At 41.3% G+C, this 72089-nt stretch overlaps 2 protein-coding genes across 3 annotated transcripts in view; one reads left to right on the top strand and one right to left on the bottom strand.

Annotated features, from left to right (window-relative positions):
• GRIP1 (glutamate receptor interacting protein 1) overlaps positions 1-25744 on the top strand; it is a 751108-nt gene extending 725364 nt beyond the window's left edge. Inside the window, exons 24-25 of the mRNA XM_040233396.1 lie at positions 21424-21570; positions 23954-25744. Of these exons, the coding sequence (XP_040089330.1) occupies positions 21424-21570; positions 23954-24181 (375 nt within the window). The 3' untranslated portion in view covers positions 24182-25744. The remainder of the gene's footprint in view (positions 1-21423; positions 21571-23953) is intronic.
• Positions 25745-31311: 5567 nt separating this feature from the next.
• HELB (DNA helicase B) lies at positions 31312-69439 on the bottom strand. 2 transcript variants are annotated; one of them, XM_040233394.1, is made up of 13 exons: positions 68963-69439; positions 66043-66450; positions 64854-65023; positions 61808-62686; positions 59098-59275; positions 57567-57708; positions 54874-55028; positions 47516-47597; positions 46933-46992; positions 45214-45442; positions 44249-44392; positions 40486-40980; positions 31312-32344 (listed from the first exon to the last, which is right to left on the bottom strand). In XM_040233394.1, the coding sequence occupies exons 1-13, from the start codon at positions 69174-69176 to the stop codon at positions 32240-32242; spliced, it is 3261 nt and encodes a 1086-aa protein (XP_040089328.1). In that variant the 5' UTR covers positions 69177-69439; the 3' UTR covers positions 31312-32239. The 2 variants fall into 2 exon arrangements, with proteins under 2 accessions (XP_040089328.1, XP_040089329.1); XM_040233395.1 differs by lacking the exon at positions 40486-40980.
• Between the last annotated feature and the right edge of the window lie 2650 nt (positions 69440-72089).

The following is a 72089-nucleotide window of genomic DNA, read 5'->3' as shown; positions in this document are numbered from 1 at the left end:
GGAAATAGTGGGAACATAGTGGGATTAGTACAATGACAGACACAAGACTAGACTGTCTTTGGAGATGGCGGGGCACCCTAACCCACTAAGGGCTTCCCTGGTAGCTCAGACAGCAGAGAATCTGCCTGCAGTGCAAGAGACCCAGATTCGATCCTGCATTGGGAAGATCCCCTGGAGAAGGAAATGGCAGCCCACTCCAGTGTGCTTGCCTGGAGAATTCCACAGACGGGGGAACTGTATGAGTTACAGTCCTTGGGGCTGCAGAGTTGGACACGACTGAGTGACTGATACTAACCCACTACAGAGGAACAAGAAATGCTTCCTAGATGTAGGTGTTGACTCTGCAGGAAGGTGGAGGATGGAAAAGCATTCCAAAGCACAGAAAGAAACGTACACAGAAGGATGTTGAAGATTGCAGTGTACTGAGAGAGTGCAAATATGCCAGCATGACTAGAGCCTTGTGCATTAAGAGGCATTACAGACTTTACAGAAAAGTCAAGACATTTCTGATATTTTAGGGTGGGGACCCAGCTTTAGCCTGTTGCCACAAGTTAGTTTATCCAGTTACCCTGAATTGATGTGTCTGTCTGGTAAACATCAGGCTTCACCACCTGTCACATATCCTAATTGGCTAATTGACAAACACCATTAGAAGGCTGTAAGGACTCCCTTGGTGATTAAATTGCAGAAGCTGCATAGTCACTGCTAATTCTGCTGTACCATGAGGAGGACTGGCTCCTCCTGATTCCCTCAGTTATTTAGGAACACTGCCTTCCTGTCTTCTCTAAAAGTCTGCTGCCCAGGAAAACAAGTGTTCTGGGTAACTCACCTTCCTTCAGCACCAAAGGGAAAGGGTAACAATGAGTGCCTGCTGTGTGCTATATTTTTTCTCTTTTTTAGCCCCTCACAATAGCATGTCTTAGCATTTATTTTCCCCATCTACAGGTTAGGGAGGGGCTTCCTAGGTGGCTCAGTGGTGAAGAACCCTCCTGCCAAGGAAGAAGATTCAATCCCTGGGTCAGGAAGATACCCTGGAGGAGGAAATGACAACCCACTCTAGAATTCTTGCCTGGAGAATCCCCATGGATAAAGGGCCCTGGCAGGCTACAGTCCATGGGGCTGCAAAGAGTCAGACATGACTGAGTGATTAAACAACAGGATAGAGAAATAGCAAGTGTAGAAGAGAGCCGTTTTTCCTTCTGGAGTGAAGCAGTCTCTTCAAAGGAAGATTCCTTGGTAGCCCAGCAATGCAAAAGGCTTGTCTCCCCATCCCTCCTGTACTGAAAGCAGTCAGCAAAGATCATGACAGTAAATTGGCTATGCAAGTTGTTATAGCTGACGATTTTAAAAGGGTGCTGGAAATAGAGCTCTCTTTTTAAAGGCATCATGCACTTAGCACAGTGAGTGGCAGTGGATGGACTGGTTGGAACATTTGTGTGGCAGTGTGTGAACTGAGAGACTACAGATCACAGACTGTGCTAGACCCACTTGACCTAGCGAATGGCTTGCTGCTTTTTGCCTTCACTTTAGTCGTTTCCCTCTATCGTGGCACTAAGTGCATTTCCCATGTGGCTTCACTCTTCTTCCAAATTGGTGCCAACAAAATAAGGTGCTCAAAAGTAGATGGTGTCCTGGGCATTATAAGACATGCAAAATGAGCTCGTGAAGTGAAACTGTAGCAGAGGAGCCTGCAGCCTGACGGTATGGGATTGTGGGAGTGGTGGATGCTCACATCTCAGGTACCTTTGTGTGTGTGTGTGTGTGTGTGTGAATTCAGTTACCCTGATACTCCATTCACATTTGCTGCTAAACCCACACTCCAGTTTCAAAACACTTAAAAGGAGAAATGGTGATTAGAAGAGTCACTTTACTCAGAGCAGAGACTGGTAATTGTATTTGTGTCTTGATTGTGGGCACCCTTTGAATGAAGATTACCTGACACCATGAAGAAGCAAGTGCCTTGTTGATTGAATTGAATTATCTTCCCACTGGGGTGCTTGGACTGTAGCCTGCCAGGCTCCTCTGTCCATGGGATTTCCCCAGGCAAGAATACTGGAGTCCGTTGCCATTTCCTTCTCCAGGGGATCTTCCCGACCCAGGAATCGAACCTGCATCTCCTACATTGACAGGCAGAGTCTTTACCTCTGAGCCACCAGGGAAGCCCAAGGTGCTATTAGCCTGGACTAAACCTTCAAAGAAGTAGGAAAAGGTACTCTTTGAGGGGTGGTGTGGAGATGGGTCCAGAAAAAGACAAAAACATCCCTTCTTCAAGTTGAAAATAAGCCAAAGTCAGACTGCATGCATGGCTTGCCGAGTGGAATGAAGGCTGATTCTCTTTGAGCCCCTTGGTGGACTTTTCTCCACTGACCTAGTGGAGAAATTTCTAAGGGGCTGCAGAGACCAGAGTAAAGAGGCTGGGTAGGGTCAATAGCACCCCATTCTGAAAACATGTGGTGTTATTTTCCAGTTGCCATCTTTCTCGGGGCTGTGTGCCACTTGGTGAAAGCTGTCTCCATGAAAACAAGTTGTGGACCTGTCTGTGCCCAAGCCAGTACCTTCAAACTCTGTCACTAGAAGCTGCATCAAGAGGATAGGAATGAATGGGCCAGTATCCATCCCCATTCCTGGGGAGAACAAACAAAACACAGAAGCCACACCATCTCCTGATGATGGGTTACTAGCATAATCCTCATACAACAAGAATAAAGTGTGGGCTTAATCTTCCAATTTCTTGAGTTTTAACTATTATCTGTCCCTCATTTTCCACTCAGTCCTCCTTGCCAATCCCCTTTCTTCCTTCAGACCTTCCGAAAATGCTGAGCTCAGGTGAGAGGCTACATTTTTTTAAATTTCACAGCATCTACTGCGTCCAAGGGTCTTCCATATCCTAACAAGTCTTCTGTCCTTCATTCCTGAACCCCAAAGACTAGTTATCCTTCCTGACACTTGAGAATAAACATAGAACACAGCCTCACTTCCCCTTTTGGCCCTGTGGTTGTAGTGATGACTTGGTGCTTAGATTGCGGGGGAGGGACAGTGAGGGCGTCACAGGGAAGTGATGCTGGTGTCTCTCAGACTTTTTTGGCTGAGATGTTTTCCAGAATACATCTTACCTCACAACTCAGTACACACATATACTCACACTTACATATTGGGTTGGCCAAAAAGTTCATTTGGGTGTTTCTGTAAGATCTTATGTAAAAATTCAACAAACTTTTTGGCCACCCTAATAGGTATTGAATAAATGAATCCCCAAATTGCACAGTATACACTAATATTTTCTGTTTTGTTTCTTTTCAAATGCTGTCATATTGAGCTGATTTCAAAACCTGTTAATGGGCAATAACTACAAGTTTAGAGACTCTAGCCTTAGAGAATAGTTTGGCATGAGAGCCTCTGATGACATTTGCCATCCTCACATGGGGTGCCTGTTAAAATGTGGGTTCCTAAGCCCAACCCAGACTTACCTGGTCAGCATTTTCTGGGAGATGAGGCAAAAAATCAACATTTTAGCCACCTCTTAGTGGATTCTTTTGCACCTAAAGATTGGGAATCACTCCTGTAGGTTTTGCTAGCAGGAGGTGGTTATTTTGTGTCAGGGAGATCGAGGGCAACAGCTGAGTGGCTGAGCAAAGAGGAAATGAGTTTGCATTGTTAACCCTGGAGCTTCTAAATTTTATCTTTAAAATTAATTCTGCTTTGTATCACTATTATAGCTTATCATAGATTTTTTTTTTTCTCTTTGCAGATAAGGAGTTTGTGATCTTAACTGCAGTTCATTGATAACCCCTCTTTTCCTTCTGAAGCTTAAATATTCTTTAGGGTCTGCTTAATATATTTCTGAGATAAATTCTAGCTTCACTTCTCTTTGCATATTTTAAAGCAAAAAAAATCTTTTTTCTGTAGATTCACATTCAGAGCATTTGAACTTTAAAAAAAAATCATTTCCTTTTGTCCTGTTGTTTGTGTTTTTCAATAAGATTGTATTCCTTTATTGTATGCAGCTGTTTTGTTTTTTACAGAAAGTTTTTTAAAATTATTTTCCAGAATCTATTTATAGCTGCGGATGGCTCAACTCTTGAACATTTGAGTCACTCGCAAGGAACCCCTTTATTCTTATAGCTACATTTGCTACCATCAGCTTTTCTCTCAGCCAAGTTCATTTTGCAATTTCAATATATTGGAGTGTTTTGAGAGTGTACTTTTGTTCTTCTTTATATGATAAAGTTGTTTTCCTTCTTGGAAGTAGTGTCATTTTGGGTGTTTAGTACCCACGTCTTTTTCAATATTCTCAAGTCAGGAACAGGCTGAACCCTAGGAGGAAATATGAAATAGAAATACATATCTTATTTTGAATGTGACTCTTCACCAAATATTTGCAGTTGGTACTCAAGATTAAATGAACTGTCAGGCCAAGGTTGGGCCACAACCTGCCAGTCATGAGTCACATCACTTTTCTGAACCTCAGTTTGCTCACTTACCAAGAAGGGGGCTGGATCACTCATTATCACGAGAGAGTTCACAAATAGCATTTCCCAGGTGAAGTCACTTTCAGTCTTACCTCAATCCTGCAGTGACAGGAACCCAGGAAATGAGAGCTCCTCAGAATCCTAGCCTTAAAGATGATTCAGGCAGCCGTCTTAGAGCCTCCACAGATGGAGTTGTCCACTGGAATAACACGCTCTTTACAAAGAGAAGTGGACGTGTATTACGTCAGTGTGACAAGCATATTCTCTCCCTGTAAAACCAGGGGCAGCTAACAATCAATGTGGAATTGTAGAATAAGGGTTGGAATTTAGGTTGTACATTTTATGTGAGCAATGCCATCCAGCCCTGACGGCCCTTAAAATGGATCGTTTCCATCAGGTTCCCTTGTCTGTAATTCTAAGACATACTTCTCAAAAATGTAAAAAACAAAATTATATACAAATGATTGGCTCTTGGGGGAAAAAAACAAAAGTTTTTTAGCTCATTAATGAAGAATGACAGCAGGATAAAAACATTTGTTCAAAGGGAAGATAAAGAAAATAGTGTATACGTATCAGTCCAAGGAGGGGGAGAAAAAGAATGTCAGAATAAGATTTCCTAGTTAAAATGAAAGCTGCTCAACGACTTACAGTGAAATGAAAGCAAAGCCTTTGAACTTATCTCTTCTAAGGGACAGAACTCTATTTGCATCCTATCACATCTCTTCAAGTTGCCATCCACTTTTACAGAGGCTGAGCTCTGAGCCATAGAAATGCTAAGTCAAACAGAGAAGCGGTACCTTAGACTCAGATGACCCTTAGGCGGTCTTGTTAGGCAGTGTTCTCAGTGTGCCTGATTTCCCAGTCTTTGATCTCTCATTTCTGTCAAGGACCCACCACCATCCCTCTTCAGAAATAACTTCCCTTAAGTCTAGCCCTGGCTTGGGGATCATTCTTCTTCTGATGGCTTTGCTTGTCTCTTTTGTGATCAAATGTGTTTATTAATAGATTGTATTCTGTTATCTGTGGAATGTTCACTTACAAATAAGGTGACTCCCTGAGGGTCACTGTGTTTCTCTCCAGGCCCTTGGAAAGAAGCCTGCTGAAGCTCTTCCTCCAACATCCTCTGCTCCATTGCATGTCTATTGAGCATCTGGCAGGGCTGCAGTGAGGATCACATTGACAGTGGTTTAGCCTAGAGCTGCTCTCTTTCTTCCCCTTAGATGAAGCACGAAGTTCATTCTTATTTGAGGACCTTTGTAGTGCCACACCACAGCATTCCTTGGAATGAGGAAATTAAACCAGCACTGTTAGTGCTCAGTGCAGTGAAAGTTTGGTAGGTTGTAACTTGGCCAACAAAGGTCCATCTAGTCAAAGCTATGGTTTTTCCAGGAGTCATGTACGGATGTGAGTTCAGTTCAGTTCAGTTCAGTCGCTCAGTCATGTCCGACTCTTTGCGACCCCATGAACCGCAGCACACCAGGCCTCCCTGTCCGTCACCAACTTCCAGAGTTTACCCAAACTCATGTCCATTGAATCGGTAATGCCATCCAATCATCTCATCCTCTGTCGTCCCCTTCTCCTTCTGCCCTCAATCTTTCCCAGCATCAGGGTCTTTTCAAACGAGTCAGCTCTTCACATGAGGTGGCCAAAGTATTGGAGTTTCAGCTTCAACATCAGTCCTTCCAATGAACACCCAGGACTGATCTCCTTTAGGATGGACTGGTTGGATCTCCTTGCAGTCCAAGGGACCCTCAAGAGTCTTTTCCAGCACCATGGTTCAAAAGCATCGGCACTCAGCTTTCTTTATAGTCCAAGTCTCACATCCATACCTGACCACTGGAAAAACCATAGCCTTGACTAAATGGATCTTTGCTGACAAAGTAATGTCTCTGCTTTTTAATATGCTGTCTAGGTTGGTCATAATTTTCCTTCCAAGGAGTAAGCGTCTTTTAATTTCATGACTGCAGTCACCATCTGCAGTGATTTTGGAGCCCCCCAAAACAAAGTTAGCCAATGTTTCCACTGTTTCCCCATCTATTTGCCATGAAATGATGGGACCAAATGCCATGATCTTAGTTTTCTGAATGTGGAATTTTAAGCCAACTTTTTCATTCTCCTCTTTCACCTTCATCAAGAGGCTCTTTAGTTCTTCACTTTCTGCCATAAGGGTGGTATCATCTGCATATCTGAGGTTATTGATATTTCTCCCGGCAATCTTGATTCCAGCCTGTGCCTCTTCCAACCCAGCGTTTCTCATGATGTACTCAGCATATAACTTAAATAAGCAGGGTGACAATATACAGCCTTGACATACTCCTTTTCCTCTTTGGAACCAGTCTGTTGTTCCATGTCCAGTTCTAACTGTTGCTTCCTGACCTGCATACAGGTTTCTCAAGCGGCACGTCAGGTAGTCTGGTATTCCCATCTCTTTCAGAATTTTCCACAGTTTATTGTTATCCATACAGTCAAAGGCTTTGGCATAGTCAATAAAGCAGAAATAGATGTTTTCCTGGAACTCTCTTGCTTTTTCTATGATCCAGCAAATGTTGGCAATTTGATCTCTGGTTCCTCTGCCTTTTTTAAAACCAGCTTGAACATCTGGAAGGTCATGGTTCACGTATTGCTGAAGCGTGGCTTGGAGAATTTTGAGCATTACTTTACTAGCGTGTGAGATGAGTGCAATTATGCGGTAGTTTGAGCATTCTTTGGCATTGACTTTCTTGGGACTGGAGTTAAAACTGACCTTTTCCAGTCCTGTGGCCACTGCTGAGAGTTGGACTATAAAGAAAGCTGAGTGCCGAAGAATTGATGCTTTTGAAGCGTGGTGTTGGAAAAAACTCTTGAGGGTCCCTTGCACTGCAAGGAGATCCAACCAGTCCATCCTAAAGGAAATCAGTCCTGAATATTCATTGGAAGCACTGAAGCTGAAACTCCCAATACTTGGGCCACCTGATGTGAAGAACTGACTCATTGGAAAAGACCCTGACTCTGGGAAAGATTGAAGGCAGGAGGAGAAGAGGACGACAGAGGATGAGATGGTTGAATGGCATTACCGACTCAATGGACATAAGTTTGAGTAAACTCTGGAAGTTGGTGATGGACAGGCAGGCCTAATGTGCTGCAGTCCGTGGGGTCTCAAAGAGTGGGACACGACTGAGCTACTGAACTGAACTGAATGAGTTGCTTTTTAGATGCACTTAAGGATGGGGGTTGATTGCCAGTGGAGCCAGCCCTGTGATTAGAGGTTTGGAGGTTTCAGTCCCACTGCCGACCTCCAGGGAGAGAGTTTGCAGGTGAAATCAGTCACCAATGGCCAGTGGCTTAAACAGTCATTCCTGTGTAGGGAAGCCTCTGTAAAGCCCCAAAAGGATGGGTCTCCAGGAGCATCCAGGTTGGTGAGCACATGGGATGTAGGGACGGGGTTGGGGAGGGTTGCAATCAGAGCCTGAAGAGAATGTAGAGGTTCCACAACCTTTCCACAAAACGGGCCCCAAAGTATCTCTTCCATCTGGCGTTCCTGAATTATACCATTTTGTAATAAACTGGTGATCTGGTAAGTTCTGTGAGCCACTCTGGTAGATTACTCAAACCCAAGGAGGAGGCTACTGGAACCTCTGAGATACAGCTGCTGGGCAAAGGTATGAGTGACGACCTGGGTCTGAAGACCATAGTCTAAAATGGTGGGCTAGGGGTGGGGTAATGTTGTAGGATGGAACCCTTAACCTGTGGGATCTGACACAGCCTCTGTGTGGATAATTTCAGAATTGAGTTGAACTGTAGGACAGCCATCTAATATTGCAGAGTTGTTTGGTGGTGTGGGGAACTCCCTACCCTCAACATACGCAACAACATTTTGCCCACATGGGTCTGTAGGTTATGGAGGTCGGTGAGCTGCTGGTGGAACTGAGAACTGGGAGCTTGAGTCGAGAGCTGGCGGGGAGCCAAGCCAGAGTGCACGTAGGAGCCAGAGAGCAGGGGTGGGTGTGGGGAGGGCCAGCAGGCTGTCCTGAGTTGACATGCTGGAACGGTCGTTGGTCAAGCTGGGCTGACTTGGTGCTGGCTGGGCAAGTGGGAAGGCCCAGGGGCAGAGCTGATGGTAACTAACTAGAAAATCCATATTTTATTATTTTCTTCCAGCCCCACTGGTAGTATAGGATTGTCCTCAAAGTCAATTCATGCCTTGAATTATCAAGTTTAAAGGAACAGGGCTACCCCAGTGGTGTCTGGAAGAATAAACCCAAGTACCCGATGGTTTGTGGGCAAACTGGAACCGTCTCTGAAGTAGGTGTTGGTTTGGTCCTTAAAGGCCATCAAGCAAAGGGCTGAGCCACAGGGAGGCTGCCAGGGCATAGGAACTGCTTCTGGGGTGGCTATCACTCACCATGACATGGCCAAGACACTAGACATACTTGCCCTTAAAATCCAAGTGTGGAGACCTGGCTCTGCTGTGAAGTCTTTTCATGGGACTCAAAACTGGAAACACAAGCATTAAGTTTCTGATCTTTGCCTCGAGGACGTTATTCAGACCTGCGGATGAACTTGCTTAGAAATACCAATGAATGCTCAACTTGAATTATGGTGAAGTCCTGTACCCTCCTGTTAAGGCTTCCGTTCTCAGGAGGGTTAGAGGCAATTGCAGCATGTGTTGACAAGTGGTTAAAATTGAAGTGAGTTTTGTAAAACTGTATCCTTACCTAGACTATTGTTTCAAGAGGCTCGTTGGCCCTTTTGGAACAGAAAAATCTAGCATTGTGTTCATAATCCAGATTCCCCCAAGGTAGCCTGGCACAGAATAGAGACTTTACAAGAAAAATCTTGATTTTCCTGGGAGAGGGTGGAGCACGAAGAGCTGGAGTGTGAAGAGCTAGAGCAGCTGGGAGCAGTTTGCACAGATGCTGGGGGAAAACTGCAGAAGAGCTCTGATGAGAAGAAATACAGCAGATGTGATAAACAATTCATCTTTAGTTTGTTGGGCAGTTGGAAATGGATAAAAACTGCCTGACCAGCTAGGAGGGTATGTGTCAAGAAAAAAAAAAAATCATGATTCAGTGGAAGGAACACAGCAGATGAGGTCAGATACTCTAATACTGAAATCCTCAGGCTTACTGTATTCCACCTGGACAAGTCCATTCGTCAAGTTCAAAGGTCAGTGTCCTCATTACTGGGAAAGGCATGCTTCTGCCACACAGAGTTGCTGGGAGATCAAAGCAATCATATATCGGAAAGTGCCCAGTTAAGGGGTTCATCTGTGGGGGGTGGGAAATGCAACTTAAACCTTGCAATCCTTAGAATTAGTTTTGGACAGGAAATACATCAGAAGTAACTGCTACCCGTCTGCAGCTAAGCAGGAGAGCAGCAGCCACATGGCACAATTTATTGCAGCTGATTTTGAGACCAGCCAGCTGTGTGTCCTATTTCTGTGAATTATTGATTCCTGGAGTCTTACGTCTGTATCATTTTAAAGTTTCATTTTGTTTGCTACTTCTAAGAGAATCATATAACTGGCTATTAAAATTCAGTCTCCTCTAACCTTAGGAAATCTTTCTAGAGAAACGGATTACTTTCATATTTAAACCATATATTAGTCTCTCATCCTGAGGAGTTTGCCATAGAGATACATCAAGTCTAAGGTTCAGGAGAGCCAAGCCTCTTAGCCAGCAACTGTGACTTTACAGTTAATGAGCTAATCTGTTAACCTGGCACTAGTCGACATCCATCTCTACTGTTGTGGTTAGTGTATCCCCACTGCCTGGTGTTGGCAGTGTTCAGTGACACTTACCCTTTTGCCCCTTCTGGGTTCCATACTGTGGAGCAAACACCCGAGGTTCCATACTGTGGAGCAAACACCCGAGAATCACAGGCCAGTTGAGCAATGAAGAACTTTACTGTTATTCTAGGTCTGCAACAAATGTTTCCCCCTTGCAGGGATTCCAGTTCACTGTGTTGAGAAACATGTCTCAGAGCTAAGACTGAAGTGGGCTTCCTAATGTCCATTGCAAACATAGGCTTTGTGACTCTCATATTCAGATATGACTGAAGAGTGTAGCTAGGCTTGCAGAGAAAATGCCAGCCCACTTAGCAACCAGCCAGAAGGTCCACAGGACTGCTCTCCAAGCCTATACTTAATTACTAATGCAACAGAGGTAACTACGATGTGCCACCATCCCCCATGGGTGAGCTGCTTGTCAGTGGAGAGACCATGACTCGGATCAAAAGTGGAAAGGGAGCAGAAAGATGAGATATCCCAGAGACAGAGCCAAAGAGGGGTGCAAAAGCTGGGGCCTTGGGTAGAGACACCTCATACACTAGTAAACAGAGTCCCAAGAGTAACAGACTGTCACCAAGCATGTTAGCTATTTGTCACCTCCACCCCCTCCTCCTTTGCACCCATCTCCCCCTACTCCTCCCCTTCCTACCTTCAATGAAAGAACATGAAGATGGAAAGGACTAGAAATAAACCTGAAGTGTTTCCTCCACTTGAGGCAGGAAATATCCATGAAGAGTGTGTGAGGTGCCTGTGTGTTCAGTTGCTTCAGTCATGTCTGACTCTTGGCGATCCTATGGACTACAGCCTACCAGGCTTTTCTGTCCATGGGATTCTCCAGGAAGGAATACTGGAGTGGGTTGCCATGCCCTCCTCCAGGGGATCTTCCCTACAAAGGGACTGAACCCCCATCTCCTGCATTGCAGGTGGATTCTTTATTGCTGAGCCACCAGGAAGCTCGAGTCTATGATCAGTTCAGTTCATTGCGCAGTCGTGCCTGACTCTTTGTGACCACATAAACTGCAGCATGCCAGGCTTCCCTGTCCATCACCAACTCCCAGAGCTTGCTCAAACTCCATTGTTTGAGTTTGCTCAAACTCAGTGGATTCCATGTCCATTGAGTCAGTGATGCCATCCAACCATCTCATCCTCTGTCATCCCCTTCTCCTCATGGTCTCAATCTTTCCCAGCATCAGAGTCTTTTCCAGTGAGTCAGTTCTTCACAAAACGTGGCCGAGGTAGTGGAGTTTCAGCTTCAAAATCATTCCTTCCAATGGATATTCAGGACTTATTTCTTTAAGGATTGACTGGTTTGACCTTCTTGCAGTCCAAGGGACTCTCAAGAGTCTTCTCCAACAACACAGTTCAAAAGCATCAATTCTTCGGCACTCAGTTTTCTTTATGGTCCAACTCTCACATCCATACATGACTACTGGGAAAAAAACCATAGCCTTGACTATACAAACCTTTGTCAACAAAATAATGTCTCTGCTTTTAAATGTCTGTCTAGGTTTGTCATAGCTTTTCTTCCAAAGAGCAAGCGTCTTTTAATTTCATGGCTGCAGTCACCATCTGCAGTGATTTTGGAGCCCCCCAATATAAAGTCTGTCGCTGTTTCCATTGTTTCTCCATCTATTTGTCATGACGTGATGGGATTGGATGCCATGATCTTCATTTTTTGAATGTTGAGTTTTAAGCCAGCTTTTTCATTCTCCTCTTTCACCTTCATCATGCGGCTCTTTAGTTCTTCTTTGCTTTCTGCTATAAGGGTAGTGTCATCTGCATATCTGAGATTATTGATATTTCTCCTGACAATCTTGATATCAGCTTGTGGTTCAGCCAGCCAGCATTTCGCATAAGGTACTCTGCATATAAGTTAAATAAGCAGGGTGACAATATACAGCCTTGGCGTACTCCTTTCTCAATTTGGAACCAGCCTGTTGTTCCATGTCTGGTGTTCTAACTGTTGCTTCTATTAGTCTGTGATATCTTGTGCCAAAAAGCAGAGAAGTTATCAGAGCATGTGGGTCATATCATGATATCATCACGACATCAACATGAAGGACTCCACTTGGCCAAAAATGAGGAAACTTGAGCTTGCAAAAGAATGTTGCAGTTGATTATAACACATTATATATAAAAAGACCCATAGATTCATATTGATAATGTACTTTTAAAAGGTCATTCCCCTCTCCACTGGAAAAAAACTCCTTGGGATACCACTGGAAATATTTAGTCCACTAATTCTCTATTTTAAAATAGAGAAAGGAAAGGAAAGGAAGAAAGGAAAGAATTGGCACTCATTTTGCCTTTCTTATACAAATTGTATGATCTACTCCACAAACTTGGTAGAAAAATAGCATCCAGTTTGCTTTTTAATCTACTCACACAAGTCCCACAGCCTTATTATCAAGAAGTCCTGCGTCTCAAGTTGGAGAACCCTGGAGCCTCATTCCACCCTGGAGCTTCCCAGATGGTGCTCATAGTAAAGAACCCACCTACCAATGCGGGAGACGTAAGAGATGCACGTTCAGTCGCTGGACGGGGCAGATCCCCTGGAGGAGGGCATGGCACCCCACTCCAGTATTCTTGCCTGGAGAGTCCCATGGGCAGAGGAGCCTGGTGGGCTACGGGCCATGAGGGTGCAAAGAGTCAGACACGACTGAAGCGACTCAGCACACACATCCCACCCTACTCCCTGTACAAGACTGGGGCTTTCTCGGCTCAAAGGGAGGGCAGACAGACCTGGCTCCAATGTCATAGGTCACATGATGTCACTGTGGAGCTTTGTCCTGCACAGTCCCAGCCACCCTGCAGCTTTTTGCCTTTGCTCATTTCCAGCATGGCCCTGGGGCCACGGAGGCAGGGTGTGGCCTGACCCTCAGAATTAAATCCCTCTCCGTTCACACACACAGCACATCCTGGCCAGTTCTGACTAGTTTCCAAACTCAACCACATGGTATGTCAGAACCAGTCACTTCATCTATTCATCAAAATACTAGCTCTACAATGTGGCAGGTACCATTTAAGGAGTTTGGGATATATCAGTGAACAAAACAAGGATCCTTGCCCCCCTCAAGGAACTTAGAGGGTGGACATCTCCCCTCAGGCCTTTATCTGAGCCCTAGTTACCGAAAAAGACATATCCTCCCCTCCTGATGACTTTTGCTTTGGGTGAGGGGATGTTCTCTCATTCATGGATCATTCTCTCATTCATGGATGTTCTCTCATTCATGGATTCATTCTCTCCCCATGGACCATCTGACCCACTCCTGTATTCTTGCCTGGGTAATCCCACAGACAGAGGAGCCTCATGGGCGACAGTGCATGGGGTCACAAGAGTCAGGACACAAGTTGGCAACTGAGCACTCATGCATTATTAAGGTACGTGTCAAATGTGGGGACTGGATTTTGCTAACACACTCACGCACCTCTTCTATAGTCAGGTAGGACTTTCTGATTGTGTAAGTGAGTGCCACAAAAGTGATCTTTCCACATATATCAGGTTATTTCAGGTCTTAAAACTTCACATACACTACTTCATTTAAAATTGTGTTTCTTACCCATCTAGCACATCGTAAGGTCCAGGTGAACCTTATGATGTACTATTTGAAGGACTGAGGATATAGCAGTGAAAAAAAGATACAGCAATAAAGCACGGCCATCCTGAGTTTACTGTCCAGTGATGATACCTGACTTGACCCTAACAATCCTGCAAGATGGGTAAGAAACACAATGCTAAATGAAGTAGTATTAGTCCCCTCATTTCCTTTTCAGAAAGAACGTGTACTAGCCCCTCTGGTGTGTGAAGTAGCACGGAGAGCAAATTTCAGTGTGCTCAGAACCTGGCAGACGGCAGTTCAGAGTGGGGTTTAAGACACTGCATTTTCACACCATTCTGAGAGATGGTGATGCATCTGTTCAGGACCAATCACCCTTTAACTGGCAAGACAGGGCTTTTTTTTTTTTTTTTTCTCATAAAGCAAAGATGTAACAAAATTCTGGCCCCTTTCCTTCTAGTGTATTGTGGGAAATAGGCAGGTGGGGTGAGATGTTGCTATACCCTATTTCATAAGACCTAAGATACCTCTGCCTATAAAACATGGCCTGATTTCAGAGAACTGAAAACATGAAGAAAAAAAAAAAAACACAGTACATCTTATGAAATGAGGCACTTGAGTGGCATTAGAATATAATAGTTGAGTGACTGGAGTCAGACAGACGTGTCCCCACTATTCAGTACCTCTGTGACTGTGGGTAAGCTTGAATTTCCTCACCTCTAATACGGCAGAAACCACCAAGGCTGCCTGGTGATTAGACTTGACCCCGCCAGCTTGATATATTAGTTCTCTGCTGGGTGACATGAAAATCCACAAATGACCACTTTGTATTTCCTTCAGCATTCCATACTTCTCTGAAGTGAAATAACTGGGTATAGAATAATAATACTCTCCTGCTTGGAGAGTATTAATCTTCACATTTTGCCCTATATAGCTCTAAACTGTTTTACTCCTTTGCAAGAATGTATTTCGTGTATGATGTGTGTTAAATATACATTTTAAAATGTGCTCAGTCGCACAGGCGTGCCAAATTCTTTGCAATCCCATGGACTGTAGCCCACCTGACTATTCTGTTCATGAAATTTTTCAGACAAGAATCCTGGAGTGGGTTGCCATTTCCTCTTCCAGGGCATTTTAAAACAATCAGAGTTAAAAAGCAAACCCCAATCATTGCTTGATATGTGCATTGGTTGTTGCAGAGGGTGTGCAGCAAACCTTACTAAAAAAGGCAGTCAAATTGTTAAGTGAGTGTGACTTGCTGAGCACAGTGGCTGGTGTCCAGCACAGTGGGTCTCAGTGGACATGACACATAAATGTGTTTCCCTCTGGAAGGCAACCTCTTCTCTCTCTGCCTCTCTCTCTCTCACTGCTGTTTCTCAGCACTTGGAACCATGCTCAGAACATGGAAAGACTCAGTACACATTTGATGAACGTGTGAACCTCTATCTCTTGTGGGTGGTCAGAAAGAGGCCTGGGGGTTGGGGAAAACTTTAGCTGGTAGCACTGGCCTTAATGCAGAGAGAACAGGCTGAGGCCCATAGCTGAGAAGGGTGAATGGCTGGAATTGGGAAACCAAACCCAAGAAAGGGAGTGAGGGAGCTACTCAAGCCGGGCCCTAGGGGCGGGTGTTTCTTAAAGGAGTACTTCTAGGTCTTCTAAGACTTCTTTAAAAAATGAACTGAGTTCACTTACAATGTTTCAAGTGTACAGCCAGGTGATTCAGTTATATGTATATATACAGATATATATATTCTCTTTCAGATTCTTTTCCATTATAGGCTACTATAAAATATTGAATATAATTTCTGTGCTATAAAATAGGTCCTTGTTGATCTATTTTATATATAGTAGTATGTATCTGTTAATCCTAAATTCCTAATTTATCACCTCTTCTTACAGTGACTTCCCCTTTGGTAACCACAAGTTTGTTTTCTATGTCTGTGAGTCTTATCTGTTTCGTAAATAAGTTCATTTGTATCAGTTTTTTTTAGATTCCACATTAAGTGCTATCACGTGGTATTTGTTTTTTTCTGTCTGACTAACTTACCTTAATATAATCTCTAGGTCCATCCATATTGCTACAAATGGCATTATTTCATTCATTTTAATGGCTGAGTGATATTCCATTGTATAGATGTGCCACTTCTTGATCCATTCATCTTTCAACAGACATTGAGATTGCTCCCATGTCTTGGCCATTGTAGTGCTCCTGTGAACTCTGGGGTGCGTGTATCTTTTCGAATTATAGCTTTGTCCGGATACATGCCCAGGAGTAGGACTGCAGGATCATATGGTAATTCTGTCTTCAGGTTTCTGAGGAAACTCCATAGTGTTTTCCAGCTTTTGTTATTTGCAGACTCTCTGATCATGGCCATTCTGACTGGTGTGAGGCAGTACCTCATTGTAGCTTCAATTTGCATTTCTTAAAAATAAGCAATATTGAACTTCTTTTCATGTGCCTGTAGGCCATCTGTATATTGTCTTTGGAGAAATGTCTATTTAGGTTTTCTGCCTGGTTTTTGATTGGGTTGTTTCTTTTTGATATTGAGCTCTATAAGCTGTTTATATATTTTGGAAGTTAATCTCTTGTTGGTTGCATTGTTTGCAAATATTTTCTCCTGTAGGTTTTCTTCTCATTTTGTTTATGGTTTCCTTTGCTGTGCAAAAGCTTTGAGGTTTAATAATGTTCTATTTGTTTATTTTTGCTTTTGTTTCTACTCTAAGAGACAGATCCAAAAAAAAATATTGCTGTGATTTATATATCAAACCATATATAAATATGCCTGTTTTCCTCTAGGAGTTTTATAGTATCTAGTCTTACATTTAGGCTTTTAATTAAGTTTGAGTTTGTTTTTATATATGGTGTTAGAAAATGTTCTAATTTCATTCTTTTCCCAGCACCACTTATTGAAGAGATGGTCTTTTCTCCATTGTTCTGGCCTCCTTTGTCATAGATTACCATAAGTGCATGGGTTTATCTTGGGGCATTCTATCCTGTGATATATCTGTCTGTTTTTGTGCCAGTACTATACTGTTTTGATAGTATAGTCTGAAGCCAGGGAGCATGATTCTTCCAATTCCATTCTTCTTTCCCAAGCTTGTTTTTTTAATTAATTTATTTATTTTAATTGGAGGCTAATTACTTTACAATATTGTAGTGGTTTTTGCCATACATCGATATGAATCAGCCATGGGCATACATGTGTTCCCCATCCTGAAACCCCCTCTCACCTCCCTCCCCATCCCATCCCCAAGGGTCATCCCTGTGCACCAACCCTGAGCACCCTGTCTCATGCATCAAACCTGGACTGGTGATCTGCTTCACATATGATAATATACACATTTCAACGCTTCCCTCTCAAATCATCCCACCCTTGCCTTCTCCTACAGAGTCCAAAAAAACTGTTCTTTACATCTATGTCTCTTTTGCTGTCTCGCATATAACGGTCATCGTTCATCTTTCTAAATTCCATATATATCCTTTAGTATACTGTACTGGTGTTTTTCTGACTTACTTCACTCTGTATAATAGGCTCCAGTTTCATCCACCTCATTAGAACTGATTCAGATGCACTCTTTTTAATGACTGAGTAATACTCCATTGTGTATATGTACCACAGCTTTCTTATCCATTCATCTGCCGATGGGCATCTAGGTTGCTTCCCTGTCCTGGCTATTGTAAACAGTGCTGCAGTGAACATTGGGGTACAAGTGTCTCTTTCAGTTCTGGTTTCCTTGGTGTGTATGCCCAGCAGTGGGATTGCTGGGTTGTATGGCAGTTCTAGTTCCAGTTTTTTAAGGAATCTCCAAACTGTTCTCCATAGTGGCTGTACTAGCTTTTGCATTCCCACCAACAGTGTAAGAGGCTTCCCTTTTCTCCACACCCTCTCCAGCATTTATTGCTTGTAGACTTTTGGATAGCAGCCATTCTGATGGGCATGAGATGGTACTTCATTGTGGTTTTGATTTGCATCTCTGATAATGAGTGATGTTGAGCATCTTTTCATGTGTTTGTTAGCCATCTCTATGTCTTCTTTGGAAAAAATGTCTGTTTAGTTCTTTGACCCATTTTTTGACTGGGTCATTTATTTTTCTGGAATTGAGCTACATGAGCCGCTTGTATATTTTTGAGATTGTCAGTTGCTTCATTTGCTATTATTTTCTCCTATTCTGAAGGCTGTCTTTTCACCTTGCTTATAGTTTCCTTCATTGTGCAAAGGCTTTTAATTAGGTCTCATTTGTTTATTTTTGCTTTTATGTCCATTATTCTGGGAGGTGGGTCATAGAGGATCCTGCTGTGATTTATGTTAGAGAGTGTTTTGCCTGTGTGTTCCTCCCAAGCTTGTTTTAACTATTTTTGGTCTTTTGTGTTTCCATACAAATTTAAATTGTTTCTTCTGGTTCTGTGAAAAGTGCCATTGGTAATTTGATAGGAATCATATTAAACTGGTAGATTGCCTTGGGTACTGTGGTCATTTTCACAATATTGATTCCTCCAAGCCAAGAACATGGCCCACTTTCCATCTATTTGTGTCCTCCTCAGTTTCTCTGAGCAGTGTCTTGTAGTTTTCAGAGTACAGGTTTTTTGCCTCCATGGGTAAGTTTATTCCTAGGTATTTTATTCCTTTTTGATGTGATGGTAAATGGGATTGTTTCCTTAATATCTCTTTCTGATAGTTGTTAGTATACAGAAGTAAAACAGATTTCTGTATGTTAATTTTGAATCCTGCAATTTTATCAAAGTCATTGATGAGCTCTAGTACTTTTCTAATGTCATTTTTAGGATTTTTCTATGTATAATATCATGTTACATGCAGACAGTGAGTTTTACTTTTTCCTTTCCAGTTGGGATTCCCTTTGGTTTACTTCTCTGATTGCTAGGACTTCCAAAACTATGTTGAATAAAAGTGGCAAGAGTAGGCATTCTTGTTTTGTTCCTGTTCTTAGAGGGAATGCTGTTAGCTTTTCACCATTGAATATGATGTTAGCCATGGGTTTGTCATATATTGCTTTTATTATGTTGAGGTGGAGTCCATCTATGCCCATTTTCTGAAGACTTTTAAAATCATAAATGGATGTTGAATTTTATTTCTTTAAGTTTTTTTTCTTTGAATGTTGAATTTTTATCAAAAGTGTTTTCTGCACCTGCTAAGATAATCATAAGCTTTTTATCCTGTTAATGTAATATGTCACACTGATTGATTTGTGGATACTGAAAAATCCTTCAAGTCCCACTTGATCATGGTGTATGATCCTTTTAGTGATTGAGTTTGCCAATATTTTGTTGATAAGTTTTTGCATCTATGTTCACCAGTGATATCTGCCTGTATTTTTCTTTTTTGTGTGATATCTTTGTCTGGTTTTGGTATCAGGGTGATGGTGGCCTCACAGAATGTGTTTGGAATTGTTTCTTCCTCTGTAATTTTCTGGAATAGTTTCAGAAGAATAGGTGTTAACTATTCTTTAAATGCCTGTTCTTCATTCCTTCTAGTGTATTTTTCATTCTAGTTATTGTATACTTCATCTGCTGGGTTGTTCTTTGTATTCTCTAATTGTTTATTTAAAACTTCTAACTCCTCACTCTGCGTCTATTCTGCTCCCAAGTTCTTTGATCATCTTTAAGATCATTACTCTGAACTCTTTCTCAGATAGATCATCTTTCTCCACTTCATTTAGTTCTTCTCCTGGAATTTTATTCCTTGATCTAGAACACAATCTTCTGCCACCTCATTTGGTCTCAGTTGCTGTTTGTATTTTTATGTCTATTGTAGATTAGTTATATTTCTCAACCTTGGACAAGTGGCCCTCTGTAGCAGACGTCCTATGCGTCCCAGCTGTATACTCCCCTTTCATCACTGAAGCTAAATGCTCTAGGGGTTCCCCTAAGAGGGCTGCAAGGGTCCTTCTTTGTGGTGGGCTGATTATGCAGGCAGTCTAGTAGGCTTGGTTGGTTGACATGCCTTGCCCTATGCAGATGCTGCTAGTACTGTTTAGTCAGGTCAGGTTACCAGTTGGTTGATTGTGCAACCCTGGGAGGCCTTGGAAGTGGTGCTGGCTCACTGGTGGGCAGACACAGGGTCCCAAAGACTGGGGCTGTTGCCCACCTACTGACAGGTGAAGTCAGATACTGGGGTTAGTGCTGGACTACTAGCAGGCAGAGCTGGTTCCTAGAGTCTGGCTGGAGGGCCCAGGTGTCTCAGAGCTCATTTCAGATCAGTGATTTAGAGGGTCAGAGGAGTGTTCACATGGCTGAATATTCCCCAGTGTGTCTGCCATCCGTGTCTATGTACCCAGAGTGAGCCAAGCTCCTGCCTCTCCAGGAAACCTTCCAAGACCAGCAGGCAGGTCTGGCTTAGCCTTCTGTCAAACGGATGCTTTTGTCCTGGGTCTTGGTATGCATGAGATTTTGTGGGCACCCTTGGTGTGCATGAGATTTTTGTGTGCATGAGAGTGACGTCTATGTTCCCCTCAATCCTGTGGGGCTCCTGCAGTTAAGCCCCACTTGGTTTCAAAGCCAAATGCTCTGGGGCTTATCTTTCTGATGTTGAACCTTGGGCTGGTAAGCCAGACTGTGGGGCTCAGAACGGTCACTCCTGTAGAAGAACCTCTGCAGTATAATTATTCTCCAGTTTGTGGGTTGCCCACTCAGGGGGATGGGATTTGATTATATCACCAGTCCACCCTACCCCCCACCCCCGCCCCACCCCACTCATCTCATTGTGGTTCCTTCTTTGCCTTTAGTTGTAGGTACTTCCTGGTAGGTTCTAGTCTTTTTCGTTGATGGTTGTTCCCCAGATAGGTGTGATTTTGGTGTGCTCATGAGAGGACGTGAGCTCAGGGTCTTTCTACTCTGCCATCTTGGCCTCTCTCCCTTTCACAATATTTTTTGAAGCACTGATTAGAATTCCAGAGAAAACACAATGATGGGCTTCCTGGCTCTTGCTTAGAGGCAGAGAATATGCTGAGCACTGTACCCAGCACAGCACCAGGCATGGTGAGCAGGAAGGAAAGGTCTTTGGCTTAGTCCTAATATCCAGCTGCAAAGGGCTAACCCTGGCTTCTCCCAACACCTGAGGTTGCTCCAGAATAGAGACATGAATGTGCCCCTGGGAAATTCTCAACTGTATACACCTGATGATTGCAAGTGAAAAAAACAACCTCTCCAGCATGTCTCCTCCTTTTCCAGTTCTGAGTGGGAGTTTGGAAATTCCAAGGATGTTCCTGAAGAATAGAAAAAAAATCTTCATGATTGGGGTGTGTGTGTGTGTCTCTGTGTGTGTGTGTGTGTCTGTGTCTGTGTGTGTGTCTGTGTGTGTGCTATGCTCAGTCATGACTGCTTTTGCAACCCCATGGACTGTAGCCTGCCAGGCTCCTCTGTCCATGCGGTTTTCCAGGCAGTAGAGTGGGTTGCCATTTCCTCCTCTGGGGACCTTCCTGAACCAGGGATTTAACCCAGGTCTCCTGCATTGGCAGGTGGATTCTTTACCACTAGCACCAAGACTGGGGGGAGCTGCCTAATCTATTATGTTACTGAAATTAGTTTGAAAAGATGGTTCGTCGAGAAGTTTCACAGGCAAAAGTCCTCAACCTACCAAAATACTGCCCCCCCTCACATTTTCTCACCTTCCAGGTGACCCTGTACAAGGGCTCTGACATGGAGGACTTCGGATTCAGCGTAGCAGATGGCTTGCTGGAGAAAGGAGTCTATGTCAAAAATATTCGCCCAGCTGGGCCCGGAGATCTTGGTGGCCTAAAGCCCTACGATAGGCTCTTACAGGTAAGACCTCAGATGAAATTTTATCTAACTTTTTAAAGTCCTATTTGACCAGTGTTCACATATCCTCCTTCGCCTCAAGACCAGATCAGAGGCCCTCCTAGAGAGGATAGACACTTTTTCCCTTAGTAGAATTTACCAGTTACCGAAACAGCGTGTTTCCCTGAATACATTCCCCAGCAGATTCTAAACTTGTGAATAGGCATGTGTGCATGCTGTTGCTTCATGTCAGTCTCTTTGCAACCCTGTGGACTACAGCCCACCAGGCTCCTCTGTCCATGGGGTCCTGCAGGCAAGAAAACTGGGGTGCACTGCCATGCTGGTACCTTACTCTCCCATTTCCCATTTTGCAGTGTTTGATATCTCATCTCACACAGCATCTAAAATCCAAAAGCTGAACCGTATTTACTCATGATCAGGTTTGGTTTCACTGAGGAAAGCAAATTCCTAGATCTTATGTCCAGTTTTCAGGAAGAGCATTTTGGAGGAACAGCAGAAGGGCCGCCATCAGTCTTGAACGTGTATTCAAATAGAATGAGTTTGTCCCTAAATAGCTGACTTTCAAAGCATGAGGCTGCTCTGATGGTTGGCTTTTAGACACATGTTCACCAAAGCAAGTTTACACTGATTCATTAGACAGTCTGAAAACCAACTCTGATGATCTTTTTACCATGGCAATATAACAATTAGACTTGTCCTAAGAATATGGAACACTTTCATTTTTCATAGATACTCCAGTATTTGTTGAGTAAGTAACAATGGACAAATGATTTGACCTCTGTAAATTAGAGATATACCTACTTTTGTGGAAGCTGAGGCTATAGAAGCAGACTGGACTCAGAATTGTGAAGGGCATTGAATGCCAAGCTTTTAAGACTTCATTCTGGAGGTCTATTAATTTCTTATGCAGAATGACATATTTCATAATTCAGAAAGACAATACAATTATGTCCTAGGTGGACTGCTGTAGGGTGGAGAAGGGGAGGATCACAGGAAAGGAGACCAGGGGGTAAGGGTGAGATGCTTGTGCCAGACCTGAGCCTTTAATGCCTTCTGTGCATCCTGGTGGAGCAGTCAAAGGCAGCTTACAGTTTGCATTTGTTGCTTAAGAGAGATGTTAGAGCCAAAACTAAAGATTTGGGATACTGAACACATGGATTTGGATAAAGCTGCCTAGGGTGGATTTCTAGTATGAAAGAGAACTAAAGATAGAACTCTAAGGAAAACAAAATTTAAAGGATAGGATGAAGTAAAGGTGGGAAAGGGCTGAAAGTGAGCAGTTAAAAGGGTATGAAGGTCAGAGCAAAGTGGTGTCATCAGAGCCAAGGAAGGAGTTTTCAGGATGAGTAGGTGTCAAGAGTGGCTAAAGGGGATGAGCACTCAAAACACCATTCCTATGTTGAACAACTGGGGTCATTTATACAATATAAGGCTTCCCTGGTTGCTCAGCAGTAAAGAATCTGTCTGCCAATGCAAGAGACACAGGTTCAATCCCTGGGTCGGGAAGATCCCCTGGAGAAGGAAATGGCAAGCCACCCCAGTATTCTTACCTGGGAAATCCCATAGACAGAGGAGCCTGGCAGGCTACAGTCCATGGGGTCACAAGAGAGTCAGACATGACTCAGCAACTAAACAACAACAATACAATATAATGGTCAGGTCCCAAACTGAGAAGATGGGAGAGAGAATGAAAAGTCAAGGACTGGGAGGAAGCAGCATGGAGATGGTTTTTAAACTTGCAGTGGGGGTGGGATCATGAGAACTGCTGAGAGAGGTAGTTCAGTATCATCAAGAGCACGAGTTGTGGGGGACTTCCCCAGCAGTCCACTGGTTAAGACTCTGCCTTCCAATGCAGGGAGCATGGGTTCAGTGCCCAGTCTGGGAGCTAAGCTCCCACATGCTGCAGGGTGCAGCCAAAATTTTTTTAAAAGAAAGAAAACAAAAAACAAAGCACAGCACAAACTTCGGAATCAGCCAGACTGCCTGAGGTCACATCTTTGCTGGACCACTCACCAACATCCTCTCTGGACCACTTACCAACTGCTGGTCTTCGGCACTTCTCCTAACCATTATGTGCCTCACTTTCCTCGGCTGTAAATTGGGCATGACAGCACTTTGGAGCACCTGCCATGAGTAAGGCTATTTGCTCAGCTGGGGGATGTTACATGTGTCCCTGCTCCCTGCCATCGAGGGCCTTACAGTCTAGTAGCAGAGAATAAGTAAGCTTATGCCCCTCTTATAGTGTGCTCAGGGCTGGGATAGACTGTCTGTACAGAGTGCTATTTAAGCACTTTCGACACTCTTATCAACCTGTTATATTTGCAATGTTACTCTGGGTTTTGGGAATTATAACAATAATTCACCATGGTGCTTCTTGCCATTTCAGGTTAATCATGTCCGAACGAGAGACTTTGACTGCTGCCTTGTTGTACCCCTCATAGCGGAATCTGGTAATAAGCTGGACCTGGTTATTAGTAGAAACCCCCTGGCTTCACAGAAGTCCTTAGAACACACTCTACCAGGAGGAGAATGGAGTGAACAGAACAGTGCTTTTTTCCAACAGCCGAGCCATGGTGGTAATTTGGAGATACGAGAACCCACTAATACACTATAGCAACGCTTTTTATAAAGCGGGACAAAAGACAATATCTACATGGTGCTAAAAAAAAAAAAATCCCTTTAAGATTTCTGTGACATCTGAAGCACAGATAATCACGTGGCATTAACTGCAAGCACAGGGGTCTTTTAAATCTCTCATGGCTCATGTTCACTTCCCTTTTCAAGTTGAAGAGGTTTCTTTGTTGGTGATCACTATGGTATATGACAGGCAATCCCCTGCCAAACCCAATGGTAGAGAAAAAGAAAAACAGGCCACCCCTCTCTACAGTTAACATCAGAGGACATTTGTTCACAAGTCCATCTTCCTGTTCCTTTTTAAAAAGAGAAATGTCTGTTTGAAAATATTCTCTAAAATAATTTCCTTAATTCACTTTGAAATCAGTTTCTTACTACAAAGTTATTCATGTAAGAATTTAACTGACAAGGCTTTTCATAAAGCTGGCTCTGCTAGAACTAGTCTGGTGAGCTGCTGGGACTGCTGCTATGGGAGGGGTACAGGTATAAAATTATCTTACGACGTTTCAGCAACGGTGCACGTAGGAGACCATAATAGGTGGTGGTACATGTTTTGCCCAAGTATAGGAATGATTTTAACTAAGATGTATGCTATTCCCTATGCAACAAATTATCAAACAGGATATGTCTTGTGACCTGTTTTTTGGTTTTGTTTTTGTTTTTTTTAAGGAAACATTTTTTAATAGCTGAAAACTCTCTGGTAATGAATTAGGGTGTTTAGTAACACTGAGAATTAGTTAAATTATCTTATTTTTAAAATTCAAGACTAAGAATTTGAGAATGAAGAGTCTATTAAAATGAGGTTTATCTTAAGGATAGGCAAATGAAACTCATACTGCTTGACATGCTTTGAAAACTGGTTAAACTGAGGGGTGTACAGCACATGTACGTAAATGACTCTGGACTGTCTTTTGTTCTGAGCCATGCCACTGACTGAAATTGTAAATACATTTTCACAAAATGCATTGCCAATTATTACCATCCCCCAAAGCAATAAACTGTGACAGTTGCTTTTAATGTCTGTCAGCAACTGTTTTCATTTGTTCAGATATTTTGAATAGTTACACTAATAACTGTTATTTGGTGAATATTTAAAAAAAAATAGATCTGTATATTGACTGTAGAATCTCCATACTGAAAAATTATTTTCCAAACATCTTTATTTTGGTCAATAATTAAAACAACTGCTTAAGTAAAGCATCTGAACACTGTGTCCTTTGTTTAAGGAAAAAGTTCACCTTTCGTTTCTGTGCAAAGAAATATATTATTTCAATCATATTTCAGAACCGCCAGGGCAAGAAAGTATAAAGCAGAATCATGTTAAGAAAAAGATCATGAGTCACTTAAATATGTATTTTTATTTGTAACAAACAAGTATTAAACTGTAAAGTATTTTTGTACAAATTTAATACTTTAATAGCATGGTATTTATCGTCTATGTATGGTTTTGGGGAATTCAAAATTGTTGCAAATATTTGTATGGGAGTAAAAAAAACCCTCTACCAAATGGAATAAACAGTGATTTTAAAAAGCCAAAAAAAAATGACCTTCTTTTTTGGTGCTTTGGATATATTTTAGTGTTCTATACTGAGCCCTACACAACACTAATGGTTGCATAATTTTCTAAAGGAGGAAGGTTTTGCCATAAACTTGAAAAGCATCATGGAAGAGAAGAACTATGGTTTTGATATTTGATCTGGGTTTGAATTCCAGCTCTGATACTCACTGAGAGTATCAGATTTACTTTCTTGAGTCAGTCTTCCCACCTGTGATACTGAGGGTCATATCTACATTCCAGTACTTTCATGAGGAGAGGTGTGACACATATGTAAAAATGCTGAAACAGCTGGCAAACAGGTAACACCTCTAAGACTAATGATACATTTATATTAGGTGACAAAGCTTGAACTTGAGTCTAACTTAAGGATCATATCTACCTCCTGAGAACACTGTATGTACTCCATAAAATATATTTTCAAAAACTATTAGCATGATTAAATTTTATATATTAAAAAAAAGAAAACTATACCTTATAGTCCCAACGTTTTCATTTTTGCAAGTTGCCTAGCAGGCTTTGTAAATTCACAGGAACAAGGCAGGATGTCCATTCTTGCCACTTCTACTTAACAGGGTACCAGAGGTTCTAGCCAGGGCAGCATAACCAGGAAATGAAATAAAAGGCAACTAAATTGGAAAGGAAGTAAAACAAACTCTACTTGCAGATGATATAATCTTGTATATACCAAAATCTTAAGGAATCTGCTAAAAAAACCTATTCAAATAAATGAGTTTTAGCAAGATTGCAAGATACAAGATCAATATATAAAAATCAACTGAATTTCTATATCGTATTAATGAACAAAAATAAATTAAGAAAATAATTATATTCTCAAAGGATCAAAAATAAAATACTTAGGAAGAAATGTAATGAAAGTACAGAGTAGGTGTGGAAGATGGCAGAGTAAAAGACCCTGCACTCACCTTCTCTCACAAGCACCAAAGTTACAACTATCTGCAGAAAAACCGTTGACGAAAAAGACTAGAGCCTACCAGAAGAGATCAGAAGGAACCGTAACCAGAGAGGAGGAGAGGATCAGCAATATAATCAAACCAAACCACATATCCCTCTGGTGGGTGACCCATGGACTGGAGAGTAATTATAACGCAGAGGTTCTCCCACAAGAATGAGAGTTCTGATCCCCCACATAAGGCTCCCCAGCCCAGGGGTCCAGCACTGGGAAGACCAGCCCCAGAGCATTTGGCTTTGAAGGCCAGTAGGCTGGTGCTGAGGGGTTCCCTGGTGGCTGACGGTAAATAATCCGCCTTCCTATTCAAGAGACATGGTTTCAATCCCTGGGTCAGAAAGATCCCCTGGAACAGGAAATGGCAACGCACTCCAGTACTCTTGCCTTGGAAATCCTATGAAGAACCTGGCAGGCTTCAGTCCGTGGGGTCGCAAGAGTCAGATGCGACTCAGCAGCAAGGCTGGAACTGCAGAAGCCTCACGGGACTGGGAAAGAGAGACCTCACTCTCAAAGGGCACACGCAAAAGCTCACGCCCACAGGGTCTAGAGGGAAAGCAGCACTCTGATAGGAGCCTGGGCCAGACCTACCTGCTAGTTCTGTAGACGCCCGGAGAGGTGAGCTGTGGACACACACACTGGTGTCAGACATTTGGGAACACTCAACTGCATGAACACTCCTGGTGGCTGATGTTCTGGATCATCAGCACCAAGACCTGGCCCTACCCAACAGACTACAGGCTCCAGTGCTGGGGACACCTCAGGCCAAGAAACTAACTGGGCAGGGACACAGCACAGTCTGCCTAAAGACACCCTGACTCCACCTCTAGACATATACCTAGACATGGCCCTGCACACCAAGGGCCAGTATTCACCTCCATACACCAGTGGGCAGGCATCAGCCCAACCTGACAGGAAGCCCACACAAGCCTCTAGACCAGCGGTCCCCAATCTTTCTCTCACCAGGGACAGGTTTCACAGACGGGGGCGGGTTTGAGATGACTCAAGCACCTTACATTTATTATGCTGCTGCTGATCTGGACTGGAAGTGAAGCCCAGGCAGTAATTCAACTGATGGGGAGCAGCTGTAAATACAGGTGAAGCTTTGCTCGCTCACCCACCATTCACCTCCTGCTGTGTGGCCCTATTCCTAACAGGCCACAAACTGGTGCTGGTCCATAGAGCACAAACTGGTGCTCTAGACCAGCCTCACCCACCAGGGTGCAGACACCAGAAAGAAGACAACAATGATCCTGCAACACAGGCCAGACTCCATCCTGGGACTAGCTGGGCCCTTGTCCTGCTCACTAGCAGGCGAACACAACCTTCCAGTCTTCACAACCCATGATCAACAGTCTGGAATGGACCCGCCAACAACAACAATCTAAAATGTGTTCTAGGATCTCTGGGCCCTGCAGCCAAACTCCAGAAAACATCTCTTAACTGCTAGTAGCTTGGCACTACTCCCAGGATCTGGCTTCACCTGTCAGTGGGCACCTATAGCCCCAGGGTCTTTGGGACCCTGACTCAGCCCACCAGTGAGCCAGCACTAGCCTCAGGGTCCCCTAGGGTTCCGAGACCAGCCACTCTGTGACCAAGCCCAGCTAAAGAGCAGCCAGCAGCATACACACAAGGCAAGGCCAGGCAAACAACCAGACTAGGAACCAACCAAGCCTACCATACCACCCACGTAGCCAGCCACAGAAGAAAGATTTGTGCAACCCTCTAAAGGAACCCCAGGAGAATACAGCTTCAGTGACAAGGGGGGTGCACTGCTGGGACACACAGGACATCTACCCAGTGCCACGTCTCCAAGGCTGAGGAATATAACTAACCTACCACATGCATAAAAATATAAATAGCAACAGACAAAACAAGGCACCAGAGGACTACGTTCAAGACAAAGTAGCAAGATAAAACTCCAGAAGAAGAGAGACGTGATCTACTTAAGAAATAGTAAAGAGTAATGATTGTAAAGATGATCGAAGAACTTGGGAGAATGGATGCACAGAGCAAGAAGTTACTTTTTAACCAAGAATTGGAAAATATAATAAACCACCAGAGATGAATATAACAACTAACATGAAAAACACACTAGAAAGAATTAATAATAGGCTAACTGATACAGCAGAGTGTATGAGAGAGCTGGAAGACAGCAGCAGAAATACTGCTGCTGATCAGAAAAAAGAAAAAAAGCAAGGACAGTTTAAGACACCTCTGGGACAACATTAAACACAACAATATTTGCATTACAGGGGTGCCAGAAGGAAGAGAGAGAAAGGACTTGAAGAAAATATTTGAAGAGATAAAAGCTGAAAACCTTGCTAACCTGGGGAAGGAAACAGTCAACCCATATCCAGGAAACACAAAGCTTCATACAGGATTAATTCAAAGAGAACCAAACCCACCAAGACACATTGCAATCAAAATGCCAAAAATTAAAGAGTGAATACTAAAAGCAGCAAGGGAAAAGCAACAAATAATATACAGGGGAATTCCCATAAGCCCGTAAGCTGATTTTTCAGCAGCAGCTACAGGCTGGAAGAGAGTGGTACAATGTATGTAAAGTGATAAAAGGGAAGAAGCTATAACCAAGAATATCCTACCCAGCAAGGTTTTCATGGAGATTTGATGGACAAATCAAAAACTTCACAGACAAGCAAAAGCTAAAAGAATTCAGCACCAACAAAACTAGCTTCACTACAAATGTTAATGGAACTTCTCTAGGCAAAAAAGAAAAGGCCAGAACCAGAAATAAGGAAATTATGGAAGGAAACAATCTACCAGTAAAGGCAAATATACAGTAAACGTAGGAAAGTATCCACACACAAAGCCAGTAGAGATATTAAAAGATAAAACAGTAATAGCACATGTATTTATAATAAACAGTTAAAGGACACAAAAAACAATTAGGTGTAAAATATGGTATCAAAAAACAGTAATCATGAGGGGAGGAGTACAAATGCAAGGAGCAGTATTTAAAATGCATTTGAAATGAAGAGATCAGCCACTTAAAACAATCACATTTACATACACACTGCTATATGAAAATCTTAACAGCAAACCAAACCACCAAAACTCAATACCAGATATACACACAAAAAAGAAAAAGCAGTCCATAATAACACTAAAAATAGTCATCAAATCATAAGAAAACAAAAGAAGAAGGGAAAAAAAAGACCTACTAAAACAAATTTGAAACAACTAACAAAACAGCAACAAAACATACGCATCAATACTTATCAAGTGTAATGGGACTAAGTGCTCCATCAGAAGACACAGACTGCCCAAATGGTCACAAAAACAAGGCCTGAAGACATGCTGCCTACAAGAGACGCACTTTAGATCAAAAGTCACATACAGACTGGAAGTGAGAGGGTGGGAAAAGACATGCCACGCAAATGGAAAAAGGAAGAAAAAGTCAGAGTAGCAATGCTTGCATCAGACAAAACAGACTTTAAAAAAAGGCGTTTACAAGAGACATTTTTTTTTATGGTGGGCTCTTACTCCACTGTATAAAAAAATTAACTCAAAATGAATCAGAGTTAAATGTAAGACCTAGAACTATTTAACTCTTAGAAGAAAAAACAGAAGTCTTCATAATGGATAAGTAATGGTTTCCCAGATATAGCACCAAAAGCACAAATAACGACAACAAAAATACATACATTAGACAATATCACAGTTAAAAACTTGTGTTTCAAAGGATACCATAAAGTGAAAATAAGATCTACAAAATGGGGAATTTTTGGCAAATAATGTTTCTAATAAGATACTGGTATACAGAATATATAAAGAACTCATAATAGATAATAAAAAGAAAAATAACCCAATTTATAAGTGGACAAAGGACCTGAACAGACACATCCCTGAAGAAGACATACACATGGCCAGTGAGCACATGAGAAGATGATCAATATCATTAGTCATAAGGGAAGTGTAAATCAAAACCATAGTGATTTGTCACTTCATATCCACTAGGATGGCTCCAATTAAAAAATCAGGTAACAGTGAATGTTAGAGAGAATGAAGAAACCGGAACCCTCACACCCTGCTGGTGTCAACATAAAATGGTACAGCTGCTTTGAAAAAGTCTAGCAGTTCCTCAAAAAGCTAAACAGAATTACCATATGACCCAGCAATTCCACACCAAGGTATATATACTTAAAAGAAATGAACATATATACCTGTACAAAACCTTGTACTCAGCATTATTTATGATAGCCAAATAGAGGAAACAACCCAAATGTCCATCCACTAGTGAATGGATAAATTCAATGTACCACATCCAAACAATGGAATATTTGGTAATAAAAAGAAATGAAGGGATTTGCCTCACTGCACTACTGAAAGCAAGAAGGGTTTTTAGGAGCTCTACTAGGGCCACTTGCAAAAATTCAGCCATGGTTCCTGATCTCACAACATCAGCTCAAACCAGCATGGTCTCACCTGGAAATACGGCATCAACACACACCACCCATTTTTCCTTCAGTACACAAGGGATATAGGCTTCATCAAGTTGGATGGAGTGATACTTCTTGAATGGATTAGCCAAGACATATATAGCCAATAAAAGAAATAATGCTAGTTCTTTGCACATCATTTTTTTTTAATCTTGAGAGACAGATGAAGCACTATTACATGTTAAAATGTGAAGTCTGAAAACATTATTCTAAGTCAAAGAAGTCAGTAACAAGGGACCATATATTGTATAATTCCACTGGAGAAAGGAAATATAGAAAACTCTCAAAAAAAAAATTGAATCACTCTGAGAGAAAAAATATCTTCAAAGTGGAATATTTTTAAAACAATAAGAAATAATAACTGTGTGACATGATAGACATGTTAATGCTACAGTGGTAATATTGCAATATAGAAGTATTAAACCAACATGATGCACATTATATCTTAAATTATACAAAAACCAACGAAATTCCTGCTCAGAAGGAATTTCTAGGAAAGTGTACCTAGAAGACCCAGGCAGCAGTGACAGAGCAAGTGGCAACCTTGTGAGGTGACCAGTTTACACAAAATACCCAAGAATCTGTGTTAATAATTTAAGAGATATAATTAGTTTATCTTTACCATTGCTTCAACCCATTAGCAAAGATCACCCACAGTGATGATGGAAGTTAATAAGGCATTATTCTAAAAATAAAACAATTTAAAAACACTTTTAAAATTCCATGGGCAGAAGAGCCTAGCAGTATATACAGTCCATGGGGCCGCAAAGAGTCAGACACAACTGAGCAACTGAACATGGAAGTACAGAGTTTTTAAAAATACATATATAACATATCTTTCCGTCATATATGACCAGTGCTACCAGTTCTCCTGATGACAGAGGTCAGTATCATTAAGATTTTCTTTGATGAATAAATTGAAAAGTTACTAATACAAATACCTTAAAAGAGAACTCATTAACAGACGTCCTCTTTTGTCTTAATCCTTTGAAGCCATGATTTCATTTTGTATTGAATGGAAAAAACAATTACTTTGAGCAATCTGAAATAAAACTAAGTTTCTTGATTATTTGTGGATTTGAAAAGTTGCCTGGGGGTTAAACTATTTAGTCTCAGATTCTGAAGCTTAGAAGACACTTGTGGAGATGATTCTTCCACCTGTTGGAACAATAAAAATAACGTTAGTTTTATAGAAATGTAGTTGGTCTACCCTATGTACTTCTATTCCCTCTGACTGCTTCTCAGGAACTTCATACATTTTCCCACTTCTTGAGCACACCAGAACAATCAGTTGTCACTCTGCTTAGGCTTACTGTGAAAACCCCAGTCCCCACCTCCAGGACTGGCATACAGAAGTGACTATTTGCTGAGTAAGTACATATATCTAACTTCTAGAAGTGTGGACAGGGTCCACAGTGCAGTGGAGAAGTAAAATGTGGGCGGACTTCCCTGGTAGTATAGTGGATGGGAATCCACCCTCCAGTGCAGAGGACACAGGTGCGAGCTATGGTCTGGGAAGATGCCACAGGGCAACTATGCCTGTGAGCCACAGCTACTGAAGGCCACGTGCCTAGAGCCTGTGGTCTGCAACAAGAGAACACGAGAAGCCCAAGCATGGCAACACGGAGTAGCCCCCGCTTGCCACAGCTAGAGAAAGCTCACACACAGCAACAAAGGCCTGACACGGCCAAATACATACATAATTTAAAAAAACATTAAAATGTGGGCCCCTTGTTCAAAAATTAGGAATTTCAAGATGACAAGCAGAGAACATTGCAAGCATAGGGTTCCTTCTAAGCAGGAAGCCCTGAATGACCGACTGCCCAGGATGCCCGTCCACGATGCCAGCCATAGTTGTGGTTAAGTTGAAAGGCTGCAACTACGTAAGTGCACTCTTGGCACTATTAGTATTCCCAAGCACTAGTCAATGGACCAATACAGTCACGAAAAAGCTTCACCACAGAGAAAGAGAAAAATAAAATTCAATTCATCATTCATCTTGCTAAATCTGTTCAGTTTAGAGAACTGTGATAGTTAATTTTATGTGTCAATGTGGCTAAGCCACAGTACCCGAATATTTGGCCAAATACTGTTCTACATGTTTCTGGGGAAGTATTTTTGACTTGAGACTGACAGTTAAATCAGTAGACTAAATAAAATGGGTTACCTTCCAAAGTGTACATAGGTGGGCTTTATCCAATCAAAGCCTAAACAGAAAAAACTGATCTCCCCCAAGGAAGAAGGAATTCTGCTGTAGAGCACCATGAAATTAACTCTTCTCTGAGTGTCCTCTCGGCCAGCCTACCTGCACATTTTGGACTCTACCATCACCAGCCCTCACAATGGCATGAGCCAACTCCTTAAAATAAACCCCAAAAGATAGATTAGACAGATTAGATAGACAGATATAGACACACACCCTATTGGTTCTTATTTCTCTAAGGAACCCTGAGGAATACAAGGACCATCTTTATTCAGGGACTACAGGACATCTTTCCTAACTTTTTTTTTAAAGTGAAAATGTCATTTGCTTTCAAAAAATTCTGGAAAGCAATGCTTTAAACAGATAAAATTTAGCAGCATTTTACATATATGTTTTTAAGGTTCGTTTTTGTCCCCCCACTTTTTTTGTTCAGTGGTGGGAGGCTAGGCAAAAGACGACGAAAAAAAAACAGGTCAAATTTTCTTTGAAGATTCTTTTAAAAACTCAGAGCTTTGAATCGATGAAAAAGCAAAAGTTTTCATCTAGGAGGGAGGGGCTTGGGCATTTCAGTCATTGGTATGTGTAGAATTTAAAGACTTGGCTCTTAGGCAGCAATGTGAATATGAAGGTGAGAAGGCGGGCAGCCCTTGTCATTGAATTTGATCTTTTACAAATGACACATCTCGATGCACCTGAAAGTATATTATTATAAAACATGAGAAGTCCTTAATTTATCAGTCCTGATGCTTGAACTCTAGTTTCCTTGTTTCTAGGGATTCTTGCAAATGCCACATACGTCTGGCAAAGCATGCGGGAAACTGATCCTTTTCACGTAGACAACTTTGTTGGTGCCGCGGCCATCATGCAGTGCTAACAGCCAGCGCTGGGCAGCCCCTACCGTCACTCTCTGTGTTCACAGACCTTTTGTGAAGCTACCCTCCCCCACAGCTTAAAAAGCCTTGGCAAGCTCAAAACTGAAGATAAATAGTGCTGCCAGTTTCTCTCTGCACCATCATACAAACCGTAATTCCTCCCTCCAACATTGGTGCTAAGAAATAAAAAGCAGAAACTTGTAGAAAAAGATTCTTTCTTTCCTTGGAATTGCCTGTTTTCTGCTCCAGGTCAAAAGCTTTATTTATCCCAGGGTCTCTGTATGAGGTAACACAGTTTTCTTGTGTTTTCTTAAGTATTTTTAGCTGAGATGGAAATTCAATCTCAGCCAAGTTGATCTCGAGTACAGAATGAAACAAAGGCTTCCCAGGCGGCTCCGTGGTAATGAATCCACCTGCCAAAGCAGGAGACAGAGGAGACTTGGGTTTGATCCCTGGGTCAGGAAGACTCCCTGGAAAAGGAAATGGCAACCCACTCCAGTATTCTTGCCTGGAAAATCCCAGGGACAGAGGAGCCTGGCAGGATATAGTCCATGGGGCCGTGAAGGGTTGGACACAACTTAGCAACTGAGCATATACACCGAATGAAAGTATCAGCAGTGATCTTACTACTTTGAAGAAGAAAAAAATCTTTTTTCTGCTATGTCCATTTTCATCACTTTCCACACAAAACCTGTCCTTTGGCCTCTTTTCCCAATTCTGGTTAATGTTATTTGGAGCCACCCAGATGTCCAAGGCAGAAGCCTAGGAATCATCCTGAGGCTCAACCTTACATACAACTGTCCACTATGTCCACTGACTCTATCCCTTAGCATCTCTACTACCTCTTTAGAACCTAGTCATTTTGCCCAACCTACTGAAATAATCTTTTTGCTGGGAACTCAGCCCCTAATCTCTCCCTAACTATATCCACTGAACTGCAAAGTCAGCTTCATAAATTTCAATTCACAGAGCTTTTAAAATGCTTCCAGTGCTCTCCACTGCAATCAGTAGACTATACAATCTCTTTAGAAGAGCCTTGGTCTCTTTCCCAAGTGTCCTCAGTTCAACTTCTCATTTGTATGCCGTGTTCCACCCACGCTATTCCATACCTGTTGTTGTCTAATAATGCCTTAGAGACCCTTTTGTGGGGCACCCTGTTTGAGAATTTTTGAAGATCTCACATCCATGTGGGCTCAGAAGTAGAGAAGTTTCCTTTAGAGCTCAACCTGGTAAAGGCAGGTGACATTAACACTTTCTCCTCTGAGTTCCCACAGCAGCCCCTTCTTATAACTGTCACCATGCTGGAAGCCTAAAGACTCACCCTTCACAAGTCTGCTGCTGGCACACAAAGCAATTCTTACGCTTGGGTAAGAAGTACATTTGGAGCTAATTTACAATCCCATCTTTTTTACACAAAACAGCATCACTGACTTGGATCGTCTGACTTCTAAAACTAGGAAACAAATGATTTTGGATTATTTCTAAAAACCAAAAGAGGTCTCAGCAGAAGTTTGCTTCCCTTATAAACATTCAAAAGAATCTTTTACTGTCTCTAAAAGTGATTCTCAAAGGAATTCTTAAAGCAAGGAGGGAGCACTGCCAGAACAAGAATGACTTTGAGCATGAACCTGAAAGAATACACTGGAGGTCTGATTTCTTTTTTTTAAAAGAGGCTTCCCTGCCATACTCAGTTTATATTTTAATCGCTGTGCATTTTTAAAGTGTTATCATGTGATGAGTAATCACGTGATACAAACGTGTCCTCAAGAGTCAAGCAGACGGCGGCTCCCAGTGCAGCCCAGGAGGCGCGCTGTGCCGCCCAGCCACTTTAGGAACAAACCAGAAACTGAGCTGGACTCTGCGAGGGAAAGAGAAAGGATGGGAGAAGGCAAGCCGACAAGAACTGCTCCATCTTCCCTGCACACAACCCAACAACGCACTGCACTCCTTCCCTTCAAGTGCAATGGGAGGAGGAGCCCCTGTTGCCAATCCTATCTGCTCATGCTCTGGACTGTCCCCAGCTCACCCACTTCAGGGCTCCATTCCGGCAATTATCCCCTCTCTCTCAATCACAAATTTCCTGTCTTCCACTGAACCATTCCATTAATACCCCAGGATCCTCTCAAAATAAATAAACCAATAAATCCTTCCTTGACCACGAGTCCTCCATCCACACACCCCTCTACCTCTCTGCTCCTCTTCACAGCACCCTCCCTCTACCTGTCCTTCACTCCTCACCTCCGAGTCCCTGACCAAGTCGCTCTGGGCAGGCTTTCGTCCCCTCCCCCCACCAGTCTCCCTTCTCTCTCACACTTCTTTTCAGTCTCCTCCGCCAGATCTCTGAAAGTCAGGAGTATCCAACCAAAAAAAGCCTTAAAGTCTCTTCTACCTGTGGTGTCTCCTCAGATTAGTCCACCATTATATGCTAATGACTCCTAACCAGACATTCTGGGCTTTCCTGGTGGCTTGGTGGTCAAGAATCTACCTGCCAATGCAGGAGATATGGCTTCGATCCCTGGGTCAGAAAGGTTGCCTGGAGAAGGAAATAGCAACCCACTCCAGTATTCTTGCCTGGGAAATCCCATGGACAGAGGAGCCTGGCGGGCTACAGTCTCTGGGGTTGCCAAAGAGTCAGACGTGACTTAATGACTGAACAACTTCCTAACCTACCCTGAGGCTCTAAACTTCTCTACCAGCCACTGCCTTTCTCAATAAATCCACATATACGTCTAGTTGATAACCTAAACACGACATGTCAAAAGAGATCTCTTCATTTCCCCAAACCCAGTTCTCCTCATGCCTTTCCTATCTCAAGAAACAGCAATACAACTCACCAAGTTGCTTCATGCAGAAATCGAGGAATCATCCTGGGTTACTGTTTGTTTTACTCCCTCACATCCAGTCAACAACTCAGACAGACCCCATCTTCAATGGGTATCAAGACTCCAACCACTGGGGACTTCCTGAGCAGTCCAGTGGTTAAGACTCAGCACTTCCAATGCAGGGGCCACGGGTCTCTTCCCTGCTCCCTGTGGGAGCTGAGATCCCACATACTGTACAGTACAGCCAAATTAAAGGAAAAAAAAGAATCCAACCACTTTCCATCCCCCTCCCTGCTCTTTCACTGCTCTCCCTGGGATGACTGGTCTTCTCGCTTCCACCTTCCTTTCCCCAGGTCACTCTCCACAGCAGCTGGAGGGGTGGTTGTCAAGTATACATTAGATGGTATTACACCTTTGCTAAAAGCCCAGCAATGGATTCCCACTGCAAGTAGAATAAAATCCTAGCTGCCTTCCGTGGTTCTGCCTATCTCTTTAACATCACATATTCTCTCTTTCTCACTCACTAGGCACACAGGTCTCTCTTCCTCTTCTAACGAAGTCATTCCTTTTCAGGCCTTGCATCTTCTACACCCTCTGCCTGGGACACTCTTCCTTGGAGCCCCACCTGGCTGGCTTATTTGCATCTTTTAGTGCTCAGCTCAAACATCACCTCCTCAGAGAGGACTTACCAGACCATCATAGCCCAGGACCACCTCCTCCCCCTTTAACCCCTCCTGACCACTGCCTACCTCATCACCTGTATCTTCTTTATAGGATCTTTCTTACTCCAGAAATTTTATTTTCTCTGGTATGGGTTGCCTTTGAACAAATGGTACAACGTAATGGCCATGAAGCCAAGAACCTGCTTTTTTCCCCTCTAGATCACTTAGATCAGTGACCAACAGAAGAGCTACCTTTTTTTTTTTCTAAATGCTGAATGAGGGGATGCAGAGAGAAGGAGGCATCCAAGCCAAGTTGCAGAACAAAAACCGAAAGGAAGAGACATGAATAAGTTTGGTTAAAAGTGGTAGAGATTAAGAACTAAATAGACATTTCTCCAAAGAAGACATACGGATGGCCAACAAACACATGAAAAGATGCTCAACATCACTCATTATTAGAGAAATGCAAATCAAAACCACAATGAGGTACCACTTCACACCAGTCAGAATGTCTGCGATCCAAAAATCTGCAAGCAATAAATGCTGGAGAGGATGTGGAGAGAAGGGAACCCTCCTACACTGTTGGTGGGAATGCAAACTAGTACAGCCACTATGGAGAACAGTGTGGAGATTCCTTAAAAAATTGCAAATAGAAATGCCTTATGACCCAGCAATCCCACTGTTGGGCATACACACAGAGGAAACCAGAATTGAAAGAGACACATGTACCCCAATGTTCATTGCAGCACTGTTTATAATAGCCAGGACATGGAAACAACCTAGATGTCCATCAGTAGATGAATGGATAAGAAAGCTGTGGTACATATACACAATGGAGTATTACTCAGCCATTAAAAAGAATACATTTGAATCAGTTCTGATGAGATGGATGAAACTGGAGCCGATTATACAGAGTGAAGTGAGCCAGAAAGAAAAACACCAATACAGTATACTAACACATATATATGGAATTTAGGAAGATGGCAATGATGACCCTGTATGCAGGACAGCAAAAAAGACACAGATGTGTATAGCGGACTTTTGGACTCAGAGGGAGAGGGAGAGGATGTGATGATTTGGGAGAATGGCATTGAAACATGTATAATATCATGTAAGAATCGAAATGCCAGTCTATGTCTGATGCAGGATATGACACGCTTGGGGCTGACGCGCGGAGATGACCCAGAGAGATGTTGTGGGGAGGGGGGTGGGAGGGGGGCTCATGTTTGGGAACGCATGTACACCTGTGGTGGATTCATGTCAATCTATGCCAAAACCAATACAGAATTGTAAAGTAAAAATTAAAAATAAATAAATAAATTTAAAAAATAAAATAAAATAAAAGTGGTAGAGATTAGAGTGACAAAAACAAAAGCAAAAAAAACAAACCAAAAAAAGGAATAGTGGGAAAAGAAATGACGTTGGGAAAGATGGAATCAAACAGAGAAAAGCCTCAAATGCTGAGCTACAGCACCTGGAATTTACACAGCAGGTCCTAAGGAGCCACTGAAAGCTTCTGAACAAAGGGATGAGCTCAGCACTTAGGGGGTGCATCTGGTAACAAGGTGTAGGGTACATCAGCAGAATGGAAACAAGAGAAGGGAAGGCAGCCAGGTCAGCAATCATCCAAGAAGGTCAAGGTCTAAAACAGCACAGACTTAATGAGATGGAAGAAATCCCCAAGAGACATATTTTGCAATAAACCTAGCAACTATCTGGAGGTAAAGGGTGAAAACAATGCAAATCTAAAAAGACTCCAAGATTTCAATTGGGAAAATGGAAAAATGTTTAAAATGGAGAAATTAGGAAAGAGAGGAAGAGGTTGGGCTGAGGCTCCAGAAGGTCAATCTCTAGGAACAAATACACAGATTTGGTGGTGGGCGGGGGCGGGGGCTTAGGAGGGCGGATCATTACCTCCTCTTCGGCATTAACTGCATTCAGTGAAATACTTAACTTGGTAAAGCATTTACTGAAACACCAAGTTTCTTACACAGCCTGTCCATCTCCACCAAAGGGCCACCTAGGCATGAATTCCCAGTGTCTGGAATGTAACTGACAGCTGAAAACTATTTGCTGAACAAATCACTAATGCAAAGATTACAGCTAAAACTGAGAACAAGATCAGTTCTCAAGGGAAAAGAGAACTGGACCTTGGAAAGATGTCTCTGGTCTGAGAAGGAGAAGAAAAGGAGTGAAGAAATGAAGGGAAGATGAGCCAGAAACAGAGGGGAAGTATTAAATCAGGGAACACTGAAACCAAGAGAAGGAAACAAGGGAATAGCAATTGCAGTTAAAAATATTGACTGTCAGGGGGAAAAGTCCAGAATGATACCTAAGGAAAGACCTCTGAAGGTGGCAAGAAGATGACTGGGACCAGGCACTTCAATGGAGCTGGGGGGAACAAAGTGAGACCACACCTATGGAAGGGAGGGGAAAGTGACAAGGAAGATGAGCAAAGAAGGTGACGGAAGATTAGGAAGATCCTCCTGGCGTGCCAGCCCCACTCACCAATCCATCAACACTATCCAGAGTGCCAGCCTCAAGCAGAGGGAGCAACATCCAACCAAGATCAAACTAAGATTCAACTGGATATAGAATTAGAATGGAAATTTGACAGATGTGAGAGGAACGGTTGTTTTTTAAGTCCTGCAGCATTATGTAGCAGTAATAAGAATACACAGTCATTTATAAGCACACTGAGGCCAGCAATATTTACATAAAACCTGAGTATCAGTCCTACCATAAGAATTTTGCTTGGACTTTCAGCATCATGCAAGCAACATGTTCTTTTGGACCCTCTCAGTTGTGACGGATCCTCAGTTGCATCCACTTCATCATGTGAAGATAGTTCCCATCCTTCAGCAAAGGCAAGCAGCATGTCATCAGCCACAGGGTCCCCGCTTCCGGGGCTGCCATTTGTCACCGTGTCAGCTGTGACTGTAGAGAGTGGAGATGCTGGCGGCTGTGTGCTGGGTCCCCTGCTGTCTTCAGGGTTCTTTGATGAGGAAGCAAACTCTGCTGGAGATGTACAGCTCCTGGAAAGTTTGTTTTGCAGAAAATGTTTTAAACGCGTTTTCCTAGGAAAGCTCTTTCTCATGATGGCACTCCGAAGCTGAGACTCCTCTGCGATGACGTACACTCTGCAGCGGCCCCGGGTCACGGCGGTATACACGTGCTGCCAGTGCTGGCGGCCCGCCTTCCCCACCACGTACACGACTGTCTTCTCCTCCGACCCCTGAGAGGAAAGAATGCATGGGGCAGTCTTACTACTGCACAGTGGGTTTACTTCCCAGACAGTCTACAAAGGTAGAAAGGAGACAAGTCCTCCAAGTGCTCTCAAGTGCATTCAACCTGGCCAGAGTATTCAGATGAATCCCCCTGAGGTGTTCCATTTTATTAATTATCCCAGAATTCCCATTTTCCAACTATGCTGCTAAGTTTAGGTGTCAGAGACCCACAACTGGTTTACAGAAACCCAGCAATAAACTTCAAAATGCATGCAGTGCCAAAGCTTCCCTAATAAAAGGATTTGGAATGGCTGTATGGGCTTTATGTATGTTACTTATAGAACAAAAGCACACACCTGAAATATCCAGTAACAGGACAACAGATAAATAAATATAGGTGAACATATTTATTTTTCTACATCAAGTATCTATATATGTTGCAAATATCAAAAATGCTTTACAATATAACAGAATTTTTAAAAACTAGAGACATATGTATAAAAATGATCACAACCATGTAACACAAAATTATTCTGATCTAAAAAATACAAAGTGAACATAAATATGTAACAAAAACAAGATAAATAAAATAGGAAAGAAATTCTACCAAAAATGTAACCAGTCTATTAAGCCTATAGATTATTTTTTTTCTTCCATTTTCCGTATTTTTCTGATGTTGAAACATTTATTATTGATACGTTTATCAAAATAAACAAAATAGAACGACAAACTTTTGATTTGGGGGTTTAGCCAACCAAGAACTGAATAGGCCAGAAAAATGCCCAGTGTCACCAAGTAACTGTGAAAAAACAATTTCAAGAAAATAATATTAAACCGTGGCTATCCTTAATCCGTATGTTTTCAGTGCCAATGTAGACTAAGAAAGGGTTGGAACCATTCTCTCTCCCAATGCTCCCACATTCCTCTGCTGAAAGAGAATTGTGGAGAGACAAAGAACAAGATGAAGAATGTAGAAAATACAGATTTGCACTTAAAAACAAACCCTGTACACACCAAACACTTCCACCTTCCTGGACACAGAGAGTTTGAATCAACACTTCAGATCATGGCTTAGTGTTAGTTGCTCAGTCGTGCCTGACTCTTTGCGACCCCCTGGACTGCAGCCTACCAGGTTCCTGTGTCCATGAGATTTTCCAGGCAAGGATACTAGAGTGGGTTGCCATTTCCTTCTCCAGGGGATCTTCCCAATTCAGGGATCAAACCTGGGTCTCCTGCATTGCAGGCAGATTCTTTACCAACTGAGCTACAAGGGAAGCCCAAAAGTTTGATAAACATTTCCTCCTAATGCTGCTGAATCTCAGAAATGAATTTAAATAATTCTTATTTCTATAAAAACTAAATACATTTGCTAGATATACAGAACCAACACCCTGCCCTTGTACTTTATATTGTGTTTTCCTAAACAGGTAAATGTCTACCTAAACTTAGCTGAGTTCTTAAGTATCCTATAAGTCTCACTGAGAAAAATTTAACAGCTTCATAATCAGTCTCCCCATACCCACATTACTGCAATACACTGTCCTCCAAGCAGCCACATCTGTTAAATGGAAACCCAGCTACATGAGATTTTGTTTAAAACCCATTAATGGCTCCCTGGGCTCTCAAAAAAGTCCTAACTCCTTAATATGGCTCCTACAGAACTTCCAGATATTCAAGCTGGTTTTAGAAAAGGCAGAGGAACCAGAGATCAAATTGCCAACATCCGCTGGATCATCGAAAAAGCAAGAGAGTTCCAGAAAAACATCTATTTCTGCTTTATTGACTATGCCAAAGCCTTTGACTGTGTGGATCAAATAAACTGTAGAAAATTCTTCAAGAGATGGGAATACCAGACCACCTGACCTCAAGAGAAACCTGTATGCCGGTCAGGAAGCAACAGTTAGAACTGGACATGGAACAACAGTTCAGTTCAGTTCAGTCACTCAATCATGTCTGACTCTTTGTGACCCCATGAACTGCAGCACGCCAGGCCTCCCTGTCCATCACCATCTCCCGGGGTTGAGTGGTTCCAAATAGGAAAAAGAGTATGTCAAGGCTGTATACTGTTACCCTGCTTATTTAACTTATATGCAGAGTACATCATGAGAAATGCTGGGCTGGAAGAAGCACTAGCTGGAATCAAGATTGCCAGGAGAAATATCAATAATCTCAGATATGCAGATGACACCACCCTTATGGCAGAGAGTGAAGAGGAACTAAAAAGCCTCTTGATGAAAGTGAAAGAGGAGAGTGAGAAAGTTGGCTTACAGCTCAACATTCAGAAAACTAAGATCATGGCATCTGGTCCCATCATTTCATGGCAGATAGATGGGGAAACAGTGGAAACTGGCTGATTTTGTTTTTCTGGTCTCCAAAATCACTGCAGATGGTGACTGCAGCCATGAAATTAAAAGACGCTTACTCCTTGGAAGGAAAATTATGATCAACCTAGACAGCATATTAAAAAGCAGAGACGTCATTTTGCCAACAAAGGTCCATCTAGTCAAGGCTATGGTTTTTCCAGTGGTCATATATGGATGTGAGAGTTGGATTGTGAAGAAAGCTGAGAGCTGAAGAATTGATGTTTTTGAACTGTGGTGTTGGAGAAGACTCTTGAGAGTGCCTTGGACTGCAAGGAGATCCAACCAGTCCATTCTGAAGGAGATCAGTCCTGGGTGTTCACTGGAAGGATTGATGCTGAAGCTGAAATTCCAATACTTTGGCCACCTCATGAGAAGAGTTGACTCATTGGAAAAGACCCTGATGCTGGGAGGGATTGGGGGCAGGAGGAGAAGGGGACGACAGAGGATGAGATGGTTGGATGGCATCACCGACTCGATGGACATGAGTCTGAGTGAACTCCAGGAGTTGGTGATGGATAGGGAGGCCTAGCGTGCTGCAATTCATGGGGTCACAAAGAGTTGGACATGACTGAGCGACTGAACTGAACTGAAGTAAGAGTGCCATGCCAAGTGACACTGGAGACAGAGCAAGGGGGAAATTCAGTCCTCCCGGTCATGATCCCTCCCCCAGGAGAAGGAGGAGGAACACCTGCAGAATGAGGCTTTAACTACAGTGTCTTAGATCTGGAAAATATAGAGAGCTCTGAAGCAGAACGAGCAAAACGTTAGCGTCTATACTGTAGTTTCTGTGCTACTGTGTATTTTGTTTACTAATTTAAAAAATAATAAAAGCAATAAAAATTAGGAAGAAAATAATGCAATGTACTCCATCTTGGCAAGCTATTTAGATCACTTTATAAAAGTCCACTCTTACCTGAAAAGTATGAATCGTTCTTGCCCATGCATGTTTTATGTGACAATATTGCATTAGTTTCCCAAAATCCACAGTTACTTCCAGGCCAGCCATATTATTAATGGTCAAAAATCTTTTCTTTCCAAAAGTTACATCAGTTTTATCCTGTCACCAAAACAAATAACTGCTCTTTATGTTTTCAAATACGTACTCTGCAAAGGTCTATTTGGGATTGAACATAAAATGCAACCACCTTATAAATAAAATAGCATGAATCATTGTTAAGAATTTCAAAAAGCTTAAAATCTATGCTTAAGCACCAACTGAATACAGACACACCCAAATATTTTAATAAACCTAAGTGGAAGTTTTTGGTCATTGAAATTTAACTTTCATTTGACTCTTCGGAGAACAGTCTGTATTGCTGTTCTTACTCTGAAGACTATACATTTTACTTCTTGCAGTGACTGTATAAATCTGCATATATTTTTGGCAAAGAGTTCACTTTTCTTTACAAATTTTAAGAATAAACTTTAAGTTTACAAAGGTGTTTATACAATGAGGGCAAATTCAAGGAGACCACTTCTATAGCTTCTATATTTAAGCAGCAACCAAGGAAATGCTGCTTTGTAAAACATAGTAAGTGTATCACTTGTCCCTTGATTTTGTTACTTGAGCACTTCAAACTTATTAAAAATGTGTTTTCTTCACAAAGTCTCCCAGAAAATGTAAGAGAAAGGAACATTTCCCAACTAATTTTATGAGGCCAGAATTAGTTGGCCTCATAAAATCAGAAAAGATGTCACTGGAAAACTACAAATCAAGATTCCTCATGGATACAAAGCCAAAAGTTCTTAACAAAAAATTATGGAAGAAAAATGTCAGCTCTCATATGATTAGATTCTGAATCAATCCTCAGGCAATAAAAAGAAAACCAAATCTATCCCTCATAGGTAAAAAGCTACTATTTTTCTGTTATCACCTACCGCTGTTATAAAAAATACTTCTCCATTGCAGAGTCGAGTACCACTTTCAAAGTTATGCTTATTTTTAGCAAAACCAGGAGTACCACCATTAAAGTCTTCACCACTAGCTTTTAATTCATTATTTTGTTGACTGTTGAAGGTATTTTCAGGGAGTAACTCTGAGAGATATGCATTCTTGGTACAACAAATTTTATCACCAACTCCAAATTCAAGTCTATTCTGATGGTTTCTGGGACAGAAAATAAGAATACAGTATGAGAGTTTGGAAAACCACAATTTCATTGTCTTTATGCACTGACTCCCACTCAGATCTGATCCAATTCTCAAAATAATTTCCAGACTCTTTATATCACTTTTGTTCTCCAAAGGTCACCAAGAAATCAGGAGGCTCCCATGGTTGTGGTCTTATTACCTACACTCACTGCAGCACCTCAAACTCAACGACATTTCCCAGCTGACTTTTTTCAAGCTAGAAATTTTGGCATAATGGCTGATGTCTGTCTTTCCCTTCACATTCCAAAAGTTACCAAAAATCTTATCGACTCTACCTTTTAAATTCATCCTCTCTTCAATCTCTGTTATCACTACTCCAATTCAAGTCTCACACATTTACACATATTTCTATTATAATAATTATGACACTATATCAGAATAATAGCAGCAAATTGGTAAGTGCTTTAGGCATGTTATTTCATTTCATCCTTACTACAACTTTATTAGGGAGATTCTAAGTAAATATGCTCTTTTACTTACATGGAAGGGTGCAATTGCCTGCTCAAGACTGAGACCCAGACTCGACGACCCCAATCGTGTGCTTTTTAACCCTTTGTTGGGGTACCTCTCATGGTATTTTCTGTCTTTCCTCAATAGACAAGGAGATCCTCTAGTAACTTACACATTTCTGGATTCTCTACACTTAATAAATGGTATTATTATTATTAAGTGAAAGTCGCTCAGTTGTGTCCAACTCTTTGTGATCCCATGGGGTCGCTACAAGTCGGACACAACTGAGCAACTTCACTTTCCCTTTTCACTTTCACGCGTTGGGGAAGGAAATGGCAACCCACTCCAGTGTTCTTGCCTGGAGAATCCCAGGGACGGGGGAGCCTGGTGGGCTGCCGTCTACAGGGTCACACAGAGTCGGACACGACTGAAGTGACTTAGCAGCAGCAACAGGACTAACACAATCCATGGAATTCTCAAGGCCAGAATACTGGAGTGGGTAGCCTTTCCCTTCTCCAGGAGATCTTCCCAACCCGGGAATCAAACTGGGGTCTCCTGCATTGCAGGTGGATTCTTTACCAGCTGAGTCACAAGGGAAGCCCTGTTGATACATGCAAGAAAAGTTATGTAGCCTGTCCTACGTGTGAACAGCATGGCTTTTCTATTCGCTTATTTCCCCGACAGATGTTCACCTAAGGTGCTCTCTGCAGGCATCCTGTTGCTAAGGTTCTTGAATACATTCCACACATATCTAATTTGAAAAATTGCCATAAATTCTCAAAGCTCAATCTGCAGAGGCTAGAAGTAGGAAACCACAAGGACAATTTTATTCCTTATTTTTCTCATTACGCTGATTACCAAAAATTCCTAAGGATCTATATCATACTTAATTGAAGAAATCAGCTGACTTAACAATGGACAAAAAAGATTTTTAAATATGCAACTACAATGATAAACAAATAAAAGTACAGTGAATCCAGGAAGCACTGTCCTTACTTGATTAGACGTCCTGTGTAGTGCTTGCAACAGCAGGCATTGATCACGTCACAGTCCTGCCTACAACACAGGAAAATGCAAGGGTCACTTTAATGGAATCTCTTTCGAGTAGATTTCTATTACCAACAATTATGATATATGGGGTTCTATCAAAAGTTTCCAGAACTTTCCTCAGGTAAAGGTATTTAGTAATTTTGATTTAAATATAAAGGTATTCCATTCATATTTCCTATTAGTTATCAAATATAATATTTGGTAGAAAGAGCCCTCTTTAGGGAATTCTCTGGTGTCCAGTGGTTGGGACTCAGTACTCTCACTGCCATGGGCCTGGGTTCTATCCCTAGTCAGGGATTTAATATCCCACAAACTGTGCAGTGTGACCAATAAATGAATGAACGTATGAATGAACAGCCCTCTTTACAAGCTGCCTTCTGCTGGGTCTACCAAAGAAATACTTCAAAATAAGAGAGGATTCACAGTGATGAACTACTAGAGTCTCCCATTTCAATAGCATCTAGATTAATAAGGTATGAAATTTAAAAGTTCCACTTTTAAAAACAATAAAATATTGTAAATGCTTTACCTTCTAAAGGCAATAAACTGTGATGTTTTCACGTCTTCTAGGTCCTTTTCTTTGAGTAAAGTACTAACTGCAGAATATAAATCTGATAATTCAAGAGAAAAAGGTTAACACAGAAAAGCACCGAATTATAACACTGTTTCAATCAGTCAGTTCAGTCCCTGAGTTGTGTCTGACTCTTTGTGACCCCATGGACTGCAGCACACCAGGCCTCCCACTCCATCACCAACTCCCGGAGCTTACCCAAACTCATGTCCATTGAGTCAGTAATGCAATCCAACCATCTTATCCTCTGTCGTCCCCTTCTCCTCCCATCTTCAATCTTTCCCAGCATCAGGGTCTTTTCCAGTGCATCAGTTCTTCCCATCAGGTGGCCAAAGTATTGGAGTTTCAGCTTCAGCATCAATCCTTCCAATGAACACCCAGGACTGATCTCCTTTAGGATGGACTGGTTGGATCTCCTTGCAGTCCAAGGGACTCTCAAGAGTCTTCTCCAGCACCACAGTTCAAAAGCATCAATTCTTCAGCACTCAGCTTTCTTTATAGTCCAACTCTCACATCCATACATGACTACTGGAAAAACCATAGCTTTGACTAGACGGACCTTTGTTGGCAAAGTAATGTCTCTGCTTTTTAATATGCTATCTAGGTTGGTCATAACTTTTCTTCCAAGGAGCAAGCATCTTTGAATTTCATGACTGCAGTCACAATCTACAGTGATTTTGGAGCCCAAGAAAATAAAATCTGTCACTGTTTCCATTGTTTCCCCATCTATTTGCCATGAAGTGATGGGACCAGATGCCATGATCTTAGTTTTCTGAATGTTGAGTTTTAATCCAATTTTCTCACTCTCCTCTTTCACTTTCATCAAGAGGCTCTTTAGCTCTTCTTCGCTTTCTGCCATAAGGGTAGTGTCATCTGCATATTTGAGGTTATTGATATTTCTCCTGGCAATCTTGATTCCAGCTTGTGCTTCATCCAGCCTGCATTTTGAATGATGTACTCTGCATACAAGTTAAATAAGCAGGGTGACAATATACAGCCTTGATGTACTCCTTTCCCTATTTGCAACCAGTCTGTTGTTTCATGTCCAGTTTCTAACTGTTACTTCTTGACTTGCATACAGATTTCTCAGGAGGCAGGTTAGATGGTCTGGTATTCCCATCTCTTTAAGAATTTTCCATAATTTGTTGTGAGGTTGGATGGCATCACCGACTTGATGGACATGGGTTTGGGTGAACTCCAGGATTGGTGATGGACAGGGAGGCCTGACGTGCTGAGATTCGTGGGGTTGCAAAGAGTTGGACATGACTGACTGAACTGAACTGAACACAGTCAAAAGCTTTGGCATAGTCAATGAAGCAGGAGTAGATGTTTTTCTGGGAACTCTCTTGCTTTTTTGATGATCTGGCGGATGTTGGCAATTTGATCTCTGGTTCCTCTGCCTTCACTAAATCCAGCTTGAACATCTGGATGTTCACGCTTCACATACTTTTGAAGCCTTGCTTTGAGAATTTTGAGCATTACTTTGCTAGTGTGTGAGATGAGTGCAATTGTGCAGTAGTTTGAACATTTTTTGGCCTTGCCCTTTTTTGGGATTGGAATGAAAACTGACCTTTTTCAGTCTTGTGGCCACTGCTGAGTTTTCCAACTTTGCTGGCATATTGAGTGCAGCACTTTCACAGCATCATGTTTTAGGATTTGAAACGGCTCAACTGGAATTCCACTGCTTCCACTAGCTTTGTTCGTAGTGACGCTTCCTAAGGCCCACTTGACTTCAAATTTCAGGATGTCTGGCTCTAGGTGAGTGATCACACCATCATGGTTATCTGGGTCATGAAGATCTTTTTTGTATAGTTCTTCCGTGTATTCTTGCCACCACCTGTTAATATCTTCTGCTTCTCTTAGGTCCATACCATTTCTGTCCTTTATTGTGCCCATCTTTGCATGAAATGTTCCCTTGGTATCTATAATTTTCTTGAAGAGATCTCTAGTCTTTCCCATTCTATTGTTTTCCTCTATTTCTTTGCATTGATCACTGAGGAAGGCTTTATCTCTCCTTGCAATTCTTTGGAACTCTGCATTCAAATGCGTATATCTTTCCTTTTCTCCTTTACCTTTTGTTTCTCTTTTCTCAGCTATTTGTAAGGCCTCCTCAGAAAACCATTTTGCCTTTGGCATTTCTTTTTCTTGGGGATGGTCTTGATCACTGCCTCCTATACAATGTCATGAAACTCCATCCATAGTTCACTGGGCACTCTTGTCTATCAGAACTAATCCCTTGAATCTAGTTGTCACTTGCACTGTATAATTGTAAGGGATTTGATTTAGGTCATACCTGAATGGTCTAGTGGTTTTCCCGACTTTCTTCCATTTAAGTCTGAATTTGCCAATAAGGAATTCACGATCTGAGCCACAGTCAGCTCCCGGTCTTGTTTTTGCTGACTGTATAGAGCTTCTCCATCTTTGGCTACAAAGAATATAATCAATATGATTTCAGTATTGACCATCTGGTGATGTCCACTGTAGAATCTTCTCTTGTGTTGTTGGAAGATGGTGTTTACTATGACCAGAGCATTTTCTTGGCAAAACTGTTAGCCTTTGACCTGCTTCATTTTGTACTCCAAGGTCAAATTTGCCTGTTATTACAGGTATCTCTTGACTTCCGACTTTTGCATTCCAGTCTCCTATAATGAAAAGGACATCTTTTGGAGGTGTTAGTTCTAGGAGGTCTTCATAGAATCATTCCTGGTTGGGGCATAGACTTGAATGGCTTGCCTTGGAAACAAACAGAGATCATTCTGTCGTTTTTGAGACTGCATCCAAGTACTACATTTCAGACTCTTTGGTTGACTATGAGGGCTATTCCATTTCTTCTAAGGCATTCCTGCCCACAGTAGTAGATATAATGGCCATCTAACTTAAATTCACCCATTCCAGTTCATTTTAGTTCGCTGATTCCTAAAATGTCAATGTTCACTTTTGCCATCTCCTGTCTGACCACTTCCAATTTGCTTTGATTCATGGACCTAACATTCCAGAGTCCTATGCAATATTGCTCTTTACAGCATTGGACTTTACTTCTATCACCAGTCACATCCACAACTGGGTATTGTTTTTGCTTTGGTTCCATCCCTTCATTCCTTCTGGAGTTATTTCTCCACTGATCTCCAGTAGCACATTGGACACCCACCAACCTGGGGAGTTTATCTTTCAGTTTCCTATCTTTTTGCCTTTTCATACTGTTCATGGGGTTCTCCAGGCAAGAATACTGAAGTGGTTTGCCATTCCCTTCTCCAAGTGGACCACTTTTTGTCAGAACTCTCCACCCCTGTCCATCTTGGGCTGCCCTACACGGCATGGCTCACAGTTTCATTGAGTTAGACAAGTCTGTGGTCCATGTGATCAGTTTGATTAGTTTTCTATGAGTGTGGTTTTCATTCTGTCTGCCCTCTGGTGGATATGAATAACAGGCTTATGGAAGCTTCCTGATGGGAGAGACTGACTGAGGGGAAACTAATTCAGAATTCCTGCTAGGGGGTCTCATCAAATGGGATACAGGTTCACCACAGAAGCATCAACCTTATTTGCCTTATCAGCCAGAACAAAAGAAAACAGAATGAAGGCAAGTCTTCCAGCCATTCTTTCTCAGCCACTAGCCCAGACAGCTCCTAATTTGTAGTATCATCACTGCATATTTATTGATGGTTTCAAGGACAAAATATGTAACAGAATTACTAATGTACGACATCTGTTTTAAGCTCTGGTGGCACTAGTGGTCATCAGTTATAGCTTGAGAATCTATATGCTTTGCATCTGTGATTTCATCTTTAATTTAATCATCACAATATGCATATAATGCATGTATTATTATACCCAGAGCTGACATTTAGCTGATACAGACCTGTATAAAATAGGGAGATGTTTTTATAATATCTAGACTAGAAAAACAGCTACTCCCCAAACACCACAAAGCCCTCCCTCAAACCCCACCCATGTCTTTCCCTCCTCCAGAATCCCCAGATCTCCCCATGATTCAACAACTAATAAGTTAACCCCGACACAGGAAGGGCATCTATTCCAATAGTGACCAGACTCTGGCAGCTATTAAATAGTTTAACTCTCACCACTGATTACATCCTTGCTACAAAAGTGAAACTGAAGCCCTTAAAAGTAAAAGAAGTTTTCCAACAGGGTAGGGTGGCCAGCCTCCCTCTTTTAGCACTCAGATCACTGACAGTGATAATGTCCACTTACAACTTGTCCTTCCTCACAGCCTGAGAAGCTGGCTTCCTCTCATCTCTCTTAGCAATGTTACAAATCAGGGAACATTTCTCAAGAAAGGGAGAAGATATAAAAATTGGGGGGAAAACATCTCAGGCTTTTAGGTCTTTCCCTCATAGATAAATCAAAAGGGAATGAAAAAGCCCAGTACTTATAAGCCTTGCTCTAGGAAAACTGAATTAGTTGCTCACGGAGCCCTTCATTTTTCATATGAAGAAAGGGTTATCAGTAAAACATGGCCAACACTCAGCTCACCTCCAGCCAAGCCCTGCTTGCAAAGGTTTCACACGTACAGAATCATGCTGTTCTGCTCCCTGATTTGTTCACTCTCCCTAGATCTTCCAGATCAATATACACACTGTATTTCCTTGATTCTAAGATATGCATTTTTTCTCATTTTAACATCACTGGAATTCCAGCCCAGCTACGAAGCCTGTCTCAGGGCTTTGTATCTTGCAATAATGGGAATAACTGGGTAATTTATTAAGAAATACTTATTACTTCAGTGTTAAGTAATAATACTTAATTATTCATGAAAAAGTACTATATACCTCTCTAAGGAGTATTTATTCAATTCTCTTAAAGAAGAGACTCATTTTCCAGCTGAAGTTTATAATTAAGATATAATTAAGATAGAGAAACAGCATCAGCTAAGCTCTGCTACCATTCTGAAACTTTTTAAAGTACATTCTCATTAATGTAAAGAATGGGTGCCAGAAATAAAACTAAACTTATTTCAGGTAGATCTAAATGGAACAGCAGAGAAAGAAAGTTTCTTAACCATAGCTGTCTCATTTTCAATTGTACTAATATCTACTATGAACTAAGCTGTGGTGAGGATAAACATTATCTAAATTATTCACTGCTGCTGCTGCTGCTAAGTCGCTTCAGTTGTGTCCGACTCTGTGCGACCCCATAGACAGCCTCCTACCAGGCTCCTCTGTCCCTGGGATTCTCCAGGCAAGAACACTGGAGTGGGTTGCCATTTCCTTCTCCAATGCATGAAAGTGAAAAGTGAAAGTGAAGTCGCTCAGTTGTGTCCAACTCTTAGCGACCTCATCGACTGCAGCCTACCAGGCTCCTCCATCCATGGGATTTTCCAGGCAATTATTCACAACATGTAGAATAAAAAACAAGCCAAAAATCAATACAAAGCTTATAATCCAATTTATATAAAACTAAATTGGTCTGTGTATGCATGGCAACCCACTCCACTATTCTTGCCAGGAGAATCCCACAGACAGGGCAGCCTGGCAGGCTACAGTCCATAGGGTTGCACAGAGTCAGACATGACTGAAGTGACTTAGCACGTACACATGGATATAATTAAGTTTTATAAAGATAAACACCAAGCTCTTCCTATGGATGTAACTTTTATGGGAGTTGACTCTGGGGAAGAGGAGCAGGAATGATTGAAGGAAATATTAATTTTTATTTCAAACACTTCTGTATCAGTTGACTTCTGTTAAGGAATATAAATCACCTCTATAATTAAAAAAAAAACATCACCAAAAACACATATATAGAATCCCATTATTACATGATCTCATTTAAAAAAAGAACATTGTAACATGTGAATGAACACTAACCCAAGGGAACTAAGATGGGACACACACAGAAGAGGAGAGGCTTACATACAAAGCTGGATGTCAATTAATGTCACATGCCAAGTGAAAGCTGCTAAGTAAGAAGCACATAATTTGAAGAACTATGGCAACTACAATAAATTCTCAATAATAACCATTTAAATCTTCGCCAATTCAATTTTGAGTAAGCCACTACACTATTTTTAAACGCTTGCTAAGCAAGTTTATAATATAAAGATTCAAAGGTATAATCTATTTAAATAAATTCATTTGGAGTAATAACTTAATATCTATTATTTACAAAAAAAAATAACATTTACATGATCCAACCAGTCCATCCTAAAGGAAATCAGTCCTGAATGTTCACTGGAAGGACAGATGTTGAAGCTGAAACTCCAATACTTTGGCCACCTGATGCGAAGACCTGACTCCCTGGAAAAGACCCTGATGCTGGGGAAGACTGAGGGCAGGAGAAGAAGGTGACAAAAGAGGATGAGACGGTTGGATGGCATCACCGACTCAATGGACATGAGTCTGAGTAAACTCCAGGAGTTGGTGATAGACAGGGAGGCCTGGCATGCTGCAGTCCATGGGGTCGAAAAGAGTCGGATACAAAGAGTTGGACTGAACTGATTTACAAAAAAATAACATTTAGATAGCTCCTCAAAACTGACAAATGCCCTCAACTTTCACAACTGTTCCATACTGTCACTGTGACCCCATTTTACCAATGGAGGAGTGATGAGACACGAGTCATACACACAGGGAGAAGAGTCCCTTGTCCCATGCATTTTCTCAGTCCTATCATGCTAATACTCCTAATTAGAAGTGATGTCTGTCCACTTTATTAGAAACAGAACTGTTACGAACTCAGCTTAGCAACAGTTTGACAGCCATCACTTTTGTTTCATAAATGTCCTCAAAACAACAAATGTTTCCAATTGCTGTTTAAAAAAAAGCTTCATTCATTAAGAATAAACTCCAATTGCTGTTTTAAAAAAAGCTTCATTCATTAAGAATAAACTCGTGATTACTGGGGCTCTTGCTTTATTGTAAACTAATCATCTTCGGCCCTGGGTCAGGAAGATCCCCTGGAGGAGGAAATGGCAACCCACTCCAGTATTCTTGCCTAGAGAATCCCATGGGCAGAGGAAACCTGGCAGGCTACAGTCCACGGGGTCACAAAGAGTCAGACATGATTAAGCAACTGAGCACAGCAAATTAATCATCCACATCCACTTATGTACTCAACAAATATTTACTAAGTCCTTTAGTATGCATGAGCTTACTTCTTTACAAAATTCAAAAGTAATCTGCTTTTGATAATTAATAAATTTATTAAATTAATACATTAAATAAATTTATTTTCAGTGCCTAATGTTTTACTAGCAATATTTATATTACTATCAAATAAAATTACAAGTAGTTATTTAATAACTGAATTATAAAACTGAAATATTTAACCCTATAGACATAAAAGTTTATACTTACAAGACTGATCGTTACTTTTTGAGGACTGAGAACTGGCATCTTCTTCTGGGAGTCTGACAAAAATAAATGATTTATCTTGTACTGAGACAGGGAATGTCAGATTATCAGAGATATTCAACTCTGCATCAAATGTTGGAAACTGGCATCTTGAGATTCTTAAATAAAGATAAAATAATACACCAAGAACATTAGCATCCAAAAATGTGCCTTCACATACAAGCAGAGATAATTTCATTATAATATCTGTGAATAGGTCATAAACAGGGTGAAAAGGCCACCCATACATGCATTATAAATACTAAATGAGTTTCAAAACAGACTTAGCCAAGACCACAATGCTACATTTATCCATCAGTCCCCTATTCCTAGCACATTTAAAGTATTAGAAAAAAATTACCAAGCAACATTCTGAGAACTTGATCTACTTTTCTCCAAACCACAAAAGAACCACACAAGGTAGGTATTATCCTCATTTCATAGATAAAGCAGCGTGATGCTTAGTTAACTACAGTGGGGATGTTCAAGATCACAGAGGTAGAAAGCAGAAGAGCTAGGATGGAAATTTGGACCCAATGGGCTCCATATTTCTGTTTAATTTACACTCTTCAGGGGCTTTTCCATACATATACCTCACACTCTCTTTTCTCCTTTCTTCTATTATATATCATACCTATGGGCTCATCTTCTCAACTGAACCAAGTATCCACATCTTCTCTTTGCTTCTGTTCCCTGCTCCATCATTTTTCATTCTTGTACACCTCAAGATTAGCAAGCCATAACAGAAACACAGTAAGGGCCAGCAGCATTATCACACTAGAGTCCCTCCTTGGCTACTTGTTAGAAAACTGACTCCCCGTAAAGACCAACCTCAGCCTAGCTGTCAAAGGTCTAGAACCCTACTGTGTCATCAAAATGGTGGAAAGAGAAGAAAGGAGAGAGGAGAAGGCTGGCCCTGCTGAACTATCCCAGGTTTAATCTGGGGTGCCGAGAATCACCATGGATTTCCTGTTCTGCTTCTGACCCAGGACATGTAACACTTCTATCTCTGTTCATGGTATCACTGGGACTAATCTGTCATTAATCACAGGGTGATGATGACCAAGAAGAAATGATGAAAGGAGCACAGCCCAAAAGATATTGAAAAAGTTACTAAACGGAATTCCTAAGTTTCAGAGAAACTTGAGTTCTAAGACATCTAATGTGCTTCGTATTTTTCCAAAGATTTCTAGACTTTACAATAACCAATCATCTACCAATATTCCAAAACTGAGGTTGCCTTTATGTAGGGGCAGAAAAGTTATAGGTAAAGAATATTACACATCAACTACATTTTCTTACCATCTCAATATGAACCTATATCATCTACACTATTCCTATCCATTCTTTCTCTACCTCTCTATTCTCTCCAGGGTAGACAGGGACAGGGAGATGGTTTTTGCTGACATCCAAGCAAGAAAGTGTCTAGACAACAAAAACAGCATCTTATAGTCTAATGCAATATCCAGTCCTGCTGAATATCTGAACCAGATAGCTACCTCCATATAAGCTATCAAGTTTTCCATCTATCATGAAAAAAACAGGAACTCTTCTGACAGAAAACAAATCATCATAAAGAAAGTACTCTTTAAAAAAAAAAAAAAAGGACTTATTTGAGCAAAATCTACCTTCCAATTTAATTCTACATTAATTATTAAGTCATTTTTGGTCCTCAAGCACAGTCAAAAATCTAGTTCCAGGTCCTAAGCCCCAGATGGATACATACCAAGTCCAATGGCAGGACAGAGGTACAAAAAATGTTGTGCAAAGAAGACCTAAGACAATGAAGTTTCAAGCTAAATTTGTGATCATAGCAACAGTTCAGGACCCATGCTGTATTTTTACGCCAATCAACTATAATCCTCTGCCATTCAGTTGATTGCCCCATGATCCCAAGAATTTCCTAAGCAATGGCTAGTAATAAAGTAGAACCAAAAATAATGCCATGCAGATACAGAAATAAAGGATGCACTACAGCCAATAAAAGGAAAATGAAACCGGAAAAAAAAAACCAACAAACATAGGAAAAAATAGCACCTTGTAAGAGTCGGAAAATAGCACCTTGTAAGAGTCGGAAACAAAGATAAATTGTGGCCCACAGAATAAAACAGTTTCTTAATATTCTGTAGCCCCATCACATCTATTACAGAGGATCACTCTCAAGGCTTATGCAAAGATTACAAGAACAGAAGGATTCTTTCCTACTCTTAAAGTCATATGCCACAGGTACCACCAGGATTCATCAAGGAGTAAAACATCGTTTTATGCTTTGGGTTCTCCCCTTATAAAAATTACAGGGAATGTATTCCCCAGTTGGCCCTTGAACTCTTAACGAACTCATTTCCAATTCTCTGTTCCCTTTGAGTTTATTCTGGTGTCTAAGCTTGATGCAATTTTATTTCACAAATATACTTTTAAAATTAAGAAAACATATTCTTAAACTTCAACAACAATTTATGTTGGGCCAATAATGAAAAATATTAATTTTGCTTTTCTAACTGTGGGACAAAAGATACACATATACTGAAGGATAGAAAAGTTTTGCTAAAAGAGTATAGTAAACACACTGCACTGAATCACCTTAATTCAAAAGCCTGTATTTTTCCTTTATTTCCAATACAACAGAAAGAAAACGCAGAATTTTAGTCATAATATACCTTGTAGCATTGTCCACAATTAGTTCAGATTCTGCTCTATGGTTTGTCTTTAGTTCAATAGCACAATTTCTTGATTTAAGAGTTTCAAAAAGATCTTTCAGCAAGTTACCAGGTTCAATGCTGGGTAACTGTCTAACATCACCTGAAAAGGGGGAAAAGTAGATACAGTACGTTTTAAGTAACTAGGATCTTGAAATTTAGAAATTACTTTTATTTCTCCCTATTGATAAATGCTATAAAGACTTACTCTGAGAAAAAAAGAAAAAAACAATCTTTGTTTAAAATTACTTAAGAACATTAAGTCTTCAAAAATATTCAACAACAAAAGCCATTCCAATTAAACAATATAAAGTATAAAAACAGTGATAACATGGTAAGGTAAAATGTGAATTGAACTTTTTTCATGTTTACAGATATGTATTGGGGTATATATTTTCACCAACATGTAAAAAACAGGTCTTAGGTATCTATAATTTAGTCATTTATTCAATCCTGCTCAATGTCTTACTAAACATGGAAAAATCTATGGCCTCAAATAAATAAAATTAACATTAAAATGTGAAGTAAATCCAGTGCATTTGATAATGGATAAATTTCAGTAATGTAATGATAATGTTCTGCTCTATTACACATCTTTTTACTTTAAACAAACAAGCAAATCCTAGAGAAAAGAGAAACTATTTTCTGGGAAACTGAGAGAATGCTTTAACCATTAATGGAATCAACTGCTTATAAAATATTCTCAAATACCTAAAACAATTACTTATAAATATATAGATTCTCTCATTGCAATTTTATTTTCTCCTCCATTAAATCATATAGTGTACACATCAGTACTACCCAACAGAATCTAACTAAATCTCACCAGAATTGGAAAGGACTTAAGCTAGTGAGGTTTCACTTGCACTATTAGCTTAAAATCATAAAATTACTTTTAAGTGGTCTATCGTTCAGACTTATTATTATTTCCAAATGATCTAGGTCCTGATTTACTCTGAGTCTGTGACAATTTTACTATTTTAATAGTCATCATTTAGGTAATTACTGTAACCCCTCACAACTCTATTTCATTCACAACCTAGCTTGCTAATAATTAACCAAAACAAGAAGCCACTGAGCTGATGGAGGTGGTCAAATTGAACTCAGTGTGCCTTTAGTGTGGGCTCTGAGAAATGCCTTCTTGCCTGTAGGATACGGATATTAAAACACTGAAATGGTATAAACAAGCTACTGCGTGTGTGTGTGGGTGTGTGTATGCGTGCTCAGTGGTGTCCGACTCTTTTTGCGACCCTATGGACAGTAGCCTGCCAGACTCCTCTGTCTATGGGATTTTCCAGAATACCAGAGTGGGTTGCCATTTCCTTCTCCAGGGGATCTTCCCAACCCAGGGATTGAACCCATGTCTCTGGTGAGACTCCTGCATTGGTAGGTGGATTCTTTACCAATGAACCACCTGGAAAACCCCAAAACAACCTACTAATCACAATGATTTGAACCAAACAATTAGGATTCCAACAATATTTTAACTTACCAAGGACAATAAGTTTAGAAAGTTTGGAGTGCTCACACAATAAATTTAAAACCGACTTGAAGATTGCTACAGATACCAAACTCCCTTCATCCACAACCAGAACTCTAACCGAAGAAAATTTCCATGGCCTGTTCTTGGTCTTTGTTTTTTCCTTCCATAAATAGAAACTATAATTGACCTACAAGCAAAGTATGACATTTCTAAATTCAGGTTAAAAAATTCACCAAAAAAAAAAAAAAAATCAAAAAATTTTAACATGTTCTTTTAAAATAAAACTCTTAAATGAGGAAGGGATGGGGAGGATACAGGTACAATAACATGGGGGAAAAGATGAAAGAAATAGAGAACACAGAAGTTATAAAATGGAAAGATAGAGGAAATAGTTCAAAAAAACTGCTTCCTAGTACTCACTAGGAAGCACTTAATGTGTTTAATTCAACCAACAGCACTCTTCCACCACCAGAATCCCAACGGTTTTCTTACCACTCCTGACCAGAGTGAGCTCCCTGTTCTTTCCAACCGCAATTAAACCTTCTCTTGGCCTTCTGAGATAGCCCAAACACTTAAGCCTCACTCTTCTCGCAACTAGAATACTCCATTCTGGAAATAAAGGGCTGCCTGCCTGAACTAACTATAAAAATATTATTTTTTCTTCAAGTACTTCCCCAACACTGAAAAACTACCACCACTACAACCAACAAGACAACTAAAAATAAAAAAAAAACCCTATTACAGAGGTAAAAATATTTACTATTAAAAATTTACAATCAGAGAATGTTAAATATTTTGGTGTATATCATTCAAACAATGTTTCTATGTTGTTTATATATATATGTGCAATGTGTGTGTGTGTGTGTGTGTGTGTGTGTGTGTGTGTGTGTGTGTGTATGCTCATTGTCACTGAAAAATTACTTGCATTATCTGCTGGTACCCCTAGCCCAAGAATGATAAATAAATGATATAACAACCACCTCAGGGCTCTCCTGAGCCTAAACATAGCTTCAGAAATGTCCTCCCAGAATTCCAACCCAACATTAAGATACTACTAATTGATTAGAGTTGGAACATAAGATGAAATTCAGTAACGATCCTTCTCTGGCCTCCCCTCTTCTAAGAGGAGGTCATAAACTGATCAGAAGATTCTCCCACCAATGAGCTACACTGAACTCCTCTAGCACTGTGCTCACTCGTGATAAATGTAACGCAAAAGTCATTTCTGAGACGGCATGTGGGTCTACGAAGGGATCTTCCTGACCCAGGGATCAAAACAGGGTCTGCTGCACTGCAGGTGGATTCTTTACCATCTGAGCCAGCAGGGAAGCCCATGATTCTAGGTAGCCTTCCTCAGAGCTGCTCTCTTCATTTCACTCTTTTGCCGGGGAGCCTAAATGACTCCCCAGTAATCAAGTCCAGGCTTGTCTGTTAGGTGTTCAAAGTCTGTAGTAAATAAGGGAATCACCGCACAGTGGAAAGAGTAGCAAGCTGGGAGGTTACACATGTGAATCTCAGGGCGAGCTCTGCCCTTGGTTAAGTTTGGGGCCAACTGTTTAACACCCTCAAATTTCTACCGGCTCTTCCGTAAAATGCAGATAACATCATCTTCCCACTTTACTCCTTTGTCAAGGGCTTTATGAAACAGGAAAATACAAACTTTAAAGCTCAAATTCCCAGTATAAACCAAGTGCAATTTCTATTATTTTACACACACTTCATTCCATTCAACAAAGTCCCCTCAAAATCTCTACACCCACTTGATGATTTACCTCAATGCCTCTGGGAAGGCCTTTCCCTTAAATAAAACATTCTTCTTACCTGAGCTCCATCATCCATTAGACTCCAGTTATTTTTTCCTTCAGAAATCTTCCAAGGACTAAGTTCCTTGATCTATAAAATGCCAGGTCAGGGCTAAAGGAAACTCTCCAACTCTTTATAAGTTTGAAACTTCGTAACTCTCAACTACAGCCACAGCTATTTTTTTCAAGCATCTTAATTCATTTGAAATGCTGATTATGCAACGGCTGTTTGCCAGGCACTGTTGTAGGCAGAGGAGATCAAGCACTAAACCAGATGACCCAAGTTTTTTCACTTTTACGGAGCTTTCATCCCACAAAATGTGGACTCTGACATGTTTGTAATCAGTCCCAGTGAGAAAGGGGGCCATATGCCAGAATCAAAACTAACTACAGCATTAAGCATACACTTTAGTTGACTATTTTTTTTTCATAATAAGACTTTCTTAAAGAAGGAAGCAGCGCAGTGATAGCATGAGCACCTATTTCCCTGTAAACAGTAACAGTTTATAGACTGGCTGTTTGAGTCGCACTGAGTTAAATCAGCAGTCTCCACCCTTTTTGGCACCAGGGATTGTTTCATGGAAGACAATTTCTTCATGGACAGATGACAATTTTTTCATGGACACATGGGGGCAGGAGGAGGGTGTGATGGTTTTAAGATGATTCAAGATTCAAGGGCATTACATTTACCTCACAGTTTGTTTCTAATCGAATGCTGTGGCTGATCAGATAGGAGGTACCAGTCCATGGCCTGGAGATTTGGGGAATCTCTGATCTAATGATTAGCTACCACAAGGTAAGGGTCTAGAAAACATTCTATAAATGCCCACTAATTGTTTTCAGGAAGAAATGAAAAATTAAATCATTAAGTCCATCTTTAAATGTTTTATGTAGAGAAAAAATGTAAAAGGTTTTACCTGACATAGTGTATAAGCGTTAAAACCAGTTTTCTGTCTCAGTAAGCCAGCTGCTTTCCCTGTGGGTGCCGTAAGTAAAACTTCTATAGCCTTGTCCAGTTTCTGCTGACTTTGCTCGGTGAAGGTGATCCATTCTTCTGGGACATTCCAGTCTTGTTCAAAATCTTCACAAGCTTTTTTCACTTCTCTTTCTTCCAACGATTCTATATGCTTAAAAAGCTGGCTAACAACTGTGGTCTTCCCACAACCACCTTTCCCACTTATGACTGTCACAGCATTAGAGCAAATCATGTCCAGAGCAGTCAACTGGTCTTGATCCAGCTGACCCTCACTCATTTCTGCATTCACTTCATTTTCACTATCATCCCAAATATGGTCACTGCTGTCTTGCGTGTCCAAAATAGCCACAAGATCTTCTAATCTTGTCTCACTGGGTTTACTTTTATTCAGTGTATCATCACTTCCTGAATTCTCAGGTCTTGGGGTGCGAATAGATGCAAGCACCTTTTTGACATCGACCTGTAATTGCCATGGGGGCCTGGTCATCAAGTCACAGACTGAAGAGGCAATGCCTCTCTCAGCCTGGTAAAGGTCATAAAGAAAGACACAGCCCTTCTCATACGTCACCACACCCATATCCTTCAAGAACTTCAGAGACTCCCAAGCATCGTGAAAAGACATGAGGTCTGATAGTTGAAAAGTTAAGTCAGCTTCTTCAACACACGTGTGCCCCTGCTCTCTACATATCTGCTTCAGTTGAGAATATATTATTAATGCATTCTTCTCCAAATCCGTCATCAACTGGAAAAGAGACTTGCATTGACTAAACGACGCCCAACTTGCTTCACATCTCAAAAGCTTCAGTTCTCTGTAGGTTATCTTTAAGAAAATAAAGGTCATGTTGTTTTATAAGAGTGATAAAGACTGATAACTATTATGAGAATTACAGTGAAAACTATGGCATTTATTAATAATTTCTAAGTTCCAGAAGACATGTGTTTCAGTGAAATTTGGAGGAGAAAAACTATGTACCTAACACATCACTATTTTTTAATTAATTTTACTGTGATTAGAGATCTATATAATGCTCTAATTAAAATTATATTTTCTCAAAGCAATACATATACAGTTTTAAAAGTCAAATAACACTAAAAGCCTTATCACAAAATACATGAATCCCTTGACTTACCCTTTCCATGACTTCTAACCTCCAACACTTTTAGCTATTTCTTCCAGAATTTATCTCTCTTCTACATATTGTTTATACTATTCTTTAATTTTAAAAAAAAAAAATTAGATAATTAGTGTTAACTCCTTACTTTGGAAAGTCTTCCTTCATGGAACTTGCTCTTTTATACTATCACCTAAACACACACTTCTCCCATCTTTGAAAAAGTTACAGTACCATTTTGAAAACTGATTTTGGTTAAATCAGTATAAACGGGATCCACGATTGAGTGACATAATGTGCTGTGATTACATAAATTTTGTATGGAACTCTTGTGTGTACTGTGGAGTTAATGACTGCCTTGTTTTCTTGACTGGTTTAGTTCTCCGTGTGCCTATCAACAATTCTGCCCAAACTCTACTGAGAAGGTGTAGAATTTCCTTCATCATGACCCACTCAGTAGGTCATCTTCTAGCTCCATGAGGTGTAGAACCTCCTTCATCATGACCTGCTCAGTAGGTCATCTACTAGTTCCATTTTTTTTTTCATGAAGATATCACCCCTGGAGCCCTCCATACAACTTACGAGCTGAAATGTGTACCCTACAAATTCATATGTTGAAATTCTAACACCCAGAACCCTGAATGTGACCATATCTGGAGACAGGGTCTTTAAAAAGATAATTAAGTTAAAATGAGACATGGGATAGGCCCTAATCCAAGATGACAGGCGTCTTTATAAGAAGACTTTAGGACCCACACAAGCACAGAGGGAAGACGGTGTGAAGACACAGGAAGATAGCTGCTCATGAGCTAAGGAGAAAGGCCTCAGAAGAAACCAACCCTGCTAACATCTTGATTGGATTTGGATTTACAGACTCCAGAACTGTGAGAAAATAGAAGTTCTATGGTTTACACCACCCAGTCTATGCTACTTGTTACAGCAGTCCTAGCAAACGAACATAAAACCTCAATAAAAATCTTTACTCTGGGTGGTGGTTTACATGCTGAACAGGGGACTCCAAGCCTCCTTTTCCCACTTGAGTCCCAGAAGGTTCACTGCTCTGCCTCTGTCCTACTGAATAAATATAGATAATAGTGCTCCAGAGTCTTTTTTTTCCCCAGCATATTGAAATCATAGTCATTTTACAGAGGGAATAAATTCATTATTCCAGTATTTCCCAAGAGGGATGAAATCTGTAAACATTCTTGGGGAACCCACGAATTATATCAGAATCTTTAAACTGTATTTTCATTTGGAAAACCACTCATAACCAAGTACTAATTTAAGTGCCACATTTGGTTTTCAACACCTCTGGAGCTTCACAGTATTGCTCTACTACTCCTGGCATCTGATAACAAAAACAGAAGTGCCAAAGAAATTATAAATGACATTATTGTGCCAAAGAAAAAAATCAAATGACATCACGATGTACCATATGAATAATGAAGGCTTTTGAAAGTTCAAATAAGAAAGTGAGGAATGTGCTACATAGCAGAATGGACTTGCCAAACTCTTAAGAACTTGGGTCTTCAGTGAGATCTATACTCAAGGTGCAATAGCAATTTAGTTACCAAAAAAGTCATGAAATTAAATTATGTAACTAAAGTACTGATGATATGAATATCATTTATTTTGTTATATTGTTTTCCTTTGAAAATTTATTGTATAAGAGGATAGGTATAAGAAGTTTATATTTAGTTGTAACACTGAAAAGAGAATAAATCAACACTGAGGTCATACAAATTTCTTTCCTTTGAAGAAGATGTAAAATTGTCAAGTTTGAGATATCCTTGTATAAGATTACAAAAAGATATCCTTGTATAAGATTGTAATTTTGTATAAGATTACAAAAAGCAAAGCAAATGTCTTACTTACTTTACGAAATCCAAGTTTCCATGGCTGTGTACCTAAAATCTCTTCTATCTCTTCCAACACCTCTATAGAATTTGAGGTTATGAGCTGTTTGAAGTGTCGGGGCAGAAGAACTGGAAGGAATTCCATTATTTTTGGAAACTGCAAAGCTCTCATCACCGTTTTAAATGGAACTACAGGATATCAGAAAAGAACAAATCCAAGCTAACAAATGAGCTCATAAAATAACTGATTTGATGGACTTTCTCATTTAGCACAACTAGTTAAAGAAATTCCAATCAAAGAGAGAGTAACACATTTACTTTAAGCAGGAGAAAACGGATTGTATTCTAACAACTGTTTTTGTACCAAGATAGCTTTCCTTGTGTTTAACATCAAAATTTATGTTCTTCAAATGCTTAGATAACTACCTCTTAAGACTTTTGTTTCCTCCTACTTGCAACAGAATAAAATTTCCGACTAAATGATATATAAATTCAAAGCTAAGCATTAAAAACTATTTACATATTAAACTTTACAATCTTTTTTCTTACTATAGTCATGATTCTTTCATCATGGAAGTCATTCAATGATGTACTTACTGCCAAATTCATTTGATAGAATTGAGAAATAAAACATTCCATATATGTGAATGTCCAGATAACAAACCATATTTAAAAGTTATTTTAAATCATTTTGAACTGAAATCTTTCCAAAATGGATTGTTCTTTTCCTGCCTTTCTTCTCCACCTTTTTAAACAGAATAATCGACAACTGAACTTTTTCTTAACAACTCAAGGTAATCCTATGGACACGAAAGTTAGAGAGAGACACCTAGAATCACACTTGTAGAGCAGGACAGTAACTGAAAGGTATTTAAAGATCATCTCACCCCACATTAGTCACTCAGTCGTGTCCAACTTTTTGTGACCCCATGGACTGTAGCCCTCCAGGTTTCTCTGTCCATGAATTCTCCAGGCAAGAATACTGGAGTGGGTTGCCATTTCCTTCTCCCATCTCACCCCATATCTTCAGATTATAGATGAGAAACCCGCAATGTTAATAACATACTCCAAAAGCAATACAAATATATCTTCACCAAACCCGATTTTAAAAAAGAATACTATAGTAAGGTACTGTAATGGTGATATTTTAAACACACTAGTCAGCCAGTATCTCAATTACACTAAAACTCCATGATAAAATCACTTACATGTGAATTCCAGAGGAAGCGGCATCTCACGACCTGGTGGTGACTCTTGTGTTTTCTGCGTAGACTGTTTTTGACTATTCCCTTCAATTTCCTCTTGCCAAGTTCTTAAGTTTTCCATAAGATTTTCAAAATTGAGGTCTTTATACCTAGATTTATTATTTAACCATGTAAAAAACTTAATTCTTTGCTCACTAGAGACATTACACTCTTTAAGAAAGAGGGAACAGATGTGGATTTGATTTGGTGGTGACATATCTGACTGTAAAAAGTAAGATGGAAATCCTTGAACCTGATAGCTCCTTGATCCTACTGGCTTTACCTGTACCCTCACTCGCCACCAAGCATCAGTTAATGGAAAACGTCCAAACACGTCACATTTCTCCTGAGTGTTTTCATCAAACACAGAAACTTAAAAAAAAAAAAAAAGAAAAGAAATGTTAATTTAGGATAATTTAAAATCTTTCCCAATGTTTTGTCAACTCCACTACTCTCTTTAATCCCGGGACAGTACCCTGTACAGATGTCTATTGCAGTGTCTATATTCCACTTACCTGTTTATCTGTCTCCCTCTACTACACTGTTGGAAAAGGACATGGCAACCCACTCCAGTATTCTTGCCTAGAGAATCCTGTGGACAGAGGAGCCTGGTGGGCTGCTGTCCATGGGGTCACAGAGTTGGACACGACTGAAGCTACTTAGCATGCATGCATGCATTGGAGACGGAAATGGCAACCCACTCCAGTGTTCTTGCCTGGAGAATCCCAGGGATGGAGGAGCCTGGTGGGCTGCCGTCTGTGGGGTCCCACAGAGTCGGACACAACTGAAGCAACTTAGCAGTAGCAGCTACTACACTGTAAGCTTTCTAGAATAAGATAATGTCTTATTTGTCTTTGTATTCCAGGAGGAAGGCCTGGTACCTGGCAAGTCTGTTGTTCCTCTCCCAAAAGAGGTTCCCTCTCTGCTACTCTGATCTCAGCCAATACTGACCTCCAAGGAGTATCTAAAAAAAATGTCAGGGTCAAAAAGACACATGTACCCCAGTGTTCACTGCAGCACTATTTACAATAGCTAGAACATGGAAGCAACCTAGATGTCCATCGACAGATGAATGGATAACGAAGCTGTGGTACATTACATATATACAATGGAATACTACTCAGCCATAAAAAGGAACGCATTTGAGTCAGTTCTAATGAGATGGATGAAGTTAGAGCCTATTTTCCAGAGTGAAGTCAGAAAGAGAAAAATAAATATCATATACCCTTGCATATATGTGGAATCTAAAAAGATGGTACTCATGAATTTATTTTCAGGGCAGCAATGGAGAACCAGACAGAGAACAGACCTATGGACATGTGGGCAGGAGAGGAGGAAGAGTATGAGATGTATGGGGAGAGTAACGTGGAAACTTACAATACCATATGTAAAATAGATAGCTAGTGGGAATTTGCTGTGTGGCTCAAACAGGAGCTCTGTGACAACCTAGAAGCGTGGGATCTGGAGGGAGACGAGAGGGAGGTTTGGGAGGGAGGAGATATGGGTGTACCTATGGCTGATTCTTGTAGATGTATGACAGAAAACCACAAAATTCTGTACAGCAATTATCCTCCAATCAAAAAAAAAAAAAGTCAAGGTCCCTCCTACCAGTCTTTGCAAAAGCTGTTGCACCTGCCTTAAATATTTTCTTCCTTACTGTTTACCACATTTACTACAGAACTCAGATTAACTGTCACTTCCTCAGAAAACCTTCCCTGAATCTCACAGATATAACCTCATGGCACTTCATACTATTTCTATTAAGCACTGATATTATAGTTACTTCCCAGGTGGTGCTAGTGGTAAAGAACCTGCCTGCCAATGCAAGAGACACAAGAGACAATGGTTCAATCCCTGGATCATGGGGAAGATCCCCTGGAGGATGGCATGGCAACCCACTCCAGTAATCTTGCCTGGAGAATCCCACGGACAGAGGTGTCTGGTGGGCTATAATCCATAGGGTTGCAAAGAGTCGGACATGACTGAAGCGACTTACACGCATGGCACACACAGCTGCGATTATCTGTAGAATATCTGTTTAATGCACTTAGAGGGGAAGCTCCATTAAGACAGCAACCTCATCATCTAATCTCTCCAGGGTACCCCAACAACAAACTTATCTTGCTTGGAACACCTGAGCCAGTCGCTAACACTTTCAGGATGAATAACTAAACCCTCCACAAAAACTTAAAACATTTTCTGTCTAAACTTGTGCTGCCTACTCACCTGTGACTATTTAATTAAAATTAAAACTTTAGATTCAGCTCCTCTGGTGCACTAGCTGCATTTGAAGTTTTCAATAACCACACATGGCTAGCAGCTATTGTATAGGACAGTGCGAATATACAGCAATCCCATCACAGAAAATTCTACTGGACAGCAACTGGTCTGAACCCTAAAACATTCTTAACATCAGTCACCAGGAACACACAATAGGTGTAATTCTTAGGACAGGAAACTAGACAAGATAAATACAGATCAAAAGATTAACAGGTTAATGAGTCAACAGTGCTTGTGGTGTTTCACGTGTATGTGTGTTTAACAGCTGAACAGCAACCACATATTCGACTCCAAGAAAGAAATAGTTAAAAGCCCTGATTCGGGGTGTTAATACTGGCTGGACACCCAGTGTTTCCTTGTTTATAAAACTACCTCAAAAAGTTATGAACATTAATGAGATACACGTGAAGCCCAAGCTTAACATACAGTATTTGCTCAAGTCTCTGCTATTATTGTTATTTTATTCTAAACAGGACGAAGCACTTAGGCGATTCCAAAGGAAGTCTGTTAGCAGCGATGGAGTGCAGTACTTTGGAGGAGGCCATAATAGAAACAATTCATTAATCCGCCGATCCCACCCCCGAGGAGCGAGTTATTTCCTCACCACGGAGCAGCCCAGGGAGGCTACCAGCATTTACGCCCCCACTGCAAAGCTCCTCTGCGTCAAGAAACACCGTGTCTTCGTCCTCCTCCGCATCCTCCCTTAAATACTCGTCTTCCTCCTCCACCATGTCCTTGGGTGGGAGCAGACGTCCCTGCAGCTCCAGCAAGGGCTGACTCGACGAGGCCATAGTCCATTGTCCCGAGCTCAATCCCATTCCGGAAAACCCCGGGCTGCGTAGACGCCTATGATCAGCCAATCAGCTCCGCAGCTGTAGGACCTTCGGCTTCCCGGGGGTGGGCGAAATGTGTGACTTGAGTTAACCGTATGGAGATGGATGGCAACTAAACTTGTGGTGATGATCATGCTTTAGTATACACAGACACTGAGCTATAATGCTGTACGCCTGAAACTTGTTTTAAAAGATAAAGGCCATCCGCTTTCACAAATGTACCTCCTCCCCCGGAAGCTAGTTTGCGCGAAGCTCCGCCTCAAGTTCCCAGCGGAGGGAACGGGATAGGATGGAACGCCGAAATTCTGAGGGGGCGGGGAAGGGGGCGGGGCACTCTCCCGCCCCCGCTGCACCGTCAAACCCCAGGCTCCGCCCGGTGCAGCGAGAAAACCAGCTGGCTGGGCCGCGGCATAAATAGCACCTGCAGAGCCACTAACTCACCGCGTCTCCTGCCTAGAGAGAAACTCGAGGGAAGGTCAGTCTACTGAACCTAAGGTGAAGGTGAAGTCGCTCAGTCGTGTCCGACTCTTTGCGACCCCGTGGACTGTAGCCTACCAGGCTCCTCCGTCCAGGGGATTCTCCAGGCAAGAATACTGGAGTGGGCTGCCATTTCCTTCTCCAGAGGATCTTCCCGACCCAGGGATCGACCCAGGTCTCCCGCATTGGCGGCAGACGCTTTAACCGCTGAGCCACCAGGGAAGCCTAAAGAGCTAGGAAAAGCAAGCCCTCCCCAACGAATCCAAAACAAAAATCCAAATGCCCTTCCGCCAACACCCAAAGCTCAAAGCCGCGAATCTCCAGCCAGGAGACCCGCCTAGGCGTGACTGCTTTGGGCCTCTTGTTTTTTATTCAGAAGTTGAATTTGTAAGATCAAAGGTACTTTATTCAAGGTACAGATCTCTAGGCCTCATTCCATACCCATTGTATCGGGATCTAGGGCTGGGACCCAGGATTCTTTTTAACTCACGTCTCAAGTTGTTCGTTTTGATGCTCAGCCAGATTTGGAAAGCAGTGGATTCAATAACTTTCACAATGCTCCTCATTTCCTCTGTGAGTATACCCTGGCCTCCCAAACTTTAGGCTGAGCTGCCATCTGCTAGTGCGTGCTAAGTCGCTTCAATGGTGTCGAACCTGCATTGCAGGCAGATTCTTTACCGCTGAGCTACCGGGGAAGCCTCACAGTGGAGCAAAAGAAGTTATAGCCCAGGGTATAGACAAGAATAGGGGAAGGCAAGTAGAAGAGAAAGAAGTGATTTAAAAGTTATTCTGGAGCCATGGTTCCCATATGTTTGAAAGTCATGGTACTTTTTGAGGAACAGCATAAAATGTATGACTACATTACTATTTTGATACTAGTATGAAATTACTCAATAGTAAATCTAAAATAAGCATACATTATTTGCTAAATCCAAAAGCATCTTACTGTATAGATCCTAATATAGATAAATCACTGCCCCCACCAAAGTTTTTAATTTATAGAACCATACACATGAAACTAACACAGCTTTGTAAATCAAATATACTTTATACTTCAATAAAGTTATTTTGTTCTTTAAAAAAAAACTTACGGGAGAAAATGCTAGAATTGATTTTCTTTTCCTTTGGGTACAAGTGTCAACTTTTGTTGCTTTTAGAAACACACTCTGTTGCATCAGTGTTTCCAAGGATGTCTGTCTGAGGCTGAATACCTTCCTTAACACTCAGGATAGCTACACCACAACATGGAATCTGTCCTGACAAATGTTTTACCACTCATCTCTTTGTTGCTAAATCCAGTGGATACAGTGCTGCCTTTGTCTTGCCTCACCTCCCAACAGTATTTAACATAGATAACTTTTCTTTTTAACTATTCTTGTAACATCCTGCTTCCTAGGCTTTTGTAACTCTTCTCCTCAGGTTTTCCTACTATTTCTCTGGCCACTTATAGCTTCTTTGGGTTCCTCTACTGGCCTCTGAAGTAACGGTGTTGCCCAGGGTTCCATCCTAAGCACCTTCTCACTCTGTAATCCTTCCCTCAGTCATCTTTCACCTACTGTCACCTACATGCTAATGACCCCTAGTCTAACCTTCAAACCTGTGTAAACAACTGCCTACTAGATGCCAGGATTGGATGCCCCTTGGCTCCCCTGACTCAGGTATCCAAACTGAAAGGTATCCACTGCCCAAATGTGGGTCACATATGTGTGTATTCATAAGATAACATTTTTACCAATACGATGATTTGGGCACAAGACTCCAGATACTAAGCTTCTGTTTCTATAACTCAATTGCATTCTACTAGGCAGTATAGGGAGAAGGCAATGGCACCCCACTCCAGTACTCTTGCCTGGAAAATCCCATGGATTGGGGAGCCTGGAAGGCTGCAGTCCACGGGGTCGCTGAGGGTCAGAACCACTGAGTGACTTCACTTTCACTTTTCACTTTGATGCATTGGAAAAGGAAATGGCAACCCACTCCAGTGTCCTTGCCTGGAGAATCCCAGGGATGGGGGAGCCTGGTGGGCTGCCCTCTATGGAGTCACACAGAGTCAGACACAACTGAAGCGACTTAGCAGCAGCAGCAGCAGGCAGTGTAGGTTAGGATTCAGGATGATGAGAACTTTACTTCTGTCAACTATAAATTGGCACTTGTAGATATACCTCTACAAGCTACAATCTGCAGCTGCTGATTTTCAACTCCCCATGAAAGGAGTTAGAGCAAAAATGAGGCACTCTGTGCTCAGGAAAAAATTGGCAAAACAGGTTTTAAGTGGGCTTCCCTGATGGCTCAGGCAGTAAAGAATGCTCTTGCCAGTGCAGGAGACGTGGGTTCAGGGGAAAACTGGGAGCCAGGTCTTCAGCTGGTTAGATATTATCAGGAGCCAATTTTATGAGCCCAATTCTTGTACCTTCTCATATC

Source organism: Oryx dammah, unplaced genomic scaffold (genome assembly GCF_014754425.2).
Source record: "Oryx dammah isolate SB20612 unplaced genomic scaffold, SCBI_Odam_1.1 HiC_scaffold_29, whole genome shotgun sequence".
NCBI classification, from domain to species: Eukaryota; Metazoa; Chordata; class Mammalia; order Artiodactyla; family Bovidae; genus Oryx; species Oryx dammah.
This window is presented reverse-complemented; position numbering and strand designations above follow the sequence as displayed.

Coding starts and splice junctions, on each gene's coding strand:
- HELB (XM_040233394.1), bottom strand. CDS start 69,176: ATGGGATTGAGCTCGGGACAATGGACTATGGCCTCGTCGAGTCAGCCC. Junction 65,024..66,042: donor GCTTCCTCTGGAATTCACAT/GTAAGTGATTTT, acceptor GATATCCTGTAG/TTCCATTTAAAACGGTGATG. Junction 59,276..61,807: donor ACGCTTATACACTATGTCAG/GTAAAACCTTTT, acceptor CTTTGCTTGTAG/GTCAATTATAGTTTCTATTT.